Source organism: Tamandua tetradactyla, chromosome 15 (genome assembly GCF_023851605.1).
Source record: "Tamandua tetradactyla isolate mTamTet1 chromosome 15, mTamTet1.pri, whole genome shotgun sequence".
NCBI classification, from domain to species: Eukaryota; Metazoa; Chordata; class Mammalia; order Pilosa; family Myrmecophagidae; genus Tamandua; species Tamandua tetradactyla.
In genome coordinates this window covers 29,977,386-30,049,474 of record NC_135341.1, presented here as the reverse complement: position 1 = coordinate 30,049,474, position 72,089 = coordinate 29,977,386, and positions in this window count along the sequence as shown.

Genomic DNA, 72,089 nt, shown 5'->3' with positions numbered 1-72,089 from the left:
GGAAATTCTCATGAAACGCAACAGGCACTCAGTGTTAGCATTTCTAGAAAGTTCTTTTCCTTAATTAATTTTTTTCTATTAGAGAAGTTGTAGGTCTACCAAAAAATCATGAAGAAAATATAGAGTCCCTACATACCCCCTTTACACATTCAGTTTTCCCTGTTCCTAACATTTTGCAGTAGCATGTTACCTTCATTACAATTTTTGAAAAAATGTTATTATGATTATATAAACTATAGTCCATAGTTTACAATAGGGCTCTCTGTTTGTGTTTTGCATCTTATGTTTTTTAGTTTATTTTTATTCTAGGGACATATACACAACCTGCAATTGCTCTTTTTGACCACATTCAAATATATAATGTGGTAGAATCAAGTGCATTCACAATGTTGTTTAACCAGCACCACCATCCATTACCAAAAACTTTTCCATCATCCCAAATAGAAATTCTGTTCCAATTAAGTATTAGCCCCTATTCCTAACCACCACCCCATGGTAAACTATATTCTAGTTTCTGAGTCTATGAATCTGCTTATTCTGATTATTTCCTACCAGTGAGGTTATACAGTCTCTGTCCTTTTGGCTTATTTCACTCAACCTGATGTCCTCAAGTTTCACCCATGTTGCATGCATCAGAACTTCACTCTATTTTATGGTTGAAAATATTCATTTATGTATATACTACATTTTGTTTATCCATTTTTGGATTAGTAGACACTTGGGTTGTTTTTATCTCTTTGGCAATTGTGAACAATGCCACTATGAACATTGGTGTGCTAGTCTCTATTAGAGTCCCTGCTTTTAATTTCTGGGGGTATATGCAGAGGTGTGAGACTGCTGAAACATATGGTAATTTTCTACTTAATTTTCAGAGCAACTGCCATGCTGTTTTCCTCAGTAACTGCACCATTTTCCATTCCCACCAAAAATGAGCAAGTGTTCTGATTTCTCCATACATCCTTTCCAACACTTATTTTCCATTTTTTGAATAGCCATTCTAGTGGGCATGATATGGTTTCTCATTGTCACTTCAATTTGGATTTCCATTATGGCTAATTATATTAAGCATCTTTTCATGTGCTTATTGATCATCTGTATTTTTTCTTTGGAGAAATTTCACTTCAATTCCTTTGTCCAAATTTAATTGCATTGTTCGCCCTTTGGTTGTTGAATTGTAGGATTTCTTTATATATCCCAGGTATTAAACACTTATCTAGTATGGGGTTTCCAGCTATTCTGTAGGTTGTTTTTTTACTTTCATGATGAAGACTCTGATGCAAAGCATTTTAATTTCGATGAAGAGCCAATTACCTATTTTTTCTTTTGTTGCTGCTGCTTTTGTTGTAAAATCTAAGTATACTATTGCCTAAACCAGGGTCCTAAAGATATTTTCCTATATTGTCTTCTAAGAGTCTTAGAGTTTTGGTTCTTATATTCAAGTCTTTGATCCATTCTGAGTTAGTTTTGTACATGATGTGAGGTAGGGTTCACCTTCATTCTTTTATATATGAACATCTGTTTTTCCAAACACCATTTGTTGAAGCAACTATTCTTTCCCCATTGAGTGGACTTGGCACACTATTCAAAAATCAAATGGCTATAGATAAGAGTATTTATTTCTGAACTCTCAATTAGATTTCATTGGTCTATATGTCTTTTCTTGTGCCAGCACCATGCTATATGGATTACTGTAGCTTTGTGAATAGGTTTAAAATCAGAAAGTATGAGTCTTCCAACTTCATACTTCATTTTCAAGATGGTATTGGCTGTTTGGGGCCCTTTATAATTCCATATAAATATAGTGATTGTCTTTTCCATTTCTGCAAAGAAGTGTGTTGGAATTTGAATGCAATTGTGTTAAGTCTCTAAATCATTTTCATAGAATTAACACCTTAGTAGTATTTAGTCTTCTAATCCATGTACAGAGTATGTCTTTCCATTTATTAAGTTCTTCTTTCATTTCTTTTTCAGTTTTGTAGTTTTCCATGTACAAGTCCTTTATATCAAGGGAGAAATTTATTACTAGATTTGTGGTGAATAAATTATTATTAGACATATGGTTCTTTCAGTTGCTATTATAAATGGAATTTTTTCCTGATTTCCTCTTCAGATTTTCATTATCATTACTGAAGCGCTATTGATTTTTGTATGTTGGTCTTTACTTTTCTACTCTGCAGAATTTGTTTATGAGTTCACACAGCTTTGTTGTGGATTATTCTCAGTTTTTTATATAAAGGATCATATTAACTGCAAAAGAGAAAGTTTGACTTCTTCCTTTTCAATTTGGATGCCGTTTCTCTTGCCATGTCTACTACATCTGTTGTTATTTCCTTCACTAAAGTCTTGAACTCCTCAAACTTACCCATGAACGTGAGAATCAATTTCTTCAAATTACTATTAATGTTCAACTCTTTGCCTCCTCCCATGAATCACAAATGCTCTTACTGGCGTCTCTAATGGTGAATCCTTTCCAAAAGATTTTCCATTTACTTCGCCCAGATCCTAGAAGAATCACTCTTATATGGCTCCTATAGTCTTATAAAATATATTTCTTAAATCATAAGAATTGAAAGTTGAAAAAACTCCTTGATCCTTGGGCTGCAGAATGGACATTGTGTTAGGCATGAAAATAACACTAATCTCATTGTACATCTCCAGCAGAACTCTTGGGTGTCCAGGTACATTGTCAATGAGTAGCAATATTTTGAAAGGAATCCTTTGTTTTTCTGAGTAGTAAGTCTTACCAGTAGGTTTAAAATATTCAAAAAACCATCTGGTGTAAACAGATGTGCTGTCATCCAGGCTTTGTTTTCCATGTATATAGCATAGGCAGAGTAGATTTAGCATAATTCTTAAGGGCTCATTTAAGATCTTCAGAATGGTAAATGAGCTTTGGCTTCAATTTAAAGTCAACAGCTGCATTAGCCTCTTACATGAGGGTCAGCCTGTCCTTTGAAGCTTTGAAGCCAAAGACTGACATCTCGTTAGCTATAAAAGTCCTACATGGCATTTTCTTCCAGTAGATGCTGTTTCATCCATACTGAAAATCTGCTATTTAGTATAGCCATCTTCATCAGTTAACTCAGCTAGAACTTGGATAACTTGCTGCAGCTTCTTGCTACATCAGCACTTGCTGCTTCACCTTGGACTTTTATAATATAGAGACGACCTTAAACCTCATGAACGACCCTCTGTTAGCTTCAGACTTTTCTTCTGCAGCTTCCTCACCTTTCTACCCTTCATATAAGTGAAGAGAGTTAGATCCTTGCTTTGGATTATGCTTTGGCTTAAGGGAATATTGTGGCTGGTTTGATCTTCTATCCAGAGCACTAATACTTTCTCCATATCACTACTAATGCAATTTTACTTTATCATTTTTGCATTCACTGGAGTAGCATTTTTAATTTCCTTCAAGCATTTTTCCTTTGCACTCACAACTTGGCTAAGTGTTTGATACTCTAAGAAACCTAACTTTCAGGCTATCTTAGTCTTTAACATACATTCCTCAAATGATAAGCTTAATCATTTCTAGCTTTTGACTTAAGGTGTGACTCTTTCACTTGAACACTTAGAGGCCATTGTAGGGTAATTAAGTGGCCTAATTTCAGTATTGTTGTTTCTCAGAGAATAGGGAGACCCAAGGAGAGGAAGAAAAATGGGGAATGCCCCATTGGTGGAGCAATCAGAGCACACACAATGTTAATTGATTAAGTTTACCATTTTATGTGGGTGTGGTTCATGGTGCCCCAAAACAGTTAAAATAGTAACATCAAAGATCACAGGCCACAGATCACTATAACAGACATGATAATAATGAAAAAGCTGGAAATGTTGTGAGAATTATAAAAATGTGATGCATAGATACAATATGATCACTTACTGCACAGAAAATGGAACCGACAGACTTTCTCAATGCAGGGGCACCACAAATCTTCAATTTGTAAAAATCACAGTATCTGTTAAGCATGCACACACACACACACAAAAGTGAAGTGCAATAAAATGAGATATGCTTATATTCTATTTCTCTTTGAGGCAGTGTGATTAGTTTGTTGTTTCTAGGCATTTGTCTAATTCTATTTTCTAATTTGTTGGTATAACATTGTTTATACTATACTCATAATCCTTTTTTTTCTGTGGGGTTGGGAGTAGTGCCCCCTTTAACTTCTGATTAAAGCTATTTGCATACTCTTTTTTCATTTATCAGTCTAGTTAAATGTTTGTTAACTTTATTGATCTTTTCAAAGAACCAACTTTTAATTTTGTTAATTCTTTTGTTGTCTATTTCATTTATCTCCCCTTGAATCTTTATTATTTCCTTCCTTCCACTTGCTTTGGGTTTAGTTTAATCCCCTTTACCGCAATCTCCAGCTATAAGGTTAAGATCCTGATTTGAGGTATTTCTTCTTTTTAGTGTAAGAATTTGGAGCTACAAATTTCCTTTTCATACTGCCTTTGCTGCATCCCACAAATTTTAGTGTCTTGTATTTCATTTTCACTCACCTCGAAATATTTCCCTTGTGATTTCTTCTTTGATGCGCTGGTTGTTTAATAGTATATTATTAATTTTCACATATTTGTGAATTTTCCTGTTCTTTCTCTGTTATGATTTCTAATTTCATTTCATTGTGGTTGGAAAGATACATTCATTGTAAGATTTAAACATTTTAAAATTGATTGAGACTTGTTTTGTGAGCTAACATATGGTCTATCCTGGAGAATGGCCCATTTGCATTAGAAAAGAATGTGTATTCTGCTGCTGTTGGGTAAAGTATCCTCTATATATCTGTTAGGTCTAGATGGTTTATAGCACCATTCAAGTCTTCTAATTCCTTACTGATCTTCTGTCTAGATGTTCCATCCGTTATTGAAAGTGGTGTACTGCTGCTATCAATGCAGAGCCATCTATTTTTCCCTTGAAATCTGTTAATATTTACTTCATATATCTTGGAGCTGTACAATGAGGTGTGTATACATTTTAGTTTTTTTGTCTTGTTGAATTGACCCATTTATCAGTATACAGTGACCTTCTTTATCTTTCATAACTTTTCTTACTTAAAGTCAATTTTATCTGACTGGTTAGTGAACTAGTAGTTTGTATAGCCACTCCAGCTCTCATATGGTTCCTATCTGTATGGTATATATATTTCCGTCCTTTCACTTTCAACCTACTTCAGTCTTTGAATATAGGGTGAATCTCTTATGAACAGCATATAGCTGGGTTATGCTTTTTTATCCATTCTGACAATCTCTGCCTTTTGACTGGATAACTTAACCCATTTCCATGTAAAGTAACTGCTAAGAATGCAGAATTTTCTTCTGCTATTTTGCTATTTTGCCTTTGTAAATCCTATATCTTTTTGTCCCTTAATTATTTCATTTATTCCTACTTTCATATTTACTTTACTATTTGTAGTGTACCAATTTGGGTCCATGTTCATGTTCATTTTCTTCTGTGTATATATTTTTCAGATATTTTCTTTGTGATTGCTAGGAGTTTAAATTTAACATTGTATACATATAGCAATCATCTTTAATTGATTATCAACCTAAGTTTGATAGCATACACACTGTTCTTAGATCCTATACCTTCTGCCCCCCCACCTTTTTGTTGTACCTGTTACAAATTTTATTTTTATATATGTATGTGCACAACCATAAATTTATCATTACTTGTCATATATTGGTGTATGTAATTAGACATATGATTACCTTCACTTTATTTCCTTATGTCACTTTGATCCACTGTCTGGTGTCCTTTCCTTTCAGTCTGAAGAGCTCCTTTTAGAATGACTTACAGCACATGTCCAGTACTGAAGAACACTCTCAACTTTTGTTGATCTGGGAATATCTTAATCTCCCCCTTATTTTTGAAAGACAGTTTTGTCAGATATAAAATTGACAGTCAGCAATTGTTTTCTTTCAGCACTTTAAATATTTCTTCCAACTGCCTTCCTGCCTCCCTGGTGTCTGATGAAAATCTGCACTTAATTTATTAGAACTCCTTGTACATAGCATGTCACTTTTCTCTTTCAACTTTCCAAACCCTCTCTTTGCCCTCGGTATTTGAAAATTTGACAACTATATGTCTGGGCATGTTTCTCTTGGAATTTATCCTGTTTGGGGTTCATCGAGATTCTTGAATGTCCATATTCATGACTTTCATTAAATTTGAGAAGTTTTCTGCCATTATTACTTTGAGTGTTCTTTATTCTATCTCTTCTCCTTTTGGTACTCTCATAATGCCCACATTGGGAAGTTAATTGGTGCCCCCACAAATCTTTTAGGCTCTGTTTACTTTTTTCATTCTTTTTTGGTTTTTGCTCCTCAGCCTGAATCATTTCAATTGTTTTATCTTCATGTTCACTGATTCTTCCTTCTGACAGATTTTAGCAATCTGCTGTTGAAATCCTCAAGGGAATTTTTCATTTCAGTTATTCTGATCTTCAATGCTAGTATTTCTGCTTGATTTCTTTTTAGAATTCTTCTCTCTTTACTGAGATTCTCATATTGTTCACCCATCATTATCCTGATATTCTTTAGTGCTTTCTCCATGCTTTCCTTTATTGCCTTGAGCATACTGAATTTTAAGTCTGGCCTTCTTAGTTGATGGTTTCTGAATTACATTGTTCCTTTGGATGGGCCTTCATTTCCTATTTCATTGTTTGTCTTGTAATCTTTTTTGCACACTGTACTTTGCAATATTTTAACATGTTGACTCTGGGATTTAGTTACTGAGCTGTCTGTTCCTTAAGTATGTATTCAGCTAACAATACGACAGAGATATCCTTGAACGTCAAGAGCTAACAAAAACAAACAAACCCATGCAAAACGCTTTTCACAATCTTTGCAAATTGGCTCTGCACTGGCTGTTGCACTTTTTCAGAATTTATTCTTCCCATCAAGAAGATCGGCCCAAGGTGAAAGTGAAGTGCAGTGTCCTCTCCACTTTTTCCAAGCTTGCTTCTTAATTTGGACTTTCGCTCATTCAAGGCCTTAGGAATACCTCCATTTACAGAAATCCAGATGTCCCCTAGTCCCTATGAATAGACATTCCCTCATTCCTGGTGCTCTGTTGTATGTCTTAACTCTGGTAATCTTTTATCCCAGGTCACTTTGACTTAATTGTTCCTTACACTGATTTAACGGTCCACAAGCTGCTTCTGCCTACAGGCCTAGCTCTGTGTAGCAGATCCAGAGAGGAGTATCCTGGTTAGTTCTTTCAGCCTGACACCAGATAGATTGGTACTGATGTCAGAAACCCCATTATATGCATGGAGGTTACTCTGATTCCTCTAGATCAGTTCCAGGGACCCATAGTGGGGGCATAGGATGATTCTCCACCATGTTGGGGATGGGTGGGGAAGGGGCCAGCAAGAGCACCACAAGATTCTCTTATCATTTTTAAAGATGCATTTTCTTCATTCAGCACTTGCTCAGTTACTACAACCCTTTAACTGCTTTCCAGAGCTCTGACGAACATGGCTCTGCCAGTTTTGGCTAGTTGTTCAATGATTCTGTGGGGGAATGGCACTCTGCAGCATCTCATAACACTACCTTGGTTGAGCAGAAGTCTAGAAAATTATTTTTGAATGATTATCCCTGAAGTCCTACAGTTGTATGGCAGTGCATTTTAGGCCCACCACCAAAAGAATGGGAGTTTTGGTCAACTTTTGTAAATATTCTGGGTATGTGTGAAAAAATGATTTTTCTATATTGAGTACAACGTTTTGATAGACACACGCATACAAAGCACATTAACTGTGTAAATCAAATCCAGTTTATTTTATTTTTATGTTCTAAATCAGTTTGTTTCTGAGTAAGTTTAGGAAAGTTTCCCGCACTGACTCCTCATTCATTCATTTTTCCTGGTGTTTCTGTCTTGTCTTTACAGTAGCAACTCCAGTCTTGTCCTCTCTTCAGTGTTCTGATCCATCTCCAAGTCCTCTAGTGGCTGATGGAGATTTCTTAACAGTCTGAGGCTATGATAATGTGGGTGTCAACACAATATTTTTGTAAGAGCAGAGGTTTTGGAGATACACTTTTTGAATGATTATCCCTGAAATCCTATAGCTGTATGGCAGTGCATTTTAGGCCCACCACCAAAAGAATGGGAGTTTTGGTCAACCTTTGTAAATATTCTGGGTATGTGTAAAAAAAATGATTTTTCTATATTGAGTACAATGTTTTGATAGACACACACACACACATACAAAGCACATTAATTCAAATTTCAGTACCATCACTTCCCAGATGTACGAACTTGAAGAGGCAACTTAACCTTTCCAAGCTTTAGAGTTCCTGCCTAGAAAATGGGGAGATTAAGAGTAATTGCCACACTGGGAAGCAAGGTGGGTTCAGCAACATAATGCATGCAAAGCATATTGCAGAGCAGAGAACATGGTAAATGTTGAACAAATGCTAGCTTTTCTTGGGAACAACAAATAACAGCAACACTAACAGCACTGCTGCTAACCTTCCCAGAATGCTTAGTACGTGTAGGGCACTACATCAAGTGCTTCAGATATATCAGCTCATTTAATCCTCGCAGCACAGCTTTGACAGTGATACAACTACCATTGCTATTTTGCAGATGAGGCCACTGGGGTGCAGAGTGTTAAGACACCTCACCCAAGGGCACCGGTGAGTGGTAGCTCTTGAACTGGGCTGACACCATGGGTTTCTGGGCTCCTCTTCTGATGATTAAATGGGTCATGGAACTCACAACAAGACACAGCCCATAAGGGACTATTTGTCCAAAATCCCTTCCTATGGCCTCCCACAAATGCCCTGCAGCACTAGACTCCACTCTGGGTGGCCAATGTGGTTCTTCCTTTGTCTGGAAAAGCAGGATGCTCGATGGGATCCAGCTGCCAGTTCAAGGGCAGGCTCACTGCAGCTTTACTTACATACACCAGAACATACTCCTGGGTCTGGGATAACAGAGTCCTAAGTATCCCTTTTATTCCAAACATGGTAAAAAACATAAAGTTGGGATGGAACACGAAGCAAACTTTCAGAACATATACAATGAAAAGCCATTGTCAGGATTCATTTATTGATGGCATATTACACTTTCAAAAATTAACACTATTGGACACAAGCCCTAGTTTCTCAGTTCAACTCTTTTTAAGAGAAAATATATAATACAAAAGCACCTTTTCACTTAAAAAACAAAACAAAACAGTGAAGAATTACGATGAATAAAGTGAAAACATTTCCCATTATTCCCCACCTCTACCTTGAGTGCATATCTCCTAGTGGTAACCATTATCAATGGTTTGGGTATGGCTCCTCTCAAACATTTCCTTTACATGTAAAAGTAAATATATGTATTTAAATGCATATATACCTGCACATATACATGTTTCGTTTTAATGATTCCACCCAAGTGGTGTCACGGTTTATACATTCTTTGCTATGTAGTTGTGCTTACTTTATTCACTTAACAATAGTTTGGGAAATCTTGCCAAGTTTGTGCACACATAACTTGTCATCATTCTTTATTAAATACTGCAATGTTTCCCACAGTGTGAAGCTACCATGATTTATTTACCTGTGTCCTTCTTGATGGACATTTGGGTTGTTGTAATGGGCAGACTCTAAGATGCCCACAATGACCCCTCCTTCCTGAAATCTATGCCCCTGTGAATTCCCCTCCCCTTGAGTAAGGGCTGGCTTAGTGACTTGCTTCTAATCAATAGAATAAAGCAAAGGTAATGAGATGTGATTTCCATGATTAGTTTATTGCAAGTGATAGTAACTTTCATCTTGCTAGCTGACCCTCTTGCTGGCATATAGAAAGACCCACGTAGCATGGAACAGAAGGCAGCCTCTAGCCAACAGCCTCCAAGGAACCAAATCCTGCCAACAGGAACATGAGTTTGAAAATGGATCCTTCCCCTGTCAAGTCTTACATGAATTCCCAGCCCTGGCCAACACCTTCATTGCAGTGCTGTGAGAGAACCTGAAGCGCCAGCTAAGTTATGACCAAATTTTTTACACAGAGAAACTGAGATAATGAATGTATTTTGCTTTAATCTGTTAAGTTTATGTTGACTTGATATGCAGCAATATATAACTGGTACAGTTATTAATCACTTTCTATCACACACAGTGATGGAACATATGTCCTTGTACATATGATTACTGGAAAATTCATAAGATCAATTCCTAGACCTGAGACTATGTAGTCTAAGGGTAAGGATATTAAGCATAGATGACAGCATCAAATTGCCCTCTAAAAACATTTAATAAGTTAAATTTGTGCAAACAGTATGAAAGTTCCTACTTTTCCCCCTACCTTTGCAAAGCGAAGTATCACCATTCACTGAAATAATACCAGTCTGAGAAAATCATACCTTCTTTGCCCTGATTGACATTTTCCTGATTACAAGTCAGCATGAGCATCTTTTTTATAAATCCATTGACCATATTTTTCCCTTCTCTTGAGACTTGCGTCTTAATACCCTTTGCTTTAAACATATTTTAATTCAACAACTGGAACTATGGATATGAATGACACATATAGGGGCACAGGATGGCTATCTGGCCCATTGGTGATATCAGTGTTGACTACCCAAAGTGTTATCTGATTTCTCTACTGTATAATAACTACTTTTCTCCTTTCAGCTAATAATTTATTATGGGAAGATGTTTTAAAATCATGCAAATAATCCTCTTCCTCGTGAAAATATCCACCTAGATTTAGCATCCTTTGATGATTCTGGCCTGAACGAAACTTTATTATGGTTGGAACACAATGATGATTTTACAACTCCAGCACTCCTCCACATTTATTGCATGACATTAATCCTTCTTTTGTAGGTAATCTCTCCCTCTCCTACATTTATGTATGTATGTATGTATGTATCAGTATAGACTCACAGTTTCCTGGGTTTTTATTCCCTCAATATAATTCATTACTGTCCTTCATTATTTTGGTGCCCAAATTTTCCTAAATTTGGCCATTGGGACCCCCAACCAAGTTGACTATTGTTTCCTGTGGTATGCCCTGTCATTTTTTGGTTTTGCCTTTTTCACTTTCTTACTTTCTGCCACGACAAAAATGTTCTAGGCTCTCCTTATAGCCAGCATGCTTTCTCAACAGTCAAAGGGCTTTAATGAAGATTAAAGTATTGTGTCCTTGGGAGAGTTAAACAATCTCTCTCTCTGTCCTTGTTTTCCCATCTGTAAAATGGCTCATCCTCAACTCATGCTCATTTTCTCCTCAGGCAATCCTATCCATTTAACCCCAAGGTATCTCTTGGCTCTTTGCCTTTCTGTAAACCTCCAGAGCTACCCCTCTATTCCACATCACCCACGTCTCTTTCTCTCCTGGAGATCTGGCCCCCTACCCCCAATTCTACTTTTGGTCTCCATAAAATGCAGCCAAACTTGTCTTTAAAAATGCCCATCAGCACCTTAACCCTCCAGCTGCCATGCATTATGATGGCTCCTCTGTGCTGGGGTGAGGAGGGCCTCCCTCCCTACTAGGGTTTGTAAGGCCCTTCTTGGTCTGTCCTGTCTGGCTTTTCCTTGTCCATTTCATACTGCCTTCCTCTGAATTACTTTCTGTGAGTTTCTCCAATTTTCCATGATCCTTCCTGCTCTCCTTTGCTGGAATACTTTCCCCCATCTTATCTGTTTAACTCCTCATCCTGCATGTGGTTACATCCTCAGAGAAGCCTATGCTGATTTCCCCAATGAGATCAACTCTCTGGCCTCCCATAGATTGTTCCTTCGGCAATGTGCCACTTCTTGGTGGCACTTACCATATTGTATCATCTCATTTTTTGGGTATTTTCCATGAAAAACTGTGGCTGGTGTTCCTAACCAAAAGTTAATCTCATAACAGCAGACACTTTGCCTCTCCTATGATTGACACTCAGTGAGTATTACTCGAAAATGCTAATGAGTTAGAAGAACTAATTAGTTGAAATAAACAGCCTGTTGTCAGGATGAAATGAGATGTTGCATAGCATGGCATGGCCATGATACCAGACAAAGCATGCAGAAGTACCTGATGCCAGTGGTTATTAAGAAGTTGCAGTGCATTGATGGGGTGGGGGTAGGGGGGCAGGTTATATATATATAGTTTATCACATATTGATCATTTTCTATTGTGAGGTCTTATTTAGATGTCTGTCTTCTCTACCATCCCTCAAATGCTCTGAAGGCAGGCACTAAGTTATACTCCTATTGTACCTCCAGCATTGGGTAGTATATATATATTTAACCATGGTTCAATGAGTATATGGCAAATCCACAAATGATTAAAAGGACCAAAGAAGTTATCCAGCCTCTATGTACTTCCACTAACTCATGGGCTTATCTTAGGGTTTAACTGGGTTGATATTTTCAAAGTACTTAGAAAAGTGTCAGGCAAATCCTAAGTTCTCTGTTAAATAAATATACACAAATATGCAATTTACCAGACAAATAGAAGGAATCAGTACTATCAGGCCTGTCAGAGAAGAGTTGTGTGTAAGGAAAAGGAGAGGTTGAATGGGGTCATTTCTCTTTCCTCAAGTACAAGGCATTATCTGAAGCTGTTTTTGAAAACCTGAAGTGCTCATCATTCACTGCTTTTCTTGAGTTCACATATTTTACTAATTTTTCCTTACCTATTTTTTAAAGCCAATTATTAGTTGTAGGATGCAATTAATTTGTCCTTAAAGTGCTCTCTCCTGTTCTTCAATGCCATTTCTAGTCACTCTTCCTGATTTAATCAAACCTAAATGAGATTGGGTAATATTCAAAGCTGAAAATGCTCAATCTGGATTTTTTTCCCAATTATTTATGATATTGTTTCTGACCCCAGACATGGATTTTTTTTCTTGCGTGCCCCCAAAAGAACTCCACAACCCTAATACAGCCCCTTCTCTAAAACCTCAACGCACATGAAAACAAAGCCCAGTCAATGCTCTTCCTTCCAATAAAAATCTTACTAAACTGCTGCATCTTCTTACCAAACCCAGTAGTTGGCACTTGAACAATTTAGTTCCACAAGTCACTTAACACATTGACAATTAGGGTACTTGTGTCCAAGAGGCTTCTCTAAGCAGATACAACAGCTCCTTAAAGAGTTAGATAGACAATGGGGAGAGCCCTTCTGTGAGCGTATGCCTGGGGCCATCCTTGAAGTATGAGTGAGTAGTAACTCAAAGATGGCAGCTGTCACTTTCATGTTCAGCTCATAGTTATGAAATCATCTGCATTGCCTATTAAACTTCAGGGGTGTGATTCTCATCTAGGAAACTGAATCATGCTTTCAATTCCGTATATCCTAGAACATAATCATTTTTCTTCAGGAGTAAATAAGGCAATGACTTGGGCTTTTTGTGAACTTTTCAAAAGTAAAACCTTTTCTTTACAGCCAGCATTCATCATTTATGCCTGTCTTCTGCTCTGACTGAAAGAAAAAAAAATTAGTCCAGTTTTCCAACTGGCTATTCTCTGGTTGCCTTAATTCATGGGAAGTCAAGAAGGGAAAAATTGGTAGGTTCAACAGTGTTGGACAAGGATAAACAGAACCATATCACATTAACTGTAATTTACAGCATTTCATCACATCCCTGCTTCTGCCAAAGCTGGCAAAGATCTACCCCCACTGGAAAAATAAGTGGGGGGAGCATGGGGTAGGGGTGAAGGTTGAATAGAGAATCTGAATTTCCATTTTCTAAGCCAGAATTTGAGAATTAGACCCTCATTGGCAGTTTCTTGAGTGTTTTGCTCAGTCATGCTATAAAAATAAATATCACAAAATATTTTCTGGATTCAACCTAGTCAGTTGCTAAAACCGAAGCCAGTGTGCCTCCTAACAGACCTACTGAGGCTTGTTCCAAAAGGACAGTCATTTTAAGGCTGGCAGGCGGCCAGGGAGACTGAAATTCAATTCAGAATTATGTATTCTGCATGAAAATGCCCATTTATGAGCATTCAAAGGATGAAAAGTTTCACAGAAAGATGAGAGCAATGACAACTTCTAGGACCTACCAGTGTTGCTGGGAGATGATTACCCCAAATAACATGTATATTCCCACAGCTGTGCTGGCAAGTCTTCTAAAGACTGAGAGTACTTGTGTTGAGATGGAATCTCTGTACATGAAACTATTTATCACAGGCTGAAAAAATAAATATATGCAATGGGTGCTTGGTAGAATTTGTAGCTAAGATACCTAAGGTGGAATAGACAGCAGGAATCCTAACTACTAGGCTCCAACCAGAGCCCAGAGCTTAGCTTTTCTAACCTGAGGGCTCCCCAGCACATGCAGGGACAGAATGTCTGGAAGTTATGTTCTTTCTGTAGAACCCCAGGAAACACTGATGACATTTTTTTCCCCTGCCATATGACCTAGGAACAATTATTCTAGCTAAAACTATGACTAACTTGTGAGTATGTCAGTTAACAATTCAAGCCTAACCATTATACTTTTTTTTTCAACTTTTTTCCCACAAGAATTAAATAATCTCCATGAGGTCAGAGGCGGGGTCTTATTCACTGCTGCCTTCCAGGAATCTGAACAGAGTATCCTCAGAAGCATTACGCAGCCAAGATGGATGTACATGATCATTTCAGAGTTCCCTAAGCAAATTCACTTGCTGCTATAGAATCTGTTAGTAGGTAGGCATTACCACCGACTTTCAAAAGGAAATTATAGGGAAGGGAATGCTCAGCAGTTAAGAACCTTCTATTCAGTAGTATCATTTCTTTCTTTAAAACGACCACCACTCTACAATTTTAGGGGTGGTAATTTCTTGGTTCACCTCATTAAACACCAGCAATTGGTATAAACAACATCTGAGAATCATCAGCTTAACCTATCCTGATATGGGTGAGTTCTTGTGTTTAGAATGCAAGTCAGGTTAGGACACCCAATCCTCAGCTTGACCAACAAATGGCAATTAATGACAACAGACTAGAAGGCAGTCCATGAAGTGATTCTATATAGTTGTGCATGTCCTAAAGACAGAACTGTCCAGTCTCAACTGTCACATGGAATTTGGGGTAGCCCTGAGCTGAGGGCAGGGAGGAGGTATCATTCATTCATTTGAAAAAGTCACTCAACACTTCTATGTGCCAGGGGGTATTCTGGACTGTGGAAGGACAGTAGTGAATAGGACCTAATTATTGTTCTCATGGAGAGCATTTCATTGTTGTGGAAGAAAATGGCAGTTTTATAAAGGAAGTGTAACAGAAGGTTAATTAGGAGCTATGAAGAAAAATAAAGTAAGGTAGAAGGGTGGGATAAAGAGGGAAAGGGGCTGATGATAAGGTATTAATGAAGGCTTTGATGGAGAAGGGGCATTTGAACCAATACTTGAATTAAGTAAAAGCTAACACCAGGTGATAATTGGGTCCACTGATATCTGACAAGATCCCATAGAGCTTTTCGGTCTGAAGCAGCAACACACAATAACATGAAATGAACAGACAAGAAGAGTTCATTGGACAACCATACATGAGCATTGCAAGGAAACACCTTGTTTCTTCCTTTAGATTGGCAAAAAGATAGTGTACTACTCAGAAGAATAGAAGGTATAAGGGCACATAAATAAGGAAAATTTTAAATATCTATGTATACCTGATCTCATAATAAAAAACTCTACATAAATTAATACATGAGACCTGAGAACACGTTAGCAAGCAGCCTTTAGTCCTAACCCATAAATAAAATTTATTGAATTATTTTCCATATTCTACTTAAAATGAGAGACAATTATGTGTTCTAGAAGATTTGTTATGGGGAAATGGAATCTATATGCCAGGCTGTAGGAGATAGCAGCATCTGGGGATAGAGAAGGGAGAGGAGAAAAGAAACAGAGGACCCAATAGGAAGTTACCACAATAGTACCCTTGAAAGAAATGTCAGTGGCTTGAACCAGGGCAGTAGTCAGGGAGGTTGTGAGAAGGAGCCAGATACTTGAAAGTAGAGGGAACAGGACTTCCTGGTAGAAGATATGGGGCTGTGAGGGAAAAAGATGAAATCAGGGACTTCTAACATTTTCAGCCTGAGTAGTTGGGGTTTCCTTACTGAGCTGTGGCAAGGAACAGATTTGGAAGGGGAAATCAGGAGTTCTTTTGGGGCATGTTAATTTGAAATGCTCATTACACATCCAGATAGTCACTGAGTAGTATGTGGAAATGAGACAAGTGCTGATAATTTGTTCCTGAGGGATGCAATGTCAAAATGGTACATGTGGTTCTCTTATACTTTAAACTTTGGGAAATATTTCATTTCTTAATCTGAAGAAGTAATTTCATACCAGTTTTACTAATTGGACAGATTTAAACTTCTATACTTAATAATTACTGAATACACATTCTTATTTAAGTAATCAAATAAGAAACATTAACTGAAATTGACCCCACACTGGAGCACAAAATGTATCTCAACAAATTTCAAAGGACTATGTTTCACCTCACTGGAATTAAATTAGAAACCAATAGTAGAAAGATAACCAGAAAATTTCCAAAGACCTGGTAATTAAGCAACATTCTTCTCATAATCTGTGAGTTGAATAAGTAATTGAAACATAAATTAGAAAATACAGTAATGGAAATTTGATATATCAAAATGTGTAGGATGCAGCTCAAGCAGTATTAAGAGGCAAATTTATAGCTTTAAATACATATGCTCAAAGGAAGAAAGGAGGGCAGGCCACAGTGGCTCAGCAGGCAGAGTTCTTACCTGCCATGCCAGAAACCTGGGTTTGTTTCCCAGTGCCTACTCATGTAAAAAAAAAAAAAAAAAAAAAAAAGAGGGATGAAACTAAGTTATCTAAGTTTCCATCTCAATAAGCTAGAAATAAATTAACAAAATATGCTCAAATAAAGCAAAAGGAAGAAAATAATGTAGATTAGGGCAAAAAGCAAAAAATAGACAAGGAAAACAATAAAAAGCCAAAAGTCAGTTCTTTGAAAACCTCAGAGCAAGACTGACCAAGAGAAAAAGAAAGAATGAAAGAAAAACAGAAATTACCAATATCAGGGTGTACAAAGGCCAAATCACTACAGATTACATAAATATTAAAAAATAATAATTGATTTTTAAACCTTATGCCAATAAATCTAACAAATTAGATGAAATGAATGACTCCCTTGAAAAACACTTCACAAAATTAACACAAGCAAAAATTGAATATCTGATTATCTATTAAAGAAATTAAATATTTAATTGAAAACCTTCTCATAAAGCATACCCCAAGCCCAGATTGCTTCATGAGTGAAAGTTTTCACAGATTTAAATGTTTAGAGAAAGGAAGCCCTTTTGATTCACTTTATGCCACTGCAAGAAGAGAAAACTACAAGCCATTCTCTTTCAAAAAATAGAAAAATAATTTCTTGAACAAAGCAAATTTTTCTTAAGATATTTGTTTGCTTCAGTCTATTTTGTTCAGTTAGGTTAACTTGTAAGTGCATTTGAGATATATTTGATGCTCTCAGAAACATTTTGGGAGAAGGGATTTTTCAAACTGGAATCTTACTGATAACTCACTTGATACCCCAGAGAATAAGTGTCCCCAGAACAAAATTGATCATAACGAATCCTTTTGGATCAAACCCATCTCTTTGTCCATTTAAGGAAAATAAGCCAAATTAACAGCAAGTATTAAAAACCCAGTGCTAGATTAGGCAGAAAGTGAGAATTTACTGGATCTGTTTAACCAAATCACAGAAATGGTGGAATAGAATTAGTTTCCAGGATGACTGCAGCCAGGGACACAAATACAACCAGTATCTTTTCTCCGTATGTCTCATCTCTGCTTCTCTCTATAGCACCTTCATGCTCTTAGATAACAGACCACCTTCTGTCACAGGGCAGGGAACAAGGCCATCAGGTGTTTCTAGTTTACAGCCTCACTGTTTTGTTACCAGAGAAGACATCCAAATAAAATACTCAAGGGAATGAATTAGGCCCAGCCTGGGCCATTTCCCTTCTTGGGACCAATTTCTTTGGCCAGGGAAGGGGATTATGGAGGAAGATCACAACTCTTACTTGAAATCCAGGTTAGTGTGAGAGGAGAGGGATGCTGAATTTCTCAAAAGAAGCAGAACATTGTTTCCAAGTGGAGAGGGGTATATGGCACACAGAAATAATATATATCTACTGTACTTGTCATTAGGAATGTATTGTTAGAAGTGTCCCCAAAGCATCTACTGTTTGGATGCTTTCTATACCGCCTGAAAGTTACAACTTCTGAAGTCCAACATCAACACCATCCAATGTCAACACCACTGCTGAAGGCCAGAAAGCTGTGTTAGAAATGATCAGATAGCCCTTCAAAATTCAGTCAATTTAGAGGCTGGGCTACAATTTATGAGCATTTTGTCCTGTACCAAACAATAGTGGGATATTCTGAGAATGTTAGGTGGTCTCTGCTGGGCTCATCACCCAAGGTAGCATGTGGTATTAAACACTGGCACAAGCTCACTTCCTTAGTGATATTTGCTACCTCCATCCAGACGAAAGATGGGTCCAGGCTAGAGGTTCACCTGACACAAAATGGTTATCTTTAAACTACTCTTTCATTCCTCCTATATTTTACTAGTGGAGAAATATTGCAGAAATAAAATACAGATATCTTTGGGATTTGTTAAGGTGAGCCCCAAGACTTTGGCAATCTTAATAGCACCTTTGTGAAGGCAAGTGTGAGTTAGCACACAGCGCTACTCAAGTGGGTTCCATTCCATTGCTAATGATTGAGATGCTTCATAATCAAACACCATATACAGCTGAGTTATGACACCATGATTGGCAACTGCTGGTCCAGAAAATATCAAGAGACTAAGGTTGAAATGACATCTTGCCACTGAAAGATAAAATGTTAAATTGTTCCTATTTCCATAGCTACCTTTTTCTCTTCTTGAAAGAAGTGTCTAGCTATCTCCTGGAAGAATAGAAAAAGACATGTTAAGTGGGGGAAAAAAAGCCTTATGTAACTTCCTTTCTGAAAGTCTCTTTCAAGCTCAGCCATTACCCCTCCAAAGGAAGTTCACACCAGTGAATCATCATTTATCACTCACCCCTCCCATTTCACAAGATAGTCTCATTGTACCTGTTCTAGCCTCAGACTGTAAGGCAAGGAATTTCTTTTTCTTGGAGAAAATTGTACAATTATTTGGTCATTTGGTTTGAGTCAACTATTCAGGGGGGGCAGTATTGCTTGGTACCAAGAACTTTGAGCTAGGGGGCAGAGCTAGCGCTGTCACTTAGTAACTATGGATGTCCCTGAGCCTTTGTTTCCTCTCTCATAAAATAATGATTAAGTGCTCATTGCATGCCGTATGCTGTTCTAAGATGCAGTAACTCTTTTAGTCCTCCCAACAGCTCTCCTTAGTGAGCACTATTGTTATTCCCATTTTTACTATTGAGGTAACTAAGGCACAGAGTACTGACATAACTTGCTTCAGGTGATGAGCAGCAGAAGTCAGGGTTTGCCAGGCATTCCTTCTTCCCAGTCTGCACAATCATTTGGCTAAAATAGCAAAATCGGGGTAATGATCATATTTACCTCGTAGCTGTTTAATGTAGGTGAAATCTTCAGCCTTTAACAGGTATCCCAAATACAACGATAATAAATAAAAGTTGCAGAGGGTTAGATATGGAATAAAACCAAAAGCAGTTGGGGGATACTGGGAAGTTAGAAACAGGTTCAGTGTTCACCAAAAGTTTAAAATCTACAGGAGCAATTTCTGTGCGTGGAACACATAAGATACCCAAATTATGTGTTACATGAAGTGTATAATGAGTTTAAAAAAAATTAAAGAGTAAAGGAATTTAAGATCGAATGCTTAAGGGAATAAGAGACATTTAAAATTTAATAAGTGCTCTTATACACTGTGGTTGCTTGTTTACATTGCTGCCTCTCATATTAGACTATGACTTCCTCAAAGTTTCAGGGTTTAGGTTTTTTTAACTTTTTAACTTTCTATTCCTACTATCTCAATCCAAAGTTGAGATCCCCATACGTAGTTGAATTGAAAGTTCTTGGTAGATAAACACGTTGTGACGAATGGATTTGGAATGATTGAGTCATTGAAGTAGAAAGGGAGAACATTTAGGTGATAGATGCTTAGAGATACAGGGTGAGGCTTTTGGATGGGGTGGAACTTAAACAAGAAGTTGAGCTCAAGAATGGTTCAAATCTTACGATGGGCCAGGAGGGCCTGTTGCATATATGGTTTAGTAATATGTTTTTAAGGTAAATCAAAAAGTTCCTGTGTCCGTGTCAAGGTTGTTCTATTAAACCAGCTGTTAGTGTGCTGTTCTTCTAGAAGGGTCCGGACACTGCCCACCCTATGATGGTTCTATGAAGAATTAGCCATCTCTCCAAAAATCCACTATAGTCTCCAAATGAGTGATTTATTTTTTCTCAGAAGAATTTGGGGATCAACCTGATACTGCCAGCTCCACTTAAACACCACAGTGCCAGGTATAATGTCTACTGGTTCCCAATGGTACCATAAAGAAAAATGCACCTGAACCTGAAGCCTTTCCACACAAATGGTTGAATCATGGAAACAGCCACTTCAGCATCTGGTCAATTCAATAAAATAAATCAGCCAATTGAATATTTAAGGGATATTGGCTGGTGGTTTAGCCTAACTGGTCTGTGTTCCAAAATGACCAAATTAAGTGGGTATATTTCAGGGGTACTGAGAATAAAGAAATGATACATGAATTTTTATAAGAAAATGTTAAACTACAATTTTTGTATTAAGTAGTTTATTATAGGAAAAGAACTTGAGGCACTGTATTGCTATTTGTTCTCTGAAAAAATATCACAGCTCTTACTCCGTGTGATTTGATGCCAAGTGATCAGAGGTTAAAACTTTACAAAAGCTTTTTTTACATATCTGCATGTCCTAATTTGCGATTGTGTGTGAGTTATCACTATGGCTCTTCACAGAAATACAATAAGGAAGGCTCTTGATATTTGCCATTGCCATGTTAGCAGATGTTGATTGTCCAAATAAGTTGTGGGGAGCTGACTGACGTTATTTTACTCTCCTAATCTGAATTATTTTCTTGAGAAAGACTAAGAGATACATTTTATTCCAAAAGAGGAATCAAGATTACTTCTGTTCTGGACCGCAAACACTCTTTGGGGTTCCAGGTGACCTATTAGCATCCACTTTTTAATGCGAGATTCCAGTGTGAAAAATCCCTCCTCCCAAAATGTTCCTGGGAGCCATTGTAGGTGTCAAGAAGATTTGGCGCCAAGTGATCGGAGGATAAAAATTGCCAAAATTCATTTGGACCCATGACTGCTTTGCTTCTTGACCTTCCTCCGAATCTGTGTCTATGTGGTGATGGGGATGGCCTAACCGATGCCCACGGAGCCTTGGGGGTTCAGAGCTCTGTGCGCATGTGAGTTCAGCAGGAGATTTAGGGTATAGATGGGGTGGCTTCTGTTATTTCATATAATGCCTGTGGCATCCAGCCACCGGGTGGGAATGCTGCCAAGTTGGCTGCTTCTTCATGGCATCAGGTCCAGAAGGACAAGGTCGGCTCCTTTCCCTTCCATCCACCAGGCGTGGCAGCACTAATCCATCATGAGTTTTGCTGAAGATCCACCATGAGTATTGCTGAAGATTTACGTCCCTTCAGGGTAGGCCATAAGCAGCCTTCCCAAGCCATCTGGCTTGAGAGAGTGAGCATGCATTTTATTTCTTCTTCCTGTTGTCGCTGTCATTCTGACCATTTCAAAATCGGGATCCTGATGGTTGTCCCCTCTTTCATGGCTTTTGTAGAGTTTGACCCCAGGCTGAAAGCAGGACATGTGTTTATTTTACCTAACAAAGTACCCATGGCTGAAAGGCTAGGAGCAGTCGAGTACCACGCTTTCTCCCCCTCCAGATGGGGCTGTAATTATAATTTAACTGTCTGGGCCCAACTTAAGGTGAGGAAAAGATATATTAAGTTTGCACACATGTTATTCCCCTATACCCCCCTCCCCACATCCCTTCAGCTCTCCACATTTCAAATGCAACCACCTTTGGGGGGAGGTGCAGTCTATGTGTGTGTGTGTGTGTGTACACATAGCCGCGTTAAAATTCTCATTTTGCAAAGTTTATGCAAAAACCAAACACCTGGGTTCAGAGTTTCCTATAGGAGTCATCTGAAGTAGGTGCTTTATGCCAAAATGTCACAAAGATTTATGTGCTTTCATTTGTGCATTAAATTGAGGACAGGTGGGAGAATTCTCAAGCCTGAGAAAAACTGATAGCTCATTTCTCCCTTAGAAGAGAGATGGCTGTTATGACTACTGCTGGGTTTAGATAAAATAGATACAGACCTTGTTTAAAAAAAAAAAAAAAAAGGAGGGGGAGCTCGTGTTTGATAAACAAAATATTTCAGCAGTCAAATAATTACCTCTGCGATCATGTTTCTCACAAATGGGAAAAGCCTGGAGTGGGATCCCTGGGTGAGTCCCACCCCCAGCCCCAACAGAATGGGCAATCCCATGCTCAAACAACCAGGCAAATGGCCTGGCCACCATTCATGCTTACAGAGAAAGGGTCTCCAGAATTGAGGTAAATGGCAGCCTCAACACATTCTATTTTAATGGCTTGCAACAGAGTCAGTTACACATATGTAACCACTCATTTTTTAATTTGATTCTTGTTTCAAACACCTTTTCAGGACCCAATACATCTAAAAAATGTCATCACTTGATAGGTCGCTACTCTATGCCTGGCCTTGAAACAAGCAATTCGATGTGCTGAATATTCACCTGGATTTGAAATAAGAGTGAAAAGAATTTGCATTTCAGAAAGGGAATACTATTTGGAAAATTCAGTCAAGCCATATTTTTCGCAAAGGGAAACGAGACCTGAATTTGGAGAGCCTGGTGGGCAGCCTCTCCTGAGTAAGATACTGTCCCACAAATGACCTGGAGGCACATTGGAGAAATCAAAATTATTCTGTGCACTCAATCAATCCCCTTGAGGTTCCAAGTGAGCTTCTGATTCAAATATTTATCAAACCATTGACCGATCTTTGAAGCAAGAATTTTCTATTTGGAAACCAGAACTCCGTTCACACTGAAGGGTAAAGGACATGTTTTTGTATGATTTCACTCAGTTACATGGATACAATTAAATTGGAAACCACCTGTGATCTTTCCTTGTGTAGGCAAATTGCTACAATTCTGGTGATCTGACTGTCAATTAAAATGACCACTAAATGTAATATACATATATAAGCAATGGGGAAAGTTCAGAGAGAATACCCAATAACTCCCAGACACTTCTGTATAAATTTACTTAGCAGTTTAGCTTGAGGCATGTATGTGTTTGTGGGAGTGATAACTATGGCAGTTGAAGGGAGGTAGATAAAGGAAGACATTTTTAAAATTGGAAGAAAAAGGTGTTAGTAGCTCAATAAGATAAATGCCTGCCTTTTAAAGTTGGATTCCAGAGGAAGCTGCAACACAGGAAATGACACATTTTTTTTTCCATGCCAGAAAAACATACCATCTAGTACCCTGATTGGAGCGTGGTGCACTATAGATTGGATAATATTGAGTGGTGCTCTATTTAATTTTTAAAATACATACTTTTTTCTTGCACTTTTTTTTTTAGCTGAAGGTTTGATTAAAATTCCACTACCAGGTGGGAACAGTCCCAAGGTTATTTTGTAATCTAAAAACAAATAAAAAGAATTCTATTCGCTATGGTTTATAAGCATGCCTTAAAAGCCGTGCCTTATATTTGCACAGTTTGCCATAACAATGGTTTGTAACCATTTTTGAGATGCAAAGCCCAAACATGCAAAAAACTGAATATACCTTCAGGGGATCCATGGATCATGTACCATCCATTTCTTGACCTTGTGCAGAGTTACAGAGCGAGGTCGCCACCCCAGTTCTGTTCTTTATCACTGCTTATACATTCAGGGATGCATGGATCGTCTCTCACCTATTCCTAGACCCTGTGCAGGGTTATGGAGCCATTACCACTCCTAACTCTGTACTTCACACTTTCACCTAAGTATCTCACTTGATTCATACAGTCCTCTAATAACCTGGGTCTCTCAGCGCAGTTATTCTCACCTCAGTTAGAGTCTCTGACAGGGATTGAGATCCCAGCTCTGAGCACTGCCAGCTACCCCATAGGGGCTTACTTTCTCTACTCCTGCTGCTCTGTCTCTGGGTAGCTGGCATCACCTTCCCAGGTAGGATCCAAGTTAAGGTTAGGCTGGCCATGCTTGGTAGATAGTATGAAAATGCATTTTTCTAGGAGGAAGTCACCAAAATTGATTAGGTTCCTAATTTTTACCTCTGCAATGCTTAGGAGGTCAACAGCACTAGCACCTTACCCCCTTGATTCACAAGTTCTCCATGGGAAAATTTCCTGTGGCTCCACTGGGGCAAATATTCCATGTCACAGTGATACCAGAAACACAGTGTCCTAAACCCCTGGTGCAAATAGCTCCTCTATTTCCCTCTCAGTTCCAAGTAATATGATGTGAGTCATCAAAATTAGAGCTTTCAATTAATAGTGCTTTGTGCCAGCCAGCATTCCATGCACTTTATCCATATTGGCTCATTTAATCCATATTGGCTCATTTAATCCTTATGACAACCTTATTAGGCAAGTTCCTCTTTTCACCAAGGAGGAAAGTGGGACACAAAGAGCGTCTGAGTTTGCTTAGGGTCATGCAGCCATAAGGGATGGAACCAGGATGCAAATCCCAGCTCCAAGTCCAAGCCCTGACTACTTGCCTCCATTGCCCAAGGTGAGCTTCAAGGTTGGCTATGAGAGTAGAACATATACATTCTCATAAATAAACTAATGTACACATACATTAGGGGTTTTGATCAACATTCTTTCTTTTACTGATGGGGATATGCAATCAAAGAAGCTTAGGAAAACCTTCACTCAGTTTACGGGGCATAGAATTTGAGGAGGAACCTGTAAGTCATAGAGATGAGAAGAGCTAGAGGCTGCTGTAGACAAAGGGCATGAAAGAAAGTCATAGAAAGTCAATCTCTCCCCTTTGGCCATCACCAACATAACAAGAAGTTTTAAGGTCCAGTAAGGAGGGTCTAGGTGGAAGATAAGGGGTTGCTCCAGAAGAGCGAGATGACAAAAGGAAAAAAACCATATGATTCTATCCAGCTGTAGCCAGAATGTCCAAAACAGCTCACAAACAAGGGCCATTGTCCACTAAGGGGGCAAAAGTTGGAAACTATCCCTTTGTACAAACCCATGACCTGCTGTTATTCTTTATCCATGTGTGTATCAGATTGTGTACTATAAAGCTCACAATATAGGGGTTTGGGGCTAACATCATTGCAAGGCAAAACTTGCCAAAAATCAACCTTTCCCTGCAACCCCCCTGAAATGGTGCATAAAGTAGACCACACAGACATACCTCTGCTGGTGAGTGCATTTCACCCAATCCTTCTACCAATGAGAAAGGAGATTTGTGTTCTCACAGTGGCGCACCTAAGGAAACAGGTTACCTTGAATTTAAGGGCCATTTTGCCAATCATAGATCTTTAGCAGTAGAACTGCCATCAACAGAGGCAGATGCTTAAATGTCTGAAGGGAACCAGGACAGACAAAGAAGCCAGCAGATTCCCATTTCCCAACTATGCTGGTTTGAAAGGATGTACGTACCCTAGAAAAGCCATGTTTTTGTAAAAATAAAATCCCATTTTGTATAGGCAGCTGTTTCTTCTAATCCCTATTCAGTACTGTATGCATGAAACTTTAATTAGATCATCTCCCTGGAGATGCGACCAAATCAAGAGTAGTTGTTAAGATGGATTAAGTGGAGATGTGTCTCCACCCATTCCAGGTGAGTCTTGATTAGTTTACTGGAATCCTATAAAAGAGAAAATATTTTGGAGAAAAGGGGCGAATCCGAGACAGCAGAGAACACCACAGCACCATGAAGTAGAGAGTCCAGCAGCCAGTGACTTTTGGAGATGAAGGAAAATGCCTTCCGGGATGCTGTAGAGGAAGCTAGCAGATGATACCATGTTCACCATGTGCCCTTTTAGCCAAGAGAGAAACCCTGAGAAACTGTGTTCGCCATGTGCCTTCCCAGATGAGAGAGAAACTCTGACCATGTTTGCCATGTGGCTTTCCACTTTAAAGAGAAACTCTGAACTTCATCGGCCTTCTTGAACCAGGTAACTTTTTCTGAATACCTTAGATTGGACATTTCTATAGACTTATTTTAATTGGGATATTTTCTCGGCCTTAGAACTGTAAACTAGCAACTTATTAAATTCCCTTTTTAAAAAGCCATTCTGTTTCTGGTATAGTACATTCTGGAAGCTAGCAAACTAGAACATCAATTTATATCCACCCACAGGCATAATCCAATTGAAGGAATGATAAACAGAACTGATCTGGTTGGGTGTGTTTCATTCGACTATGTTAAGGACACACTGAGAAATTTCACTCTAATTTGCAAAGGCAAGGCTGGTAGTCAGTCATTACACATTGGTGTACTGTGCCAGCCTGTGATTGCTCTAACTGGTCAGTGCCTAAGGTGCCTTGATGGGCCTCCTGAATGCCCACATGGGCCTGTACATGCACATATTACCCGATCTTTATCACTGCAGCATTGGCAGTATGTCTGGGACTTCCCAGCTTTCAGGGTGTATTTATTTATCCTCCAAATCCCAGCTCAAATGCTACTTCCTCTGGACAACTTACCATGGTTCTCTCCACCTGGGCATGATCTCCTATGACTTCTTTCCTTTTGCCACTTCTTACAAGATGCCTTTTATTAAAGGTAACTAGAGATCCAGTGTCTTGTCTAGGAGGTGAGCTCTCATGGACCCTTTTACAAAGTCAGTGGTCAGTAAATGTTTCAAAGAAAATAAAATGAATGAATGAGTGATTTCACTCACTTGTGTGAAGCAGAGAGTGCCATGGGAAAGCACAATAAATTGTGACAATTTCCATATGGCAGAAAATATTTTACCTTTTGAATTCAGTCACAATGTGACTGTTCTCCATTATGCCAGCTTCCTTACGACACCCTAATCCCAACCACCACCGTCAGAAAGGAAGAAAGGAAAAACACCAAATGACAAAGGAATTATGAAACTCAGAAGTTGAAATCAAACATGGTGGTGATCTGAGGTATCGAGTCAAGATGGCATCTACCCATGAGTTTTTCTTAACACAAAAGATTCTGAAGGATTTTCCCTCCCTCGCTGCTTCTCTTGCGCTCCCTTGCTCACTCACTTTCACTCTATCTCCTCCTGCTCACCATCCATTTCCTCCCTCATGCCCTCATTTCCTACTTACTCTAATAACTGACCAGGAAGTAATCCCTTGCCTTGATGCCCTTGGAAGTAACCTTGGTGTGAGATAATTCCTCTACCTTATTTCTCTATGGAAGTCAAAGACCCACTTCTCACAGACCCAGAGTAGATAGGGCACAGCCCTTTAATTGGACTTTGAAACTTGGGCTCAGAAATCAGGAGGAGAAATCAGTTCTGAAAGCAGTGGCAACTCTGTTCTGACCCGGCTGACTTGGCTGTGGGCTTTGCTTTCCCTCCCACTTCCATCCTCCTGGCCCTCACACTGCCCTTGGCTCCTGCTTACCTTTCCAGCTTCCTATTCCTCTCGCTATGAGCTCCTCAAGAGTCTCCTAATAAATTCCCAAAGGCTTCAATTATCCAAAACCAGTTTGTTTTGCTAGCAACCAATACCTCTAACTGAGGGGCACTTCAGGAAGAATGTTCTTTACATGCTCTAATTCCGAATTCACTGGGATGGTTTCAACAACCTGAGGCAAGAGCATTAAGCTAGTAACCAGTCTAACCCAGAGCAAAAAAAACCCAACTTCTGTGCATGAGGGGCTGTTCCTTCTGGGGAAACACAATCTTCTGCCAGACTGAATCTAGCTGCTTCTCCCCATTGCCTGCCTGTTTTGTGTTGTGTATTTTTGTAAACAGTTTAAAACCTGACTCAAATGAAAATATTCCTCTCCCCCACATAAAACAGCTACTTCTGCTGCTTTATCAAAGATTAGAAAGATTTTGTATCCTGTTGTCATGGACCCATCCATTCATTAAAGATAATTAGTTTATTGCCTTAATGATCCTTGCTCTCACTCAATGCCCTTGGGAAAGTCCCATTACTATTACTTAAGTACCTTTTAGGGGATATGGAAAATGACTCTGTTCAATTGGATCTAGCTGGTTAAAGTAGCCAAATCAAAGCTTCAGAGTTCCAACCCAAATATTTCTTTTTTGGTTCTTATACACATAATTACATATGATTTACAATGACGCACAAAATTTCCGGAAATAAAAGCTGGATGCTCAAAATTTCATCCAATCCAGCAAAAATATGCCCAGGCAACAGAAGAGAGTTATCATGAACATGGGACATGTGACAGTGGAAAATGTTTGCCAAGTACATCTTCATTATCCCCTGGAATCCCATTAAGGATAGGAAAGCAAGATCTTAGTGTTTCCCAGTGGGGAAATGAAGATCTCAGAGGGTTCAAAACCTTTTTGGTTCCTCTGGCAGCTTCTCTTCCAGTGATTAGACATATTTTCCCACACTGTAGAGGCTATCTGCCGAAGAGCAAATGTGAGGGGAAGACCCCACGTGGGTCTTAGAGGAACACTGCAGGTAAGAAAGGCACTGGAAAATACACTTCTGCTAAGCAATGGAACTAGAATTGTCACACAAATGTCCAGAGACAGAGGGATTTACAGCCCAGAACTTGGCCTCTAGGGAAGATGAGAAGGTAGGAGTATTATGTTGGCTCATGAGAGAAGGTTAAGCAACCAAATATTAAACTGCTTATCTGAGCTGAACTTGTGAACTGAGGTTCCCCCACTCTGGTAGTTATAGCTAAGCACTATTATCTACTCTAAATAACAAGTCATCATTGAAAAGAAACTGGGCCAAAATACTGATTGGGGTTTTATAAGAATTTTTGGGTGAAATCAGTTCCATGCGGTTGATGCCTGGTAATATTCTTCCCTACAGTTGTCCCTTCAAAGAGGGGACAAAACTGCCTCCAACCACAGATGGACACACCAATGTCTTTAGGTCAAGTAGGGCCCTTGCTCTAGAAGAAATCACCATGGCCCATCTTCCAATGTAATTACACAGTTGAGAGGCCCCTGCCTTTAATGTATTTCTGACAAATCTCCTTATGCTTGGGCCCTTGCCTACCTCTTCAGCCTGCTTTACAATCGTTTCCTCAAGTCTCTTGTATACTTGTCACTTAACCTTCTACCACTTCCTAGACTGATACCTTATCCTCTTTCCTACCTCAGGGTCTGTATGTTTGCTGCCCTCACTGCCTGGAATGCTCTTTCCCAGGAATAATTCCTCTTCTCTTAGACCTCCAGTGTAATGTCGCTATCCAGAGAAAAGAATTCCATGGAAACAAGACTCTTGCCATTTCTACCTTGTCATCTCCTACAGCAGGGGTCCACAAACTATGACCTGAGGGCCAAATCTGCCAGCACCTCCTCTGGGAGATAAAGTCTTACTGGCACACATCCATGCCCAACCCTTTACACAGAGTCTACAGCTGCTATATTGGCAGAGTTGAGTAGTTGTGACAGAGTCATATGGCCTACAAAGTTGAAAATATTTGCTATCTGGCCACTCACAGAAAAAGTTTAGTGACCTCTCTTTCACACATTTTACACATTCCATAATTATTTGTTATTTAATCATTTATTATTATTTCAACTCAAGTCCATGTATGTGGGGACTTTGTCTTATTCATTGCCTTATCCCAGAATTTAGCATGTGGTCTGGCACAAAGACCACAAACAACACTGAAATTAAGCAGGGATAACTATTGCCCTTTTCTAGAGAAGAAATGAATCTGTGTTGGAATGGCCTGATTGGGGTTGGGCAATTACACCTCTTGCTTTTGTAATTTTTATGACCTTTCCTCATTTTGGTTGGTCTAGAGAGGGCCTCCCCACCTGAAAAGTGAGCACCAAGAAGCCAGCTGCTTTTTTTTTTTTTCTGTCTCATTCACCATGGTATCAGCAGCACCTCAAACAGTGCTTGGCACATAGTAAATACTCAATAAATGTGTTGAGTGGATAAATGAACCAGTGAATGGCTTACCTCAGCCTCAAAAGGTAGTGTTTCTGACTCTGCTCCTAAGCTGGTGAATAGCACCATCCATGCTGCACATCACTGTATTCATAAGGAGCCAGCCAAGGTAGAGTTTCTCACAAGTATATTCTAATCATTCATGCCAAAGTGGGGATGGCCAGGCTCTGGAAATCTTGAACACAGTGGTCTAGGCCCTCTTTCTCTTTGGATAAAGAAGGCCTCCTGTCGTGTGTCTGTTACTAATGAACTTCTCAGTGGGTATTTCAGTCAACTCTCCCCTTTGGAGATGAAGAGAGAAAGTAAGGGTGGTAAGGAGGGAAGTACAGAATACTAGGACTTTGCAGGCCTAGGCTTGAATCTACCACTTATTGGTTATGTGACCTGGAAATAAGTTCAGTAACTCCCTTGAGCCTCAGTATGCCCATCCATTAGATGGAAACATAAATACCAACATCCCTGGGTTGTTCTGAGACCACCATGAGATTACGTGTGTCAGTATTTTGTAGAGTAAAAAGCCCTGTAACTCTACAAGGAACTGTTGTTATTATCAACAGCATTATTGATAATAAACTGAGAACAGAGGTAGTGTTCAAAAAATTAATCTGATACAGACCTAATGTAAAATGGTATTAAGAGTGTTAACTCTGAAATTTAACTACCCAGGTACAAATCCAAGCTCAAGCGCTGTCATTTACTAGCTCTCTGACCTTAGGTGAATTGTCATTGCTGCTGCTGTCATTGTTACTAATGATTTTACACCTCAGAAATCCTCTGAGAACTTTCCTCTGCAAATTTCAGGTGTGATCCCATAGCTTAAATGAGAATGTTACTGGGGGAAAAAGATGGGGAAGAGTCATGGTAAATATTTCAGGACCTTCTTTCTAAACCATTCCCAACCTGGAGTTGGTTTCTATCATGTTCTGCAAACTGGCATCTTTCAATGGTTATAGGGACTATGACAAAAATACATGAAATTAGGTGCAAAATGGGCTTGAAATATCAGCAAGTGGCCTGTGAGATGTATAGAGGAGATAGTCCAAGGGAAGAACCTTTTACTAAAGTGCTGATGCTCCCACCAATCTACAGCACAGACTCCACCCAACCTCCAGGATTCTGCTGGAAGTCAAAACGTGGCTGAGCTTTACTTGATAAGAGAGGACGATGGGGCACACTAACATGGCTCTTCTCTGCATGGTCTCCTTTCAATATATCTGCAGATAAATGTTAAGGCCCATGACTAGACTCTCTAAGGAAGAGAATCCAGCCTTAAGTCTGACTCCCCAGTCCTTGTTCAAGATTTGGTTGAGACAGGGATATACAGTACCTTCCATGTTATTGGGTATCTACTATCTTCTTTTGATCAGCTGAAATTCTGAGCATAGTGGATTGACCCTACAAATCTATTCTCTTTCTTCTGGGATCCATTTAAAGTCCTTCTGCTTGAAAGACACTCCAAGAGACTCCAGGCCAAGTTTTCATGAATGGGGCAGAGGAAAAATGTGCCTGAATCACATGTCTAATCAGAGTATATGTTTTTTTTTTCCATTTATGCCACCATAAGCTTTTTTATTAATATATTTAGTCAGCATGGGGATTATTATCAGATATTCATGTTTTTCAGACTTCATCCTAAGGATAAGGCAAGCAGGAATTTGCTTCCAAAGCGACTTACTATTGCTACCTTTTAATTATTGAAGGTCTTAGAAGAGTGATTTATCCTTAAGCCTCTTGATAATCCCAGCGAAATCCAGGTGTCAGAAAATGGAAGGCAACCCTCGTACATTTGCCATGTATCCAAGACAGCATTAATGGAGTCCAGCTAAACTAAAGATCATTTCAAAACAAGAGAATAAGACTTGGGCAAACCAAGGATCCCACACAAATCCTTCTGTGGAACCAGGAAATGAGCATCTAGTTGAAAAATGTGTCTGTTTTTCTGTCTCTACACCCCTTCCTACCATCTCAATGTTACATTAAGATTTAGCCCTAAATAACTGGAGCATGGGATAGAGCCACAAAATAGAGGCAGTGAAAGCTCTTTACTGGAGTACACCAATAAAGCTAATCCCTTTCATGCTGACAATGGCATCGTTTTTGTCACCAACCCTTCACAGCCTGACAGAGATGGGGAGGGGGATTACAAGAGCAAATAAAGACGCTTGGGTATAAAACATCAGTGGCACCAGATGCTTAAGATACCCCCCTCCTACCCCCCACCCCAGGCAAGCTGGGAGAGACAGTGTATATTTTTTAGATGGGGTACCACACTCATACGCAGTCAGAATGCAGCCGTCCGTTGCCAGAAACCATTCATCAGACTCTGCAGAAAAGTCTGTCAGCTCGGCCTACAGGCCCCAAGCCAGCCTGTCAGGATCTAGGCCAGCAGCCAGAGTGTCAGGGGCTGCGGCTGGTAGCCAAGCAGAACTTTGATGTCTAAGGGTTGGTCAACTGGTATGTGAGGGTGGCCGATCAGCTCTGAAACCATACACCCTGCTCAGGGGTCACAGGTTCCGAAAGCAAGCCGGCCATTAGAGTATCTCCAATGAAGATGGAGGTAGACATTCTATATTGTTAAAAAAATTGTTCAAATTATTTCAGTATTTGTTTTGATTTAAATTTCCATTACACATGCTTTTCATTATGCAACTCAATTAGTATATAAAAGATTTTTCTGTTTAAAATGTTTAAATGAACATAATTGTTCAATTTGGAAACATTACAATGCTTTTATTTAATTAACACTGCAATAAATACATCACTCCATAATGAACCCCATACTTTTAGGCCATTAACCATTCAATAAATTTGCAATATGGAAGGTTCTTTATGGAGAAGAAGATAAATAAAGCTATTTAAATGAATGTACGACAGCTATGATGCTAAGCAGCAAATTATAGCTTTTTGCTTCTCATCCACTAGAGTTGTACCTTGATTACAAACATATGCGAGTGTAATGAACAGCATACATTTAAATTACTATTTTGAATGTGAGGTACACTGGATGTTAAGGAAAAGTTCTGTGCCATTGGTGCTGGCTGCACTCTGGCATCTTTCCAACGAGAAACTCAGAGTTTGTCCAAAGGCTCTTCTGTCCTCTGCTTTATCATTGCCCAACAGGCAGTCTCTGAGAACCATCTGGTTTCACTGTTGATCATAAAATGAAAACCACTCCCCCCATGATATCCTCTAACACAAGAACATTACCTATAACCTTTTGACCACAACAGCTCTGTGCAATGAGGGGCTTCTCTGCTATATCAAAGACATCCTCCTCTGCCCTCCGTTGACATATTCCTGTCTTGCACATCCACTGCAGTTAAAATAACTTTTCCATTTGTGTCACCCTCTGCCATCATGAAAACACCATCAGCGTCTTCCAACATTAAGCCTTGCAAGGTTGGCACACATGGCAGGTGCCAGTAAAGCCAGTTTGCAGATGAAGCTGCTGTGCCTTAGAGAGGTTAAGTCCTTGCATAGAGTCCCAGGGCCAAGATGAGAACAAAATTTTGTTTCATTCCCCATGCTCCTTATTAGTATTAGTGGCTATACTATTAATAGGATCAATAGCTAAAATAATATATTAACATTGAAAAAAAAGACTGATATTGAGTGACTATAATGGACCAGAGATAGATTATAGCTTCATTTTACAGAGAAAAATCCAAAGCTCAGATGTGTGGGGAACTTGGCCCCAGGTTACAGGAAGAAAATGGTGAAGTTAGGCCCAAGCTATCTAGCTCCTCCCAGGATTATCTCTTCAGGTGGGAAGCTCCCCAAAACCCTTCCATTAACTTCTTAATGTCTCTTCATTTGTTCTCCTTCATTTTCTGTTCCTGTAGGTTGGGCCTCTTAGGGAAATCATAAAGGACCACAAATGAGAACTTCTCTTTTAACTCTTTTTCTCCCAGATATCAGGAAAGAGGGTAAGCCACAGACCATCCAATGGGGACTCCCCTTTGGATTCACCTGTCCATATTTGGCTTGAGTTTTCCAGGGCAGGAGCTGTAGAATGTCAAAGTTGTGGAATCAGACAGACCTGGATTTTACCCCCAGCTCTGCTACCTTTGAATAGGTTATTTATCCTCCTCGTGCCTCATTTTCCTCAACTATAAAATGCAAATAATAATACAGTTATTATGAAGATTAAGTCAGATAACCAAATTTAACTAAATTAGTTTAATATCTGGCATATAGTAAATGCATAGTACCTAGCATATAATAAATGCTTAGACTAGGCCCCACATTACAGACTTAGAGAAAACCTAAGTAATATGTTCAATCGTTCAGTAAATATTTATTGAGCATCCATTATGTTGGGTACTGTTCTAAGCATTCCCGATAGAGGATGAACCAAGACAGATGATTTTCTCTTCCTTGACAGTGTGTATGGGGAGCGTGAGGAGGGGAAAGTCATCACATAAATGATAGAAGACAAAAATTTATGTAATATTTCAGTTTGTGACAAAAAGAAGGAGAGTTGAAAAAGTTGAGTGATGATGGAGAAGTGAGGGTTATTTAAGAAGGTGCCATTTAAACTAAGGCCTGAATGAAGTTGCAGATGATGGGGCAGATAACATGGTGCCTGAGTTACAAATAAAAATGTATTGGAGAGTCAAGTTTTGAGTGTCCAGTTCACCTCCTCCAATGGACAAGTCTTGGCCATTCACTTCCATGTACAAATATTTTTAGGGATCTTCCATGTACCCAGCACTAGGGGAGACAGAAATTGCCCTTAGGTTCTGTCAGCTTGCAGTTTTCCAGCAATGGGATGCTGCTGAAAAATGGGTGTTGTGATAAAAGGTGGCCTTTACTAGACCCTATTCTAGACATTCCAGAATGCAGAGATCTCTTTTGAGAAGATGAGCACAAAGTATAAGGGGGGAAAGGAAGACAGGATTTGAGCAAGATAACAGGTTATAGCAGAAGGGCCACTGGCTAAAGTTTGCTCTTTCAGTCAGAGGCAAACCCCATCAATGGAGAGTGGGGGCAAGGGAATCAAAAACACCTGGATTCAAGTACCCTTTGTGCAACTTTCAGCAGCGTGAATTTCTCCTTGCTGAGCCATTGTTTTCCCATATGTAAAATGGGAATAGTAATCTCTATGTCTTACAGATTATGGTAGGGATTTAAAATGACATGTCATATAAACAACAAAGTAAATTTGCCAGTGTTAGTGGTTGTTGAATCTAGGGAGTGAGGTAATGATCACTGTGCTACGTTTTCAATGTTGCTATACATGTGAAGATTTTCTTAAATAAATGTTTGGAAAAAACATTAAAAATTATATACACAAAAGACCTGAGATGTAAAAATCATTTGACAGATTGTAGGAAGTTTTATTGTTTTGTTCAGAAATAAATTCTCAATCCCCATGTGGACCCAGCACTGCCTAAGAATTAGGATAGAAAAGACACCCATTCCTGCCATTGAGTAGCTCTTATATACTCATCATCACCACTGTAAGTCCCTTCATATTTTTTCTGGAACAGATTCCCTATTTTTACTCCTATTTTATAATTTTCTTGTATGTGTTTATATCCTAAACCACAAATAATTCAAAGAACTGTAAGAGGATGGATGAATGGATGAAAGGATGGATAGACTGGTCATCTAAGGGAAATAAAGGACTGGCCAGAAAACGAAGTCCCTGGTCAGTTAAAATCAAAATGGAGCAGCTCAGTGTTTTCGTGACTAAACTGGGCTTCTACTTCTTTTAAGCTCCACTGATGGCTATACTTCAGTCTTCCCAGTTCCCTCCTTGGCTACAGAGATGGGGTCATCACCAAGGTTGACTCCAGCCATGATATTTGGTTTCTCAAGGGGCACATAACCCAAGCCAGGCTAGAGATATTGCCCAGAGTTTTTTTCCTGTTCATGGAGCTGCTAAAATGTTTATACAGAAAAGCAAGCACCATAGCGCTCTATCTCTCCATCTTCCACATTGTCCTAAGGGAGGAAATCAACATGACTTCCCTGATTCTAGCAGACTTTGAGACCAGTCAGCTCCATTCTTGTCCCTAGCATGGTATGATTATCTGAATCAATAGAATCGCTTTTTAATTTCTTTAAACAGTTGCATGCAAGTCCCATCACATACAACTGACAGAGTCTGGACTAATACTGTTATTCCACTCTGTCTTTGGCATGCTTCTCTCTTATCTTCTCTCAGTGTAAACCTTTCTAATAATTAGCCATGCGAACCTCTAAAGGGCCTGGGCTTGTGCTAGAATCCATGGAATTTAAGAAAAGTGTCTTTCATTCTAATTGTGATGATGTTGGAAGGCAAAGAGATAGAAAGTATAAAAAACTAAGTTTTTAAAATAGGAAAAGTTTCTTAAAGTGGTCACTAAAAGCATAGCCATAAAAGAAAAACACTGATAAACTAGATTTCACTGAAACTATCAACAATTGTTCATCAAAGAACACCATCAGGACAGTGAAAAGTCCATGAGAATATATTCAAAGTGTAGATATCCAACAAATGACTTCTATCTAGAATAGATAAATAACTCCTACAGATCAATAAGGAAAAGACAGAGCGTATACTAGGGAAAAAATGGACAAAAGACTTGAACAGGCATGTCACGGAAAGGAACATCCAAATGACCAATAAGCACATGAAAAGGAGTTCACCATCATTAATATTCAGGAAAACATAAAAGAAAATGTCTATACAATATTATTATAAACCTAACAGAATGGCTAAAAATAAAAGCTTGACAAAACCAAGTGTTGTCAGTGATTTGGAGTAAGTAAAACTCATAGTGCTGAAGAAACCATAAATCGATATAACCATTCTTGAAAGATATTTGGCAACTCCTATCAAATCCAAATCTAATCTACGACCCAGTAATTTCATTCCTAGGTGTGTGTGTGCATGCATGCAAGTGTGTGTATTTGAGAGAAATTAAAAGAAATTTCCACCAAAGGGCATGTGCACGAATGTTTACAACTGCTTTATCCAAAATTGCCCCAAACTAGAAACAGACCAAATGTCCACCAACAAGAAAATGGATAAATAAATGGTGATATATTCATACATATACAAAAAAGAACAAACAATTGATAAACATAAACATGGATAAATCTCACAGGCATTATGTTGAGCAACAGCCAGACACAAAAGACCCCATACATATGGAGTTCAAGATGAGGCAAAACTACCAATGCTGATGGAAGCTAAAATAGTAGTTACTAGGAATAATATTGACTAGGAATGGACCAAACAGAACCACCCAGGGTCCTGAGAAAGTTCTATATCTTGTCTGTATGATATCATGCAGGTGTGAAAAATCTATTTATACATAGGAGAGGCTTGAAAAGTGTCTACATGATGAACCTGCTCATTCTTACACCTCTGCCACTGCTATGAGAACATGCCTGAACTAGCCTCCTGGAAACTGAGACACGCATAGTCAAGATGCCACTGTGGCTCCAGCCAATAGCCAACTGAACACATACTTGGCTAAGATGTGAAAAATACCCAAGCAAGCCCAGTATGAATTTCCAACTCACAGACTCTTGAGATAAATAAGTGCTTTTTGCTTTAAGTCATTGAATTTTGGGGTGGTTTGTTACATTATTATGTCAGTAGGTATCTGATAGAATTGTTTTTCCGTCACTTGAAACCAAGGGAGTATAAATACAATATTGCCTGCATGGGTGCCCATAGCTGTCTGTATTTATCTCATGTAGCACTTAATACACTCTTTGTAATTATTTTTTACTTATCTGTTTATTCATCCTGTCTACCACTGTCTAACAGAACTTTCTACATTGATGCAAATGTTCTATATCTCCATTGTTCAAAATGGTAGCCACAAACTACATGTGATTATTGAGCACTTAAAGTGGGGCTAGTGTGGTAGAGGGACTGAATTTTTAATTTTTAACATTTTGATTAATTTAAATTTAAATAATCTCTTCTGGTTAGTGGCTACTGCATTAGACAGCACAGCTCTAACATCTACACTCTTTGAAAGGAGAGTAGATCCATCCTGTGTATTATCCTATATTCACTGCAGGAGAAGGTGATTAATAATTTTTTAACTTTTTTTCTAATGTGAAATATATAAACAAAAAAGCAATACATTTCCAAGTACATTTTAACAAGTAAGTATAGGACAGATTTTAAAGTTTGGTGTGGGTTACATTCCATGATTTTTGTTTTTGCTCCTAGCTACTCCAAGATACTGGAGAGCAATAGAAATATCAATATAATGATTCAGCAGTCATACTCGTTTGTTAAATCCTGTCTTCTCTGCTATACTCTTCCTTCTCTTTAAGTAACATATATACATAAAAGCAATAAATTTCAAAGTACATCACAACAATTGATTGTAGAACAGATTTCAGAGTTTGGTATGGGTTACAATTCCATGATTTTAGGTTTTTATTTCTAGCTGCTCTAAAGCTACTTAAGGCTAAAAGAAATATCAGTATAATGATTCAGTAGTCATACTCATTTGTTAAACCCTACCTTCTCTATGTAACTCCACCATCCTCTTTGATCTTTCTCCCACTTTTTAGGGGTATTTGGGCTATGCCTCATTCTAACTTTTTCATATTGTAAAGGGCTGTTGATCATATGGGATAGGGGGATGGTACTAGTTGATGTTCAGGAGAGGCTGGTCCCTCTGCATTTCAAGACTTGTCTGGTCCAGCGACCCATCTGGAGGTGGTAGGTTTTGGAGAGTTACCCTAGCGCATGAAATCTTTTTAGAATCTTATATAATGACCTAGGTATTCTTTAGGATTGGCAAGAATGGTTTCAGTTGGAGTTTGGCAAGTTATGATGGTAGTAATATCTAACTGAAGTATTCATAACAGTGACCTCCAGTGTAGCCTCGAACTCTATTTGAACTCTCTCAGCCACTGATACCTTATTTGTTACACTTCTTTTTCCCCTTTTGGTCAGGATGGAATTGTTGTAATTTTTTTTATATAAAGGAATACATGCTTCTGACTTTCTTGAGAATTTCTCACTATCTGGTAAGCAAAGCCTTCAGATCCAAATTGATGAATAACAAGCAGGAGGACCTAGCAGGGTGAGTTCTCAAGGACAGCAGAAATACAATAGAAATTGAGAGTCTCAGAAAGGCATCCATTTGATTCTTTCTTGTAATGGGAATGCTGAAGAAGATGACTCCTTGATGAGCGGTAGCAGTGGAGACATCAAGAAGGTAGAGTGGGGAAAGGGCTGGGGTGGAAGGAGAGATGGAGACTGAAGTTTCTAAGATGGTGTTCTCAACCTCACAGGTAGCCAAAGGGCCATATAAACTTCTCAATCCCTAATTTGCACCAAGCAAGAGAAAGGGAACTTTGAAATGCTTTCACATATCTAGGATCCCTTTTTCCTAACAACGAATATTAATTTTCTAGAAAGACTTTCTCATTTGTGTTGATTCTGAGATGAGTCCAAGGTGTTGGTCAATGAATGGTGCCCAACATATAATAGACATTCAATAAATATTTAAATAACTACTTAAGAACAGAAATAACTGGGTGGTTCAGTGGTAAAATGCTCACTGTCCATGCAGGAGACCTGGGTTTGATTCCTAGAGCATATATCCTCCCCTGCCAAAAAAAAGAAATAACTTTATTAAGAGCCCATATTAAGCAATGGCTGGTAGCAAAGGCAGGTAGGGGTTGAATTTACTTTGTATATTTAAGTGGTTTCTCCTCTTTGTACCTTCCCCATATACATAAACTAGAGGAATTATAATATCGAATGTACCTTCTGAGCCACATGACAAGAGTATTAAGTACAACTAGAAATGTTTTCTGGGTCTGTCAAACTTACATTCCATACAATGGTGTAAGTCATTAGCCAAGCCAATGGTAGACTAGAAGTCATGTAGTCCATAGGCATATGAACTGAACAGAGAAGGACCAGAAATGAAGCTTGAAAGAGGAAAAGGAGAATAATCATCACAGAGGTATTATTTACCTTTTGAGTCTTGATAAAAGAGATAGATGATTAAAATGTCCTGCAAATGATAACTTTATTGTCACTGATGCAAGTACCATTATTAACAATAACTTATTGTTCAACATGTAGCCAACACTTTGTAAGTCCTTTACAAGCACTCTCTAACTAGTTCTTCAAAACAACCCAGTAGTAGGTACTTCTATCATGTTTAATTAAAAAATGAAATGAGAGCTCAGAGAAAAAGAACTTGCCCAAGGTCATACTTCTAGAAAGTGGTAGAGTCGAGATTCAAAGCCAGGTCATCTGGCTGAGTCACATGAGCAGCGGTTGGCGACCACCTTGAAGCACTGGAAAAACCAAACACTGCAGCCATCTGAATCCCTGGAAAGCTTCGTCAATGTTTTCTTAACAACCCTAACTGCACCTGAAAACAAGTAAACATTAAAAACTACTTTTTTATTATACCAGGAAGTCTAGGCACCTGCTTTTGTATATTTTCTGGAGGGGGAAAAATAGACTCATTGTATGGAATTTATTTCAACTATTTGGAGGGGTTTTAGTAAAGATGGGTTACGTTTTGAGATTTAGCAGTGAGACATAAATGTTTAACACAAGATCTTCCTCCTCACCCAACCTCCCCCCATGATGCTCTGAATAATGCAAAGTCTGTTTTAAGCTCTGCCGATTTACTCAAGAAAAGGATCAGAATATTTTGAAATATTGGTCATACAGTCTGGCAGACGGGAGCATTTAAACACAGAGTAAAACTCAACAAGATACTTCCTGTCGGCTGCTTCTCAGGGCTTCTTGAGCTCATAACACTTAATAAAAAAACATGAGCTGTAAATAGTACCTGCATTTTTCATCAAATGAACTAGACATTTGGAACACAGTTTCCTTCTTGCTTGGGAATGCTTAAGTCCCGTGCATAGAAGATGTTTATCTCCTGCCCCTTCATTGAAGACATACTATCTGCGGGGTACTTTATTGTGAGGCTGATTCATCTGAGATGATTGATGCTAAACCAGTTTTGACCAACAAAAATCACAATTTCATGTGACTCAACCTAACAGATGATTTACAAGATGTAACTTTTGATCTTAACAACAATCTGTCAGGTAGTTTCTCTTATTCTTAGTTCATGAGAATGTTAGTGGCATAAGGGCAGAAACTAGTTGCTTGGTCACCTCTAATTTCTCAGGCCCTGGCACATAGGAGATGCTCATTAATTATTGGATAGATGGATGACTGGGTGAGTGGATGAATGAATGGAAAACTAAGAATTAGGGAGGCCATTCAGTGAGAAAGTGGTAGAGCCAGGCCTCCTGTTCAGTAAACTTGCAGTTGGTTAAAGGGAGAAGGCACCATCCATGGTATTCATTTCTAGTCCCTTGATTCACCACATGTGGCCTTTCTCTAAAAGTCATACCCTGTGTCTGTGAGCAGAGGAAGGACCCAGGACAATAAAACCAGGTGCCTCCTGAGGCCTTCCCAGGCTCACACCTTTGATTGAAGGGACAGCAGAGGGTCAATCTTACTGAAAAAGTTTCCCAAATGCCCTTGATCCTGAAAAAATAGGAAGGGAAGTGAGAAACCAGAAGTTATATGGAAATACAAACTAACAACCAGAGAAAGAGGATGAGGTGGAGTGGAGGCCCAAGGATGCATGTGAAGACTTGTGGAGCCGAGTCCATATTATCTATATCAGGATGCAATGCTTCATTTATCACCAAGGGTTAACCAGGAAGGTGGAGGGGGCAGAACAGAGCTGAGGAAAGCACACCTCAAGGAGGAAGTATGGTGAAGAAACTGGGCTGGAATTGTTTTGTTTTATGAATAGTTTATGAAGCGTGTCAGGAATCACACTACTGGGTAAGGACTGGAATGTTTTCTAACTTTAAAGTGAAAGCTGCCTACCAGGCTTTGAGTGTGGGAGAGGCCAAATATGAAAAACACGGAGGCCCTTCTCTGCACTGCACAGCTATCTTGTAAAACATGGATCTTGGAGCTACGTGCACTAGCATATGTGTCTCACCTCAAATGCTAAAACAACCTTGGAGTTTTACACAAACACTGAGCTTAGCTCCATGTTTTCAGGTGACTCATCTCACTGCCTGGAAGTGTCCTGGGGTGGACCCTAGAGCTGAAGAGAAATCTGGAAAGGAGGGCCACAGAACCCATGGGGTGCCTACATCTACACCAAGTACTCTCTGTACTCAGATCCACACACTGGGTACCATGATGCCAAGGAGGAGAAGGTTTTCATGGGGGTGGTAGTCTCACTGGGGAGGAAGAAAATACAAGGAGCCTCAGAAAGAAATCTTTATTTGTCCAAATCAGCTCAGTGCCTTTAACAACTCCCTGTCTACCCACAGGCAAAGCCACAGGCGCCCCATAAACTGACCCTTCCATCCAAGGCCTCAGGACACACCTCTTCCCTACCCTAATCAACCCATGGGCTCCATCTCTTAGCTTACCCAATACCTCCATCATTGACCCTTCAATGCCCAGACTAGTTCCTATGCTTTTGCCCATCATTAGAAGTTATCCCAGAAACATCCCTTGGGTTTCTCCGGGCCAATGTCCAAGATTCCCTTTGGCCTCATTTCCTACAATCAGAGCTTGTGCTCACACTGACTTCTGGACCCAACCCAGGGTCTGATCCTGAACCTCCACCTCTTGCTTGCCTGGAATGTGGAAATCAGTCAACAAACTAACATGAGGGGCATTTCTATTATACAGGGTGGATATCAAGTGCTGAAGAGACATCCCATCATTGGGGCACCTTTTTAGCCTTCACTGTGTACTGCACTGCCCTCTCCTCTTCCATTCTTGAGCTCTGAAACTCTGCCTCTCCAAGACACCCAACTATCAAATCTGCCCTCTCTTTCCTGTACCTCCCTGGAAATTTAAGTCAATATTTTCTCATGGTAAAGCATTCTTTACTTCTGAGTTAATACTTTTTTATTTCCAGGAAGATTTGGAGATTATTCTGAGGGCCAGATTTATTTCTTGGTGTTCCTTCAATCACACTTGCTGTGTCCTTGAACACATAGAAACACTATTAGGGTAGAGTTAAGGTATCTACTTGGGAAACCTCCAGGACCCTCATGTCTCATTCTGGGATGTTGTTTGCACAAGAATAACATGGCATTTGGCCAGAGAATTCATAGCTGTCTAATCCTGCTTACCTTCTTGCTTCATTCATTCATTCTAAAAGGCCCTGTTATATCCAACAAAACAACAAAAAAAATTAAAAAAAGACAAAGTCAAAGTTCTCATGAAGCTCACAGCATGGTAAAGTGAAGGAAGCAATCAAGAAGTGCACAAATACATGAACACGATCTTTTCACATAATAATGAGACTATGATGACCATAATGGAATAGAGAACGAAAGGCAGAGTAGAAAGATGGAAAGGGCAAGGGGTATCTTCTTATAACTACAGAGAACAAAACAGTGAATCAATACTTCTGTCTGGAAGCCTTGGCATCCAAACCCAGTACAGAATACGAGTAAGTCAATCTGAGCTCTGGAGGCAGGGAGGGGAGAAACCTTCCCTAAACAGGGCTGGTGGAATGGGCAAACTCCATTCCACTGGAAAAGCTAAACTCAGGTACTGATGTTAGCATTTCAATGAGAGGAAAGTAAGAGTATAGGCACCAGTGACAAATGACAGAGGAACTAAATGAGAGTAGGTGTGTGGCCCAACAATTCCCAGCATGCACATGTTGGAACTGGTGGTGGGGGGAGCCTACCCTTCCATAGAAGCTCGGGGCCTGGATAGAGGGACCACCAACAGCTCCCCCTGGAAGCCAACATACACAGATCCCAAGGGGAGGCTGCTGGCATACAGTAAGCTTTGGAATTTGAGGCTGTTATAAAGTCTTTAAAACATTGCAGTTTGCATACTACTTTAGGTCATTGTAGATTGCATGGTCATGCACTACAGGGGGTGGAAGTTGGAGCAGAGCAGGTGGGCACTTAGGAAGTATGAAACTACTCACATGAAGGAGGCTGAAATGTTGTAAGCTCATATCTTTATGGGTATACACAAGTGTGTGTCCCTATTGAAAATAATTGCTTTTGATTTGAAGGAACGCTTTTTAGAAAATGCCAACCTATGTTCTAGAGGGGCTCAAGAAGGACATGGCTGTGATAAACTCCTTAGAGATGGATCACAGAGATTTACAAGGAATTCATTGAAAAGTAACAGGTAATAAGGTCATTTTAGAAAGGGGGAAACACTAAGGAACCTACAGAATCAAAAGAAAAACAAGAAATGCTAGAAACAGAAGGGAGTGGATTTTAAAATTAAGATGATCTATGGATGAGAAAAATATCAAAGTATCCACGTATCAATATAAGTTGCAGTAATGTCAATTATGAGAGCCTATGACATTTGTTAAGAATTTACCAGGTGTTACATACTATGTTAAGGGTATGATATACATTTAATTCTTATATGAACCCTTAAAGAGAGGTATTATAACTTTCATGATTCTTCTAGAAGGAAAACTGACTTTCAGACAATTTGAGTAACTCTTCTAAGATCACACAGCTGTTAATGACACAGACATACTCAAACTAGTCACTTATCTGACTCTGGGGTTGGGTAGGCAGTGATGCACCCAGTGGGATTTGGTGATGATTTATGTATGAATCACTGAATAAACTGGAGATTCTCAGGTCCTACCAATCATAGAGAATCAAAATCTATTTATGGGGCCCATAAATATGCATTGCAAAGGCTCCTTGAATGATTTTTAAATACATTCTGGCTTGAGAACCAGTCAATTAGGGGTAGTGAGTAGACTGGGTCAGGTTGGTGGCTCCTCAGAATCCAGCTCAGCAAGGACATTTGTAGAAACAAAATCAGCCTCCAGAACTGATGAGGGACAAGGTTACCCTAGATAGGGGTGAAAAGATTCCCTTTACACAACATTGTTTATCTGGATGTTCTTGAGGTAAACAAAGTCTGTCTCTTTCTGCCTTCTCCAGCAACTGGGCTTGCAGGAGAGGACCATAGAAAGCACACTGGAAGTCAGGAGGAAGGTAAGAAAGGACAGGTGTAGCAAGAGGCCCAGACTGTTGAGGAATGTAGACTACTCAGAACTAAGGTCCCACACTCAATGGAGTTTCGTTTCAGGGAGCAGGAGAGAGAGGAATCGAGAGCAGGCTGGGATCCCAGGAGAACTGACTTCCAAGATGAAACCTGTTCCTATTCCTGCTCTGTTCCCTTACAACACTGAGCTAATTCAACAGTAGGCAATGATGGCATCCACACCGATGACATAAAGTAGCTTCACTTCTCAGGAAGAGAGGCCCACATGCTTTCTGTGGTCCTGAGGACACGATCTGAGAAAGGCAAGCTGCTGAACGCTCTTTCCCCATTTCTAGCATTTTTTTTATTCCCAGGCTTTTGTGTAGGTGGGGTCTTGGCCCTGAAGCTGCCTCTTTGAGTCCAGCACAATGTCCTTTGTGCCACCAGCTTCATCAAAGAACCAAGCCTCTACTGTACTACCATAGCGTGAAGGCAGGAGCTATAACCTGGGAAACAAGGAAGTGGGCTTTCATCATCCTACAGAGGGCCGCCTTGGCACTGCTTCTACTTGCCTTTCTTCTGGGCTTTCGATGGAATAGTGGGCCATTGTGGGGAAGGGTCTGCCACTGCCCAGCCCCCGTAGGCCAAGGTCTGTTAGGCTCCTGCACACAGAGGCTTTGGGAAGAAGGGAGCAGGCCCCCAGGCCATGGCCCTTAGAAGGTCCCTCCATGGGAGGTTCAAAGGCTGAATGCAGCAGGACAAGCTGCTTCTCTGGAGGAGGTAGAAGCAAAACCGCAGGCCCTCATCTCTGTCCTTTGGGCAGTTTTGGAGGGAACATCCCAATTTGCATGAGAGACTTTTGTAGGCTTGGTCAAGGACAAAATTTTACATCTGACTATGATGAAACTTGCCCCATTGCAGAGCTGCTTGCTCCACCAGAGCACTTCAGCTCCACACTGATCATTGGACGCAATCCCACCCCCAGGCAAGCTTAAACACCTGCCCTTGAAGGGTATACACCCGTGACCCAGACCCAAGATAGGTAGGGGACCAAACACAGGCATATAAGGGAGAATAGATGTTTCTCTGTGGGGTGAGGTTTGTGTCCTGATGTGAGCACATGGCAGAACAGCTGGCCTGCGGAGGTTCCCAGATGGCTACATTCCAGCTGTGATGCACCAACTGAGGGATATCCTGTGAGCATTCCAGACCACAATGTCAACACAACACAGTCCATAATCAGATGCAAAGACTTCTATACTTGGGCACAATTGATTCTCTGGTACAGCCGTAAGTGGCCAAAGGACTTTTTTGAGATGCAGGAGCCTCCCCATTTTACAGGATGCTTTATGTCTCCCCTAAGATGCTGAGAGAGTCCTTAAAAATTAGTGTGGGGGGTGGGGGGATGGGTGAGAGAGAAGAAGGAAGGATAAGAGGGAAGGAAGAAGGGAGGGAGCTAGGGAGCTACAGGTAGAAAGGAATGCAGAGATAGATAGACATTGAGGGAGAGAGGGAGAAAGAGAGAAGACACAAAGAAAGGAGGCAAAGGGAAAAACAAAGGCATAAAGACATACAGAAAGACAGTCATTCATAAGTGGCCTACATTCAGTCAAACTCAGCACAGCAAACCAAATCCCCCAGGTGTTTCCAAGGCAAGCAGCCCAGGCAGTCACAGGAGAAACAAAGCTGTATGTAGCAGAGTTAATCCTCTCCCCACAACCCACCTGCAATTTTTCCACAGGGTGTTCTATTTGACTTTGTACCACACCCACACCCCCAAGGAGCATTTGGATTAATCAAAACTTTTCTTATCTTATCCTTATTGCAGCAATATGGTGGGAGGGGACTACTCAGAAAAAGATTGGCCTAATGCCTTTTATATGGCATCTTCCCCAAGGGAGAAGGGGCAGCAACATCATCCAGAGTATCCACCTGTACAGAAGTGACCTGGCCTTGTGTAAGGTAAGGGCAGGGGGTGGGGTGTGTTCTGGATTCTCTGTTGGTAGCATATACGAGGCCAACTTTCAGAGTGATGGAAATCTGCAGATGGCCAAATGAACATTGCTACTTGCCAAAAGTGATGGATTTGAATAAAAAGCAGGTAAGGAGGCCAGCAGGGATACTGCGGAGGGCATGGGCACTGGGCAGAATTGGTATGGGGGTAGTGAGTTTGAACGCCCAGAAGGAGAGCAAAAGTTTCCTTCAGCCAGGCTGGGGATGAAAATTCAGAATGAAAATAATGTATGCCTAATGACAACCAACTTATGAGTTTTGCCATGGCTGTTAGAGGCAGAAATATTCTCTACAGAGGAGGAAAATGTCATCAGATATAAAACTATAGAACTGCCATGGTTACCTAGGAATGTCTTGAAGATGGCTGAGTTACCTGTACAAGTGAAGTCCTTCCTTCCACACGTGTACTCTATCAGCTACTGGCCACGGAAAGTATTAGGGATACAATAACGAATAAAGCCGACATGGAAGCTCCCTTCCCCTCTTTTTTTTTCTTTTTCGACAAGTTCGAAGGCTTTAGTGAAGCACACATACATTGTAGAGTGTGGAAAAAGCAAATTATAACCCAGGATCCCAAATTATGTATTCCATTGCAATATTAATCCATACTTAATAAACCTTTTTTAAAATTTTCCTACATACAGTTCACATTCACAATAGAAACCACCATAGCTTGTCCTCAATCCAGTGGCTATTGCATAGGAAAGTTAACTAGCAAATGACAGTAGTGAAAGGGATCTTCTCTCTAATATAGACTTCTTTCATATACAACTTTATATAGATCTATTTGTAAGATTAACAAGGACAGTTTGGAAGAGGGAGTATCAGAAAAGGGTCAAATAAACACTGCAATAAGCCCAAAGACAATTTTAATGAAAAGTAAAGAGGGGAACATGAGAAGGGGGGGCACTTGCCGCAGGCACAGGAGTCTGAGATGATGATGGGAAGGGAAGGCTTCCTATAGAGAGATGCCTCTTAGTGCTAAAGGATGAGTTGGGAGGTTTGGCATAGGAAGGCAGCTAGAGGGGGAATAGATACAGTCAAAAGTTCAGAGGTTCGGGAGAACAGGGTTTGTTGATGGAACTGAAATAAGTTCAACAAAGGGGAGGATAGTTTACAAGGTGGTGGCAACGGTGGGAAGTGAACATAGGACAGGTTTAAAGGGTCTTGTCAGCATCCTAAGGTGTCAGGACCTAGTCCGGAAAGAAGAAAACTGCTGAGGTGATGGGGGCTGGAGGAATGCCAGCTGGGCTGCATGGCTTCGTAGAGGAGCTTACAAAGCTAGAAGGAAGGCAGAATTCCCTAAAATCCTGGTCTCCTCTTGTCTTTCCACATTGGCTCTCAAGAGATAGAAACTTCAGGTCAAAGAAAAATTGACCAAATATTATGAGATTACTAGAATTCTTTTCCCCGACATGTTTCTGGCAGTGTTGTGGGGAAGGATAGGACTTATGCAGGAGAGGAAGAATGGGCTCCTGAAAACTCCATTTGGAAGCTGTCATGTCATAACGTGGAATATGGGATAGGCACAACCTGAAGAAGTGCTTCATCAATTGACTGGTTGGAGCGGCTCTTTTCAAGCTTAGTGCAGTCTCGCGTTTGGATAATAAGAGGGGACAATGCTTAGGTTTGCATGCACCTGTTATAGATTTCTTGATCCGTTCTCTTCCATTTCCTCTGCTGACTCAGATCCAGGCTTTACAGACTTAGTAGAAGAACACAGAGGTGAGGAAAGTTCAGCTTAAGACTAGTGCCTCACCATTAACAAGCCATGGGCTAAGCATAGACTCAATAGCTGGAGCCCAACATTGCTGAATTGCCACCCCAGTTTGTCCCTTCCTATCTGTGTAACCCTGGGTCATTTATCCTCATCTCTAAGCAACTCATTTGTGCATTATGATTGTACTGCTTCAAAGGGATATGGGGAGGTTCAAATTTGATAATGCTTAGGAAGCATTGAGCGGTACCCAGCAGAGTCAATACTCAATAAATGACAGTTGATGTGAATGGTAATAATACTATTATAATTTCTATTATTTGTACTAAATACTGTATTAAAACATTCAAGTCTTCCTGAGGCTGGGAAGACCCACATTAACAAATAAATGTTTGGTGGTGCACACGCAAAAGCTGAGGTACACCACCAAACATTCTGCTTCAATAATGCCAAGAGAAATCACAAAACCACTATAAAATCACATGCCGCTCACATCAGCAATCAACTCCATCAGGAAGGGGGGGCTCCAAAGACTAAGTTAAGTTTTCACTTTCTAAATGGAGATGGTGGTATTAGGGTACAACGTGTGATAGAGTTGTGTGAAGTGGTAAAACATGTCATACGTCTTTTCAGAAATCCTGGGCAACCACACACTGTAATGAATGGCAGAATAAAATAGAGCCAACGGGAGTTGGGGGAGTTGTCTTCCCAAATGTGTCAACATAAAGCACTTTCCACACATTTCAGCGCCCGGTGAGATCTTTTTGGTGCTGGGAATCCCACATACTATGGGTATCACGAGACAAGAGTAAAGATAGGACTTTTAAAGACTTTTGCTTCCTGAATGTTTATGAGGTGAAACAAGCTAGAGCTGCTGAGGAATTAAAATGATAAAGTGGCTCACCTAAGAACCAGGGGAAAACAGCACAGAGACAAAGGCTGCCCAAAATGCCACAAGAGGGAAGGTGATTTTTATTCAGTCCAGGCTTTGATGCATGTGGCCACCTACAACTTTCATGTGTAGCTTTACCAAATTGGGTTTATGCCATGCATGCTATTTTGTGAGTTTCCTCTTCCACTTAAAACTTTATTTTGGAAAGCCTTAAATATCAACTAATGAACAACTTTCTCCTTATTTTAGAGTTATGCAGGGTTTGATTATAAGGTAAAACACCTTTTGCCTAATTGTAAATCATCACCTCCTACTTAGTCAGGATCAGGCTAATGATGCAGAAGAAATGAACAACCCCCAAACCCAAGTAGCTTATAATAGCCCAGAGCAGACCCCCATCAAAGGGTGTGACATATGGCCAACCTACCCTCCAGAGAAATCAGACCAATGTACAATCCCAACAGTGATGTCAGAAGACTGTCCATTTCCCCTCCATTCCTATGCTTCAGGAAAGAGCAACATTAAGGGAAAATGGATAAAAAGCATGGCCTTCACACAGTCTTTTTGTTGATGCTCTCCCTTTCTTACCCTTAGCCTTGTGTCCTGTCTTCTACCCATCCAAAGAATTCCAGACATATTTAAAGAAAGCCTTTATGCAGCAACCAGGCTGCTTATTAACTGTATTGTGTCATGTTCGTTCCAAACCCTTGGGTTCAAGAAAGACCATTCCTAGGAGAGCTGGCCTCCTAGCAGAATGCAGAATCTCCAATTCCATCCCCCCCCACCATGCTAATATGTACCTCTTCAAACCAGCAAGACTTTAATTTTCATAACTTTGTCATGAGCTCACAACAAAACCAAGAGTAGAGAAGACAGAGAGGAAGAAGAGTGAGGAACATATGGCAAAGAGAACATTCTTCAGAAATAAACTCCTTCTCCAAGGACTGCCTCAGTTCCAAGAAAAGTTACTCTCAACCTCATTTGGCCTGCTACAACCAAGGAATGAGGCAAATGTAGTTCCTAGAGCACTAATGAATCTTAAGAAAATAATTTCAGCAGCAGATAACATCTATCCACACAAGCACTTAGAATGTCCCCACAACAATGACATTCCCTGGATGTCAGACAGACACAGGCCCATGTTGTCTGGTGGTTGTGCAGCAAGCAGTCTTCCACTGTGTTTCTTCCAACCATTGCCAAAGCTCCCCTGACTGGGACTGGTAGGAAACCCATTACCTATGATCTGATTCCACCTCATTCATGGTAGACTTCACCATCCGCTGCAGTCGCAGAGCATGGCGTTTGAGCCTCAATTCAACAGAGGTGTAGGGTCAGACTCAGAAAACTCAGGATTCTGATGGCAAAGTTTTGGTAATGGATGGTGGGGATGGTCGCACAATATTATATAAGAAAAAACACAATAAAACAACAACAACAACAACAAAACCTACAAAAAGCAAAAACCAGGTTTCCAATCCCAGTTACCCTACTTCCTAATGGAGAGAACACAAGTGAGTTATTCCTCCCAAATCACACTCTGTAAGGCAAGGATGATGGCAACTCTTCTGATATGTTGTTATGCAGAAAAAATAAGGTTATGGATGCAAAGCTCACACAGTACCTAATACAAAGGAAATCACTGGATAGTTGGTAATTATTGCCATGTGTTACTTTATATGTCCACTACCTCTACTCTAAGCCTGGCCTCCCCACCTCAATCTACTTCTTCCGCTGGACTCCTACTTCTTTCCCTGTCTCTACTCTCACCCCTGCTTCCACAGTGCACACATACTGGAGAGATCTGTCATTCAGTCACCTAGTTTTATTCTGTGGGAGGCCATCTAGCACACTGGGGAAAATTCTGGCAACTGACAGACCTGAGTTGGAGTTCTGGCCCCCTAGTTTTCTGTGTGACCTTGGGGAAATCACTTAAATTCATCAGCTACTCAGTTTCCTCATCTATAAAGTAGGAAAAATAAGACTACCCCATTAGAAAGTGGTTCTAAAATTTAAGTTTGCACAAAATCCATCTGAGAATCTTGTTTAAATGAAGATATGTACACCCCATTCCCACAGTCAGAAAGATAGGGCCTAGATAACCACATTTGTACCCAACTTTCCATGTGTAGCACTTAACATTTTGAGAAGTCTACTGTGAAAATGGAATTAGACGCTTCTTGTCAAAAGCCTAGCCCAGTGTCCACACAGTAGTTGCTTTTACTATTTGTTATAGCAGTCAGCAGATCTTTGGACTGATCAGAAAATATTTTGACCCCTACTATATGCTACGTATTATGGCAGGTATTAGAATACATCAGTGACGCAGATAGGTACATTCCTGCCTTTGAGCCCAGGAGGACAGGTGAGCATTAAAGAGGTATTCTAAGTGTCATAAATAAAAGAAACACAGGATACTCTAAGTCATTAGGAAAAGCTCCATTACACCTCCAGTTCTTCTAAAATCCAATTCCTCAGCGATGCAGGCAAAGGTATGCTGGAGTTAGAGAATAACAGTTAGATGGGGCCAGCTGTTAAATTTCAAAGAATTTTGCTATCCATGTGTGCTGGTTTGAAAGGAAGTATGCCCCCTAGAAAAGCCATGTTTTAATCAAAATATCATTTTGTAAAGATAGAATAATCTCTATTCAATACTGTATGTTTGAAACTGTAATCAGATCATCTCCCTGGATGATGTGATTTAGTCATGAGTGGTTGTTAAACTGGATTAAGGGATGACATGTCTCCACCCATTTGGGTGGGTCTTGACTGATTTATTGGAGTCCTATAAAAGAGGAAATATTTTGGAGAATGAGAGATTCAGAGAGAGCAGAACAATGTAGCCATGAGATGCAGAGAGTCCACGAGTCAGCAACCTTTGGAAATGAAGAATCAAAACGCCTCCTGGGGAGCTTCATGGAACCAGAAGCCAGGAGAGAAAACTGGCAGATGACGATGCCATGTTCGTCATGTGCCCTTCCAGCTGAGAGAGAAGCCCTGACTGTGTTTACCACATGCCTTCTCACTTGAGAGAGAAACCCTGAACTTCATCGGCCTTCTTGAACCAAGGTATCTTTCCCTGGATGCCTTAGATTGGACATTTCTATAGATTTGTTGTAATTGGGACATTTTCTCGACCTTAGAACTGTAAACTTGCAACTCATTTAATTCTCCCTTTTAAAAGCCATTCCATTTCTGGTATATTGCATTCCAGCAGCTAGCAAACCAGAACACCGTGTGACTTCACATTGGTAGCCTGATATTGGCCATGCTGGTAGTATTTAAACCACTAAAGTCCACAAACACCACACATCAGGACTCAGCCTCTGAAGTGGGTTGAATAGTGTCCCCCCAAAACCCATACCACCCAGAACCTAAGAAAGTAACCTAATCTGGAAATAGGAGTCTTGGCAGATATAATTAGTTAAGATAAGGTCATACCAGACTAGGTGGACCCTAAACCCAATGTGATAGGTGTCCTTATCAGAAGAGGAGAGGTGCATCTATAGAGAAGAAGGCCATGTGAAGATATGGCAGAAATTTGAGTGAAATAACTGCAAGTCAAGATATGCCAAGGACCCTCTTGACAAGCTTCTGAGGGAACATGGTCCCACAGACACACCAATTTCAGACTTCTGGCCCCCAAAAAGTGAGAGAAATTCTGCTGTTTAAACCCATCCAGTTTAAACATATGGTAATATGTTACAGCAGCCCTGGGAAACATACAACAGCCCCCACCAACCCCAAAGCCAATTGTTGAACAACTACTAGCACACTACTACACTAGAGCCACCTCACCACCCCTCCCCTGTTCCTTGCATTCTTCCCACAGGACTGGTTTGACCCCTGTCCCTACCTCCAAATCCAGCTGCCTGTCTCAGAGCCAACCAGATGAAATCTCATGCCATGTTCACTTTTTCTCACTGGAAGAGTAGTTGGGTACCTGGTTACCAATGCCACTGGCAAGGACACTTATCTTCATGATGAATTCCACCAATGGACACACTCTATGCCTACTGGTGGATAAAGAAGGGAAATTATTTCTTAGGAAACAATGACATCTGATGAAATTTTTCCTGTCATCTCTTTAAACGTTTTCCCACCTCCACCTCCTTTGCCCTTTGGATCACAGTGGCAGAACAGGCTATTTCTAAAAGTCCCTTGGACAGCAGCAAAGGCATTTGGGTGATGTCACCAGTCAGGTGTCTCCCTGTGTCCAGGAAGGGAGGAGTGGGTTAGTCCCCAAGGCACCTGCAGGGGGTCCCCTCATTAGATCACTGGTTGACCTCATTATGGGAAATTCTTTTCTCCTATACAGAACATTTGCTCCTTCCCAGATTTCCTCTGATAAAGACTCAAGGAGAAATGCCAGGCCATAGAATTTAAACAGAAGGATCTTCGACAATTTATATCACACTTCAGCAACTTTGCAGTTTATATTTGTAAACCTCACTTATTTACATGTCCTGTTTTTGTTAAAGTAAACTCATTTAGAGCCACCACATAAAAGGGATTTGTTTACATAGCCTCTGCTTTCAGTTTAGATTCTGGGTTTAGTCTATTAAAATAAACATGGTTTTATTCTCCCAAAGAATAAGAAAACTCTAAATAAAGTTCCGGATAACAGGCCCACGATTTTGTATAAAAGGTTCAGTGTGACAAGAGAAGGGTGGGGAGACCGAGAAGGAATTTGTGAGAGACCCAGGCCTGGAGTCGTTTGCAGATCAGCTTTGCCCTTGGTTTTGGAGTTTGGAATTCAGGACTTGACAAAGCTTTCTGGCCTGGAAGCCATGATAAGTTTCCCTCAGGACGGAGCTGGAGCTTGTGACTCCTTTTAGTGCAGTGGGACTCAAGAAAGGTTCCCAGAGTCTTCCTTCCACTCTGTTGCCTTGTGCTCACTGTCCCTCAGAGACCACCACATCACACACTCATGTGACCTCTTTCTACCCACCCATCATATAGTAGCTGGCCAATAAGGGTGGACTACAAAAAAGTTGAAATAAACTGACTGGCATTCTGTCATCTGTTCCTACGTCCCTGGGAGTGTGTGTGTGTGTATAGGGGAGCTTTCTGGAGCAATGGGGGTAGGAACCACTGCTGTGGGAATTGCCCATTGATATGTGTGCTGGTTTGAAAGGATGCATGTACCCTAGAAAAGCCATGTTTTAATCCTAATCCCATTTTGTCAAGGCAGCTGTTTCTTCTAATCCCTATTCAGTACTATATGCTTAAGATGTAATTAGATCATCTCCCTGGAGATGTGATTTAATCAAGAGTGGTTGTTAAGATGGACTCGCTGGAGGCGTGTCTTCATCTATTTGGGTGGGTCTTGATTAGATTCTGAAGTCCTGTAAAAGAGGAAACATTTTGGAGAATGAAAAAGATTCGTAGAGAGCAGAGAGTGCTGTAGCACTACAAAGCAGAGTCCATCAGCCAGCGACCTTTGGAAATGAAGAAGGAAAATGCCTCCAGGGAGCTTCATGAAACAGGAAGCCAGGAGAAGAAGCTAGCAGATGATGCTGTGTTTGCCATGTAGCCTTCCAGATGACAGAGAAATTCTGACTGCGTTCGCCATGTGCCTTCTCACTTGAGAAAGAAACTCTGAACTTCATCAGCCTTCTTGAACCAAGGTTTCTTTCCCTGGATGCCTTAGATTGGACATTTCTATAGACTTGTTTCAATTGGGACATTTTCTCAGCCTTAGAACCATAAACTAGCATTAAATTCCCCCTTTTAAAAGCCATTCTATTTCTGGTATATTGCATTCTGACAGCAAGCAAACCAGAACAATATGTGTGGGCACTGCAGTGACACACTCACTTTTTTCCTTTTCCTCTATCTCATTCAGTTTCCTGGGTGGTGAGAAGACAAGCCACCTCCTAGCAAGAGTTAAATTGAAGAGAGCCAAGAACCATGAGAACTTGTTGATGTGCCTGTCTTAAATATTTGAGACCATCCCGTGGACTCTTTAGGGCCTCCTTTTCCAAATACCATTCCTTCTGTTTTCTGGGCATGGCTAAGTACAACTCATTAATGAGGGCCTCTGTGCTCAAGAGGTTCAAAAAGGCCCTGCCACATAAACAGGCCATTGAGTGGAAGGAAATAACTCATGGGGAAATAATCATTAGGGGATTTATGAAAGTATGATATGCTTGTTCTATGGAATATTATATGATAGTTAAAAATAACTAGAGACATTTGTACAAAAAGGGAAAGGTCACAAGGACATATTATTCATTTTAAAAGCACATGTGCAGTACAATGTCATTTACATATATTTTTTAAAAAGCCTCAATCTCAAAGGCATTGTGCTTGAAAAAGACGATCTCAAAATGACAAACACTATATGATTTAATGCATATAACGTTCTATCTCAAAATAACAAAATTATAGAGGTGGAAAACAGATTACAGTAGAGAGGATAGTGGATCTGTGATTATAAAGGGGTAGGTAATGGAATAATTAGAATAATTTGTTGATGGAATAATGCTGTAGCTTGATTGTGGCTGTGACCATACAAATCTATATGTGTGATAAAACACCATAAAAACTATACACACATTTCAATAGTGTCAATTTCCTGGTTTTGATTTTGTAGCATTTTGTAAGCTGTGACCATCTAGGGAAGATGGGTGAAACGTACACTAGACCTTTCTGTGCTATTTTTGCAATTTCCAGTGAACCTATAATTATCTCAAAATAAAAAGTTAAAAGCCGCAAAACAAAACTGCCTATTTCTATAGGTACATGTGTACATAGCTACAAACAGCCATACCAAAATCTGAAAGGACATACGCCATATTCATAGCTATGGTGACTTTGCCAGAAGAGGAGTAACTGGACTGGGAGTTGGTGGAAAGGTGCTTAACCTTATCTGTAATATCAGAAAATTTATCTAACAGAAATGCATTTGGGTATTTTTTGTGTGTAACTAAAAAATAAATATTAACTTCATTTTGTCAGCCAGAATCAGCAAGTATTGACTGAGCACTTAATATGCATCAGGCACTGTGGTTGCAGGAGTGAAGGGGCAGACACAGTCCCTGTCCTCGTGGAGAGATGGTTCAGCCATGCAAATAGTCATGCAGTGGGTGCCCAGACTGAGAAGATCATGAGCTGTGAAAATGTGGAGCAGGAGACCTCACATTCACCTCTGTGGCCTCCACAGCCACTGTGTGCCCAGTGGCTACTCACTCATCAAATATATGCCATGCTTAATGCACTAAGGTCTGGACTATTCCATAGTGGTGGAGAGGAGCAAGGCTGGCTTTCCGCCTCAGCTAACAGAACACACTGACCAGTAATAATCTAGGCAATGGATTTGCCTTGGGGTGAGGCTTCTAAAAGAAGAGAGGGAAACAAGCTGAACCCCAGGGACTTCAAAGAAAGTAGAGAAATGGGGACAGAGAGCAAGGCAGTCATGTCCTGGAGCTGGCCTGACATGGTTCTCAAAAGCCTATTGTTACCTTTTTGGGAATTTTGTGAACCAATTGTTAAACACAGTCTTTATGTGAAATTAAATTATATAGATTTACACTTAATTTATATTAAAAGTAAAGAAAATAAATACTCAAAATTCATCATTCCTAATTATTTTACTGCATTTTACTTTTACCTATACATGAGGTTATTTAGGTACTTTATATCTATACGGTAGAAATGCTTATAATAGTGGCGCTACTGCACATCTCTTCCCAACTCTGTGTTCAACGGCATTGGGTTGGTCGCTTGAAATCAGTCACATTTGGAATATATTTCTACCATAGAAATTAGCAAATGCCACAAACCAAGGGTGGCTCCTGACATGGGAAGTTGGTTGTTAAAGCAGCACACCACTGGCAGGCTTCAGATCTTCCCCTTCAGTCTTGACCACAGGATCATAAACAGCAGTGCTCAAAAAGATCCTTAATGGGCAGGAAAGAGGCAAGACAGAACATCAGATATTTCCCACATTCATCTGGTGGCTCCAAACTGTACTTTGTGTCTTGTGACATCCTTTCATTCTTCATCTTGACTCTTCTCCCCACCCCCTCCCCCAAAGATACAACTTCCCTAAGGCCCTTCACAATTTGATACAGACATTACTATTCATGGCCTGCCAGCACCACCATACACAAAGGTAATTAAAGAGGATATACAAATGGGAATAAGCATATGAAAACACGTTCAACATCATTAGCCATTAGGGAAATGAAAATTTTAACCACAATGTGATATCTCTACACACCTATCAGAATGGCTAAAAAAAAAAGTGACAACATCAAATGCGAGAAAAGATGTGGAGAAATGGATCAATTATCAGCTGACAGTGCGACTGTGAAATGGAACAGCCATTCTGTAAAACATTTTGGCAGTTTCTTTTAAACTAAGTATGCAAATACCCTATGATTCAGCATTTACACTCTTGGACATTGATCTCAAAGGAATGAAAGCCTATATTTGCATTAGTGCACAAAAACCTATGCACTAACGTCTAAGCAGCTTTTTCATAAAGGCTAAAACTTCATTTGGGAAATGACCCCAATGTCCTTCATTGGGTGACTGATTAAACAAACTGCAACAAGTTCATCCCATAGCATAGTACTCAACAATAGAAAAGGAATGAACTACTGAAACATGGAACAACTGGGTTGACTCTCAAAAGAATTATGCTGAGTGAAGAAAACCAATCCCCAAAAGTTACATGTTGTAAGATTCCATTTATATAACATTCTTGAGTGACAGAATTACAGAAATGGAAAGCAGGTTACTTGTTGACAGGGGTTAGGCACAGGGTGGGGAAGGGAGGTAGATAAGCCTATAAAAGGGTAATATGAGGAGTCCTTTCAGTGATGGAAATGCTCTGTATCTTCCCTGTGTCAAGGCCATCAATCTGTAAGATATTACCATTGGGGAGTAGATAAGGAGAAAAGGATGCATGGGGTCCCTTTCTGTTATTTCTCATAACTACATGTAAATCTATAATTGTCTCAAAATATTTAGTTAAAAAAAAAAAAAAAACAAAGGGACCTGCAGTGGGGAAAGACAGGAAGAAACATCTGGAAAGATAGGTGTGGCGAATAAGTCTAAAACAGGCAGACCCCCAGACCTTCTCTCCCACCTTATACAGTCAGGGGACTGTATCTCTCCTTGCCTGGTGGACGACAGGAGGTCGGCCCATTTGAAAACAAGGGCTGTGGGTAGAACGTAAGGGCAAGGCATTGGTCCTTACCAGAAACATGGGCACTGAATCACAGACTGCCTTCTGAGTGGTGAGCAGCCCGGCCCTGCCTCCTCACAGCCCCTAAATGCTGGCCACAGGCTTATTCCTCCTTGGGGACTGGAGGATTCTTTTCTGGGCTAAATATTGGGTCTCCTGGCAAAATGGCCATGTTGCCACCCAACCTCCCTCAAGGAAAGCCCACCAGCCACCAAATCCCAACCAGTCTCTCTGCACCTCCATTCAGTATTTTGGATTTTACTCTTAAATATGAAGGGTAATCAAGACCAGGCATTTGAGAACAGCTTCTAAAATCTTGTTACTTGAAGTGTGGACAGACGACCAGTAGCATGGAATCACCTGTGAAATTTCAAGGAATGCAGAGTTTCACACCCCACCCCAGACTTGCTGACTCAGAGTCTGAATTTTACCAAGTTCTCTAGGTGATTCATATGCACATTATAACTTGAGAAGCACATTATAACTTGAGAGGTCTAATATAAAAAGCAGAAATGAAGTCAAATAAACAGGAAAACCCCTCAGAGAAAATAGAAACAATGTAACATTTGGGAACCTACCCAAATGTTCTTCATTGGATGATTGATTAAAGAAACTATAACAAGTTCATACCATAGCATAGTACTCAGCAATAGAAAAGGAATGAACTACTGATACATGCTACAACTGGATTGAATCTCAAAAGTAGGAAAAAAGACTTCAAAAGATACTATAATTAATATGTTCAAAAGAAAAAAGAAGATTTTGTATCTATAAAATAAGAACAGGAAGCTATAGAAAGGAAATATTCAGAGGTCAAAAAAAGTATACTCAGAAAAGAAAAAAAACAGTAACAAAAGAAACAGAATTCAAGGGAATGATTTGAAAGACCATGATGAGAAAAATTCCCAGAAAGGAGGATGGGAAGACAAACAGATGGAAAATGGAAGGCAAGCAATAGAAAGATAGGAGGATTTGTCCAGCATATGTGACATCTGGAAATTTAAGAGTTACAAAAAACAGGAAACAGAGAAACAAAGGAAAGAAAATTATTAAAGAAAATCCCAGGATTGAATGACATGAGTTTTCAGGTCGAAAGAATCCATCAGTTGACCAACACAACAAAAGAAAAGATTCATACCAAGATGAAGGGAAGGTCCTAAAAGCTTCCAGAGGGAAAGAAAAAATAACATTATAATGGAAAGGCAAACAGAATGGCAAATATTAATAGAATGCCAACAGATTTATTTCTACCAAAATTAGGAAGTAAGACCAAAAAAAAGATGTTTCTTAGACTCTCTGGTCCCCGATGTCATCACCAATAAATTGGTCTTAAAGGGTTAAAGGTGGGTTAAGGGAAAATATGTTTATTAAGTGGCAAGCAATGTGGGGATGTATCTACTCATGCAATAAGTGGGGAGTTACTCTAGTTACTGATGAGAACTCATCTTGGCAAGGACGAGCTCTCACAGAAGTCTGTTCCCCTTTGGGTATAAACCAGAACAGTTCAGAAACCTCCTCCTTGATGGAATTAGAAGGTTCATCCCCAAAGATTTCAGTCCTACATACCCACATAAGGAAACACTCCCAGGTTGACCCCAGGTGAAAAATCCAATTGTGCAATCCTGCTTCATTCCTCAGATGTCTCAGGCACCCACATCTTTCAGGGAGAGGTTGGGGGAAGGTCCATTAGGGCTCCAGAGGCCCAGAGCCATTCCTCACAAATCACGGGGCAACTAGACACTACAGAGGATGTCAATCTGGGCATGGCCAGCAGCAACCTGTTTCCCCCGTAGTGGGTTGAACAGTGGTCCCCAAAAGATACACCCAAGTCTTTATGTCAAGTATCTGGAATGCAACCTTACTTGAAAATAAAGTCTCTGCAGATGTTATTATGTTAGGATCCTGGAATGAGATCAGTCTGGATTTAGGGTGGGCAAAGGGGAAAGGCCATGTGTAAACAGAGACAGAGCATGAAGTAATGCATCTATAAGCTAAGGAATACCAAGGATTGCTGAAGCCAGCAGAAGCTGGGAGACCATAGAACACACTCTCCTTTAGAGCCTCCAGTAGAACCAACAGTGCCTACATCTTGATTTCAGACTTCTGGATGCCAGAACTGTGACAGAATCAATTTTTGGTGTATGAAGACATCATGTTTGTGGGCATTTGTTATGGCAGCCCTAGAAAACAAATACACACCATCAAAAATCCCTGCCTCCACAATAGACTCCACATTAGCTGGTACAACCAGTGCTTGCCTGCCTCTGCTGCTTTTGGTACATGTCAGCCTAAAATAATACAGGCATCCCCAAATGACCAGCCCACCCACAGCTTCTCACTCTCCCACTGCACCATCCAGCATTCAATCCCAAAACTCAGATCTCATCTTCTCATTTCCATACTCAAAATCTTGTATGGCCTTATGCCCTCTGATTCAAGGTCTACCTACCTGCCTTGTGCATCAAGTGTTCACTCATCAAACTTCATCAAAGACCAGAATTGGGAACTAACTATGTGTGTCTCTCTCCAAGGAGATCAGACTCACAGAGAAGAATGACCACAACGCGTTTAAGTCTGAATTCTTCAAAATACTCAGAGCGGAGGTGAGAATTCAATACCAGTCCCCTAGACAAGTGTGGAAGCCAGCAATACCCATCTTGTGATTATAAAATCCTGAGCGCCTTGATGCCCTTCCCCTTTCCTCCAGGGGCTCTGTGTGCTTCTGATTTTGTCAAGGTCACTGGGGAGAAGGTGCGCCTACAGTCAAGTATACATTAATGTGCACTAAAGGCATCGTTCCCACTTAGAGTTTAAACTGCCTCCCTTTTTGTGGCCTGAGTTCCATTTGTTTCCAGTAGAAAATGAAAGGTATCATGTCCAAATAAATAAATCTGGAGCATCAGCCAGCAGGAAAGAAGGAGAGTTGGGTTTTGAGAAGATTATTGAACATAGCGCAAGTGATCCCTTATTCTTGTTAGACTAACACAAGCTTTGTTAAATGAACTTCATTTTGATGCCCCCACTGCCCTCACCACCAACCTGCCCACCCCAGGTGAACGAGTGGCTGGAATTTAGCAGAATTAATAGGGCAACTGCTTTTTTTCACCCACTGGAGAGGATCCAACCACACCAGTTGGATCCAGTGTTTTTTGCTTTTCCGTTGTCATGCCTCTCTCCACCTCCTACTCCTGCCTCCCAGAATCTCCCAAGAGAAATGGAGACTGCCTGGGCTGAGACATAAATGAATCGATATCTGTTTTGTGAGTTTTCTTTAAAAGATAACCATCTTTATGACTTCCTCCCCAAAACAAAACTATCACTAATGACAAATGAGAAAGGATCACAATGAAATCCCAGTACAGAGGCATCTGCGAGACCTGTTAGGGAATCAACTGAGACCAAATTTCTGAAACCCAGCATAAGGAGAAATAAGCAGCAATTCCAGATTTGATCATTGGTAGGTAACACACATGTGTGTATTTGTATCTGCTGTCTCCCTAAGCAAGTTAGCCCCCCTAGAGAGAAATCTCTTAAAACATCACTGTCCAAACAGTCCCTTTCTCTTCTTGCTGTCCTTTTTTTGGATCGTGACAGGGGTCAGGGGAAGGTCTTTAGAGAATGTGCGTTTTCTTTTTTTAAAACGTGCTGTGTATTGGACAAGGCAGGGATGACTCCAGGGGAAAGGCACTGCTCCTCGCGGCGTGTTTTTGATCCTGCTCACTTTGCCAAGGGCTGCGTTTACCGTAGGCGTGGAGGCTGCCTCCAATCACAAACCCTGCTCGACTCACAGTTGCCTGGGAAGGCTTGCATTCCATCCTGTCAGCATCGCCTGACGTGCCCATACCTCCCCGCACTCTCGGTTTACCTGGGAGGGCTGCGTTCCAGCTGCTTGGAGGCAAAGTGCCATCTGTCTCAGCAGACACTTCCCGGTTCCTCTGCTCTCCCAGGGATGCACCTCTGGAAAGGGCCCAAGAGGCCTGTGCTCGGATGCCCGGGAGGGGTCATCCGGCTGCTGGGGAGAATGTGGTCATGCAGAAACTATGTGAGCGTGCCCTGGAGTGGTCCTGGACCACAGAGAAGGGAAGCGTCTCTTGGTGTGTTTGACATACATGGAAAATTATGGCCAACTGGAGAATTCTCCACACTAACATTCTCCTAATGAGGAGACCCTGCCAACACCACCACCAAACCGAGTTCAGAGAGAAACAGAGCAGAGAGAGCAAGATGTTTACCCCCAGATGCTGGTAAGATAAGCAGTATGTGAGTGTCCTAAAACCTTCTATCTAACTCACACGGGGGTCAGGCTTATTTTAAGGCTTGAATGTGGTCTGAAGGATTGCGGCACTGAATGCCTGTGGCCCTCAAGGAGCTCAATCTCACTGAGCACTCTGGGCATGGGCATCATCAGAGCGTTCCCTTAGGACCAGAGAGACTAGCTTCATTTATGCAGAGAGGTAATAATAAAGATATGGATAAACCACCCTTTGCTTTTGTGTGGTCACCTTTTGACAAATGTCCCTAATATCTTATGTGCGCAGGACCTTGTGCAGAGGGTGGGGGGAGGGGTGTCAGGGCAGAGTGGTGAAAAGTGCAGCTCACCCCTTTGCCAAGTCACAATCTCAGAACCCCACCAAGGCAAGAGGAGACATCGAGTAGTGGGTATCAAACTCCAGCAGCATCCGAATCACCCAGGGGGATGTTACAACACAGATTGCTGCCCACCCCCAGAGTTTCTGATTCAGTAGAGCTGGGGGTGGGGTACTGACAATCCTCACGGCTAACAATTCACTGATATGGAAGTTGATGGTCCAGAGACCACACTCTGAGAAGCACTGATAACAAGTAATACACCAAGGCCCCTCAGCAGCCAGTAATGGGTCCACTCCATCACTAATTAACAAGGCAGAGCCTTGGTCCACGTGGTGAATGGCACAAGTAGGATCCATCAAAACCATAGAGCACCCACCCAATGGAAGGGAAGCCTGTGCTCTATCCAGTACTTCCATGCCCTGCTTCATTTCTGTTGGGACATCCCTGGGTGCTAATACATACTGTGTGCCAGGCATTTTTTTATACATTACTTTAGTTAATTTTCATGTCCTGTGGATAGTAACAATAACTTCTAAGATTTAAAGAGTCCTGATTCTGTGCCAGATACTCTTCCAAATGTTTTAGATGAGGGGTCAGCCAACTACTACGCATAGGCTCACCACCTGCTCTGCTAAATAAAGTTTTATTGGAACACAGCCATGCACATTCATTTACACATTGTCTACGTCTGCTTCCACACTAAAATAACCCAGCTGAAGACTCTTGAGAGAGACCAGATAGCCTAGAAAGCCTAAAATATTTACTGCCTGGTTCTTTACAAAAGTTGACCCACACTTGCTTTAGAACTGTTAACGTACTCGTTCTTCCTGGCCAACTCTACAGGTAAGTGTTATTTTTATCCCCATTTTACAGATGGGAAAACTATGGCACAGAGAGGTTAACTAATTTGCCCAAGTCACTCCACCAGCAAGTGGGGGAACAGGGGTTCCAGGCTAGCCATTCTCTTTCCAAGGTCACCTCTCACCATTACACTCAACAAACTCTTTTGAAAAAGTAATTAATAACTTGGCTAAGGTCTCACTTAGAGTAAGTGGGAATTTCAGAATTCAGACTCAGTTCTGACTCCACAGCTATGCTCGCAACTACAACAGCCTTCTGACAGCCTGAGGACACAACAACCATAAATAAAAATCAATTAGATAACTCAGCTATTCAATGTAGGAAAAATTCTAACTTTAAAAACCTTTTCAATCAATTGATTTATATATGGAAGACAAATGAATTTAGCCAGAGGAAGGCTCGGACAGTGCACCAGAGTCGGGATGGCCCCTGCCCTGATTTTCCCCAGGACAGTCCATTTGATGGCCTTTCACTCTCAAAATGTCTCAGTTTAAATAAGTTTTATGGTGAAGTTACCTATGGGCTAGCCTACAATTCCTCAACTGGTTACAATTCTAAGTTGAATTTTAAAAAGTAAGATAAGTAAAGGAAGAATAACTTGAAAAAATTTCCCTGCAACCCTCCCATTGTGCATTTTATAGCCTCTCTCCTGTAAAGAGCCATGCGGAATTGGCTATTTAATGAGGAATTCCCCACTCTGAGCTACAAGGTGGATTCCAAATTTTAACAGAAGCCCAGGGGTAGCTTCCAGTCTTGAGTTCCAAATGAAATGGCACCAAGTGTCTCCTCATTCAAATCTGTGGGACTCCCAGGTCTCCAAAGAGTTGGTCATTGTACCTTGCAATGGAATGCCATGTACTCAACCCAGAGGCCTCAGGCACCAATCCCAAAAGGCAATGAACTTGACCTAAACAAGCCTCTTCATTGGCTGCTGCTGTTCATGCTGTAAAAGACTGTGCCCAATGGCTTCAGGTTGGAGTAAATGTTGGCTTGGCTGACCTAGACCACTAAAATGAATTGGGCATGACTACCATGCAGTGATGCCAGCACTTCCATTAACAGGGAAGGTATGCAGAGGGAGTCATTAATCATATCAAGGATGCAAACAAAGATTTCCTCTCAAAATGGGCGAGTTTCAAGAAGGAGAGGAGGAAAGGGAAAAAGATAAACTTCAAAGTTCTTGGGGGATAAGCTGCTTAACAAACCCATTTTCATGACTGCAATAACAGCCTGAAGACAGAGTGCTTGATGCCACTAAACCAGATATGAGCACAAAGACAAATCCATAATATCCAGGAGCCTCAGCTTACTCATCTATAAAATGGGATTAACACTCCACATTGCTATCAATGACAAGGAATTGCTGTAAGGATCAAATGAAAGGATCTAGAAGAAAATTTTGCACAGTTTAAAGCCCTTTAGGATGTTTACATACAATATAAAGCCAAAGATGGAGATCAAAGCAGGCTTCAGCTTTAAGTACAATGCTTTAATATTTTAGTGGTGGTGGTGAATTCATACATAATTTCTGTAATTTTAAAGCCATATACCTATGCAATATATACACAAAAACTTATATGCAAAGAGTTGCAAATTACTTAGATAAAAACACACCAATGTATTCTTTCCCCCCATTTGTCCATTCAAACCTATCTTGTTGGGTCCAATTCTTCCTTATCTCTTAGGAAAAGTCTTGAGATGGTCCCATAAGTTTCTGGTCTATCTCAGACCACAAAATGTCCCTGGTCACTTTTAGTCTCAGAAATCATGTTATTTTGGTAAAGAATGTGTAATTCCATATAATAATCTAAATCTCATTAAAATTTCATCCCTCCTCAGCCCACACTGCCTCAGAGTGAAACCTGTCTCAGAGGGAGTAGGGTGCGGAAACTTCATTTCCCCAGTCGCTCATATCTTCCTGCACCCAGCTGCTTGGTGGATTTCTGAGTCATCCAGGCCTGGGTGGCAGTAAGGCAATAAAGGTTCTTCTGGTTCTACAGAGGGTAACCTTACATTGTTTTTCTCTGCCACGGCAGATGTTAAAATCAGCCCTTTCTTGGAGAATCTGAGATACTGGGCAATTCCTCCATCACTGGGGATCTCTCCTCTCTGCTATCAGCTGCCCAATGCTCTTCCCTCAGCCCCTGTCAGGGTGCATGCAATGCCAAATCTCTGTTGGAGCTCCAACTCCTCCAGGTGGCACTCTCCCCTGAATTACACACATCTGGTCCAAAGGAAACAAATCCTGGGAGTAAGGGTTGTGTCCAGAGCAGCCACCTCAACCCCATGCCTATCAGAACAGGCTATCTGTTCTAGTTTGCTAGCTGCTAGGATGCAATACGCCAGAAATGGAACAGCTTTTAAAAAGAGAATTTAATAAGTCGCAAGTTTACAGTTCTAAGGTTATGAAAATGTCTCAGCTAAAGCAAGTTTATGATAATGTCCAAATTAGGGCACCAAGAGGTTACCTTCACTCAAGAAAGGCCGATGATGTTCAAGGTTTTTTTTTCTCAACTGGAAAGGCACATGGTTAACATGATGACATCCGCTAGCTTTCTCTCCAGGCTCCTTGTTTCATGGAGCTCCCCCAGGGGTGCTTTCCTTCTTTATCTCCAAAGGTCTCTGGCTGCTTGGGCTCTCCTGGTTCTTTTTGCTCTCTCTAAAATGCTTCTTCCTTTAAAGGCTTCCAGTAAATTAATCAAGACCCAGGTGGAATGGATGGAGTCACATCTCCCTCTAATCTAGGGTTAATACTCACAATTGGGTGTGTCACCTCTCCATGGTGATAATCAAATCAAGGTTCCAACCTATAATACTAAATAGGGATTAAAAGAAATGGCTGCTCCACAAGATTGGATTGGGATTAAAACATGGTTTTTTAGGGCACATAATCCTTTCAAACCAGCACACCATCACAGCCTTTGGGCTTCTCCAGACCTGTTTACATATCTGACCTCTAGGTCCCAAAGTCTCCAGGGCATCTATGCCAAGACCTCAGGGAGGTGAGCTTGAAGTTCCATTTATTTGGCTCGAGGGGAAGGGGAAGCACCACACCCCCCCCCATCATGGGTGGGAGGGTACTGTGAGGTGACACTCACAGCCAAACTCCTTCCAAGAATTTTCCTCCCTATCTTCCTCCTCCCAACTCTGTCACTTTTAACCCATTCATACTCTCCAACAGATATGTTTCAAAACCCATCCTTACCTGTCTCCTTTGCATGTGCTGCACAGATGATCTACTGAATTTTTCTAAGTATTACATGACAGTAAAATACATCTCTTTCTGCTCAGGGATAGCTCTGTTCCTAAGACAATAGGCATCAAATATTACTGGGCTCTTTGCTAAGTGAGACAGAAAGTGTTCTCTTAACCCTACTGTAAGTGGAAAGAGGACTGGATTCAAATATGCTGTAAATCAATAGTAGTTAATTCTAAAGGATGGAACTATGGATAATTTTTTCATTAATTTCTCTACATTTTAAAAATTAATTTAAAAAGGAAAATAAGTTATACTTAAAGATGAGAAATCTAGACAATGGATGAATAGAGAACATGAAAACAAAGGAAAGAAAAGAGAGAAGAAAAGAGGGAAAGGAGAAAAAGAAATCTCAAATATTTTTAGGGCAAAGACATGGCATAAATAAATGACAGAAACAAGATTATTTTCTTTATAGGCATGCTTTTAAAGTATCATCAGTCTTTGCATACTAAATGCATGCACTAATTGGGAACTAGCCTTGCAAACATCCACCTCTTTGTAAAGCGTAAGAATGTATGCTAGACCACACTATGAACCAGGCTTGGGAGAATCATCTGTATGAAGTCCAGCAGCAAGCCAGCTCTACTGATAGAAGAAAACTCAGGATCAGGGGTCATTCAGATGGCACTGGCATAACATTCACCCATTGCCCCAGCCATGACGGAGGAGATATGGTGAAGCTAAAAGTAGCTACATAAACAAACCAGGCTGCAGAGACCACCTGCAAGATCTTTAAATAACATTAATTTAACAGCATCCAGTTGAGCAGTGTGCTAATCTCAGAAAATCTTCTCATAAAAGTAGGTCTTGGCAGCATCCTGCTAGCCATCAGATTCTTACTGTAGTCAGGAGAAGCAAGAAAATTTGATTTCTTCTTCTTCATCTTTAATTCTAGCACTGACTTTCAACTATTTGAGATAAGGTAGTCATTTGAAGCAGGCATCAGCTCTAAGGGCAATGGTGTACCTTTGGAAGGGTTTTAAGAGGAAGAGCTGTGTGTCTAATATCTTCTGCTTGCCCACTCCCCACTCCCAAGATCCACCCTCTACCTTCCTCCATCTCCCTCTGTTCCCCAGGAGTTTGACCTCTGCAAAGTTTATACATTGGGCTTTTCCTGTCTGCATTTGAGTTGGGTTCAATCAATGAAGGGTACCAGCAGGCTATGGTAAGGTGAAAAGAGAGAGAGGTTGGGGAATTTATTCATTTTTCAGTCATTTATTCTATGGGAGGCCATGGTTCCTATCACATGGGCCTCTCCTAAAATCACCTCTTTTTTTGCCACAGTGAATGCAGCAAAGAAGGATAAAAGAGAGTGGGGCAGAGTCAATTCTGGAAATCAGTTGTGGTCTATCATCTCCAGAGAAGTGGTGCTTGTATGCAAATGGTAGGTGTTTCTATGAAATAGGAGACAAGTATATTGATTCTAGAAATATTGAGGAGACAGAAGCTATCCAACTCATGGTTGTAGACTGGACATGAGTATGAATGAGGAGACTCCTAAGTTTTAGGCCTGAGAAATCAGAAACTCACTTTGCAAGTTACTCCATTGGAGGTGAAGAATGGCCAAGTATCTCATCTTCTTTGTGTCATTTGCTATAAGACAGCAGAAGAGGAAGCACCCAGGACCTCTGGCAGAGTAGTGCTTGCAGGGCTGTGCTCGAGTGGCTAAAAGGGCCATTTTCATATCATGCATTTCGATGGCGAGTTCATTTCTAAACATCTCATATTTGAATCTGCAGAAAAGTCACATGCTGTTTTTCTTACAACACCTAATGAAGACAGATTAGGCAAAGCAACTTAAAAACTTTACTTCTTTTAGCTCTCTTCAGTTTCAAAAAAATAAATGTTAGATTTATAATTACTCCACGTTTTGTTTGAGAGAGAAAGAAAAACTCATACGCAAAGAACATTTTCATAAATCATGTCCATGATTAAAAAAATATGGTTCAAACAGACACAACTGTGCTTTACCCTGCATCTGTTTCACATACACAAATGTGTCAGGTTTACATAAACCACACTGATATAGATGAAAAATAAGGAAAGAAAAAGATAAAAATAGCTCTTACAGTATCAGTAACACATCTTTTATTATTATAATATACGATACCCTTGCAATCAATCACACTGCTTATATTGCATAGGCTAGTGACCTCACACACCACAGAAGAAGAGCTAGCTAGCATCCAGGAATCAGTTATTTCAGCTTAAAAAGAATCCCTTATGATTTTGGCTTTCTGGTGACAATTTCAAAGATAGTGAAATTCAAGGATCTCATCCCAAGTGTTGTCAAGGTCTTGATTTCAGATGTGTTTCTTTTATATGATATTCCCCTAGGGCAAGAGTAAGGGAGGGAAGGACAACATGTCCCTTTTCTGATGCTACCCTAGATCATCTATAAATGTAACCACCCAAATAGTCACTGGTAGCATCCCAGGGTGAATGATAACACTGTTGATTTGTACTTTTATCAACTCTCTCTCCTCTCCTATGGTCCCTGAGGAGCTGAGCAGACAATTCAACTAATTTTATTCTTCAACTAAAGGAATATTTAGCTTTTATACTAGAACTATAAAAATGCTAAGGTCCCTCGAGGAAACTTAAAAAAAATATGCATGTAAACTTGACTCCAGAAAGTAAAACACTGCTTTCTCATTCATTCACTAAAGTACATACTTTTTTCTCTTAAACTTATTTATTTACATTTCTACTAATGCTTTAGTTTTATGTTATCAGCTTTAACTATGAAGTCTGTTAATCCATAAGCAGATATTGTTTTGTTCTGCCAGGGATAATTCTATTTGGGGTTAAAGAATTGTCCCATGAGACAAACATTTACCCCAGATATAATACTTCAATTTTAATTTTCAAATGCTGGGTTTTCTTAAAATTCTACTTTTACCTTGATACTCCTTGTTTAAAGCAGTTGCTTATTGGTACAGACGATTCAGAAGATTATTTTTTTTAATTCCTCAAGAGTGGAATTAGATGTTTAGATATTCCAACATGTTTCTGTTTTAGCAGTTAACTTTTTTTTTTCTGAGTTTTTGTTTATGCTTATCAGTTGTCCATTGCATTGTCAAGAAAGTCTAGTGAAGTTTCCTGGCTAGAAATGATAGGCATTTGGCCTCCCAGATTCCTGCTTGATCCCATTACATCATCCCTCATGATGTCTACCACTGGAAAGTACAATAAGAAATAGGAATAGTCCCATGGAGAAATCAGTGGGAAAGAACCAGTCCCTCAGGAAAAAGCTTTTCCTTGCTTCTGTCATTCAACAGCTGAGGCAGGGAATGCCCTCATACCTTCTAAGAAATTATTCAAATGACACTTATGCAGCCAAAAATGCCCTCTGAACAAGCTGCCTCTGGCCTCCTATCAGAACTCTAAGTACTGCTCCCTGATATCGCACTTAAAAATCACAAAAGCTCTCCAATAAGATGACAAGTTTCTGCAGGGGAGGGGCTCTGGGTTTGCCTTCTTCCTTACAGCCCTTCCCTCATGGTTGAATAAATACTTGTTGATTACTGGTAGTAGAGTTTTTATTTGGCTTTTCCTCTTCTGGTCACCCTGGAAAATGTGGATAATAAATGCAAATAAAAATTTAGAAATTAACACTGAATCCCATTACTCACTGACCACTGTTAACATTTGTGGATTTCTTTCTAGTCTTTTTCAGTGGATAAACTGGTGCGTGTTTAACATAGCTATGATTATATTGCAACCTCAAATATCTTTTCCAGAATATTTTCACATAATAAAATGCAACAGTTTTTTTCTATATCATGATGTATCTGAAGATATTTAGTTACTAGGTACCTGTGCTTGTTTGAAAGTTTTGTGTACCCCACTAAAGCCATGTCCTTTAATCCTGCTTCAATATTGTAGGGTGGAAAAGTTTGCTTATATTGTTTCCATGAAAATTGACCCCCTCAATTGTGGGCATAACCTTATGATTAGATTACTTCCAAGGAGATGCAACACACCCAAATGTGGGTGTGGCCTTTTGATTAGATGGAGATGTGACTCCACCCATTCAAGGTGGGTCTTGATTAGTTTACTGGAGTCCTTTAAAAGGGGAGGCATTTTGAAGAAAACATAGTTGCTTCAGATCTGAAAGAGACACAGACATTTGGAGATACTTGGAGTGCCAACAAAGAGAACAGATACCTAGACATGGAAGTTTAGAGATGCAGAACCCAACAGATAGCACCATGTGCCTTCCCATAAGATGCTAAGCAAGCCAGAACCCAGCGTTGTGTCCCAGAGGAGCTATTTGAAGGCCCACTGATGCTTAGAGAGGAAATCACTAGCATCAGAAGCTGGAAGCAACGAAACTGGGAATAAGGACAAATAGACACCAGCCACGTGCCTTGACATCTGATTGAAGTCAGCCTTTCTTGAGTCAAGGTATGGCTCTCTGGATGCCTTAGTTTGGACATTTTTATGGCCTTGGAAGTGTACATTTGTAACTTAATAAACTCCCTTTTTAAAAGTCATTT